Source organism: Haemaphysalis longicornis, unplaced genomic scaffold (assembly GCF_048455015.1).
Source record: "Haemaphysalis longicornis isolate Haplotype H1 unplaced genomic scaffold, Haemaphysalis longicornis Haplotype H1 scaffold_8, whole genome shotgun sequence".
In the NCBI taxonomy this organism is placed as follows: Eukaryota; Metazoa; Arthropoda; class Arachnida; order Ixodida; family Ixodidae; genus Haemaphysalis; species Haemaphysalis longicornis.
Window position 1 is genome coordinate 169,163,070 of NW_027526445.1, and position 72,089 is coordinate 169,235,158.

The 72,089-nt window shown below is 45.9% G+C and overlaps 3 long non-coding RNA genes across 3 annotated transcripts; all 3 read left to right on the forward strand.

The window, feature by feature from the left end:
- Positions 1–2,813: 2,813 nt before the first annotated feature.
- LOC144150053 (uncharacterized) lies at positions 2,814–11,294 on the forward strand. The gene is made up of 3 exons (XR_013318413.1): positions 2,814–2,871; positions 3,894–3,917; positions 11,188–11,294. It is a non-coding gene; the product is annotated as an uncharacterized LOC144150053 (long non-coding RNA).
- An 8,846-nt stretch (positions 11,295–20,140) lies between these two features.
- LOC144149168 (uncharacterized) lies at positions 20,141–31,944 on the forward strand. The gene is made up of 4 exons (XR_013318216.1): positions 20,141–20,223; positions 22,627–22,713; positions 25,509–25,595; positions 31,767–31,944. It is a non-coding gene; the product is annotated as an uncharacterized LOC144149168 (long non-coding RNA).
- Positions 31,945–44,899: 12,955 nt separating this feature from the next.
- Positions 44,900–49,652, forward strand: LOC144149534 (uncharacterized). The gene is made up of 3 exons (XR_013318329.1): positions 44,900–45,015; positions 46,285–46,406; positions 49,531–49,652. It is a non-coding gene; the product is annotated as an uncharacterized LOC144149534 (long non-coding RNA).
- The last annotated feature ends 22,437 nt before the right edge of the window (positions 49,653–72,089 follow it).

Here is a 72,089-nt window from a genome sequence, read left to right on the forward strand (position 1 = left end):
AGTCCGCGGCCTGCTGTAGTTGGCGGCAAATGGCAAACCTGCTCCACAAAACTCCACGACTCCGCGTCTGCTGTTTAATTAAACGCGCCGTTTAATTTCGTACAAAACCGGTTTTTCGTCACTACCTTTCTTGTTCGCAATGTAAGTTGTAAACCGAGAACCTGGCAATAAGTGTTTTTTTTTTGCAAAAAACACAATTTGCGCAGCTATAGGCTTGTTTTGATCCTACGCATTCAGGTTCCAGAACTACCCATCATTCCCATTGAAGCGCAAGCGCCGCTGCCTTGTTCGCGTAGACACTAGCGGCAGTTTCCCCTCTAGTTATTATTGTATGAAACTCTATGTACAGTTACGTATTTCGGATGTTCCTTAGTCCACGTGCTGTCAACGAGAGATGGCGGCAGCAGTCCCCTGCTGAGCTAAAATTACCTCGATTTACCAACGTGCCTTGTTCTTTTTCATATGGCTAATTTTAACTTGGAAGTTTATTATGCAAAGTGAGCATGCTGTTGTGTACAAAACAGGGAATGCATAGTCAAATTCTGCTGCGCAAATGACGTAGCAGAATTTCGTTCACGCGGCAACTGTGATTCTCTAAACGACGGCTCCGCCCAGAAATCTACGTAAAGCAGTCAGTGCAGGTAACGCTGGCAAATGCCTTAAATCGAACAGGAAACCACGTAGTGACCTATGATCTGCTGAAAGAGTACGCAGACAATTTTGCAGGAAATTCTAGACAAACATGCGGAGAAAAAGGGCTAAAAATGGGGAATTTCGGAATGTACACATTGGAATATTTGGCCTAAGTACTGATCATCACTGCGTGCACGATTATGACGCGGCCCCGTTTGTTACCCGCCGGCAATTAACTTTCCTTGTAAGGAAAAAAAAGGCAGCATTTTCAATCCGTGGATGATGGCGAGGGTGCGGAGAACGGGGACTTGAAATAACCTGCAAGTTGCGCCACGAATTACATCCGATTTGGGCCCCCACCGTCATTTGATTTGAGCCGTGAGTTGCACCTTGATCATTCCCTAGATGAAACTGCACCTCATGACTCAAATCGAATTTCGCTAGATTTTCGCTTGATGGTGGTGTGCGCACGGATTGACGTGTACGGACATTGGCAGCTAGGTCCTCAGGTACTCCGCACCGTTACAGGCGAGGGAGAAAGCCGTTTGACTCTCGTGTACTAACTCGCGGTCGTAGCCTAATGGTTAAGACGACTGACACTAACTCTGTCTGGTCTACCAGACACAGGCTCATATCTTGCCGGCGCCTGTGTGCTTTATTGCGATTTTAAATGCTATGCGGATGGACGCGGATAAACTTTGTGCGGTCCTAAGGTACTCCGCGCCTAAAAAATACTCCAATCGTACCGCGCAGACGTAAAAGACATGACACCTTGTGCCTGGCCGAGTGCATTTTATTTTACCTACGCAACTTGGCAGGGAAAAATTCTTCCGCTTTGTATACTGTTAAAATATGGCCCAGTTTACAGTGAAAAGTACTGGTAAGATGTTGCATGTTGATAGACACATTTCCATAACATAGAAGCTGGAGAGAATATTAAGAAAGGATATTCAGTAGTACGGAACGACCGTGATAATACTGACAGTCGGTAATCTTTGGAATATCACGTCCCTTATTTAACGGAGTAAACAGTACAGGGATTACAACTTTCTGTAGGTGACAAAATGTAACGTCATTTATATAAGGGATGCCCCGTGTTCTTATTAGGTCGTTCGGGGAATGCAAAAAATAAGGTCCGCAATACAACGGACCCACTGTATTGCTGTTACAGCTTTTCGTAAAAGAAACATGATTAAGCTCTAGAATCCAACGATCATGCGGTATTACTACTTTATCTTCGCCTACTTCAGATAATTCAAAGCCTCTAGTAGAAAATACATCAAAGGGAAATGTCTTCTCAAAGAGTATACAATGTAAGCTCTCGAATACTAACATAGGACAGTGTTCATGCAATTCCATGTTGTATTCGGTCAAGCGTGCATCCATAGGCTTGGGCACCAATCAGTGGAGTTGGTTGACAAAGAAAAGATATTTTATTTTACATTAAGTGCATTTCTCTTGTCGGGTGTATCATTGAGTTTGAAGGTGCGTTCACATAGGAGTGCCTAGAAAAAAAGACACAATAAAAATTCAGGCACTGTTGCAATGATTGAGGCGTGAGTAGGTAACTGAAACTGCATGCTTTACTACATAACCTTGCTAAAAGACATATCCGTCACCTTGAAACAAAATTATAGGTTCACAAATAAAGAAACCACGTCTCAGGACTACAGAAAGGCTACAAAATTAAAAATTGGTTCTTAAACCACGAGACAGAGTGATGGAGACACACATGTCTGCGATTCCAAGGACGAGATCAGAAACACGTGCACTGATTTGTCAGTGACGTAGGTGTAGAATTTTTTTTGGTCATGACCACTGTCATGGGGCTAAAAGATCTCCAGCCGATAAACGATAACTTTTTACATTTCAGGCTGAACACTCACCGTTACTGCGCAGGCCGATCAGGTGACAGAGGAAACAAATCCTGGTTTTCATATTTACATCTAGCTGATTCTTGCTTCACACCTGATTCCGCTGCATCATGGGTAAGTACGTGAATGTAGAATAATCACATTATGATCACTTCGCCACATTGTGTTATTGGCAAAGTATTTCGCTACGCAAGTGTTTCTTGCCCGATTTCAGAAAGCTGTGTCTTAAATGCAACGCAGGCAGCTTGCTAGATACTTTCAAAGTGAGATAATTTCTTTTTTTTTTCAGGTGACGAATCCCAAATGTCCCAAATGTCCCAAATGTCCCAAATATCCCAAATGTCAATGATGTCGACCACGTCCGGTAAGCCGTTCGGCTACCGCCGTTTTCTCCTCTAATCCCACTTCATAACTCAGCCTGACTAGCTCGTCAAATATTCACAGCCTCAATGGTGTCGCACTGTTTAGCTGCCGAGGTACTAGAGCACAAACGTGCAATCATGGTGTTTGAGCCATAACATCCTGTTCTGCAACTTGTTAATTTCTCACGCGAACTGGGTCGTCTGCAGATCTTCCGTAGATCATCCGTAGATGCGTAAATCTCATCCGTAGATCTTTGTTAATGCGTGAGCCTCTCCTCCTGCTCAATCGCGAAGTCCGTCGTCAGCCTTCGTGTCTTCCCGCCTTGAGCAAAGGCAAGGGGCGATCCTCACTTTCACTTTGCGCCACCCTCGCGGTGTCGCTTGCGCTGTAAAGGCAGCGCTCTGTACTCTCTCGTTTTGCCCTCTCCTCTCCCTCCCTTTGTTGATACACTGACGCGAAAATTCTGCCGTAATGCGTCATCTATGGCTTATGCAAAAATATGAGCATTGGCACATTTTCGATGGAGAGCGACGCAGGACACTATTGGAACACAGTGCCTTTGCACCATGGTAAAAGAGCCCGTGAACTAAGGCCTCGCTACTGGCTACCCTATGTAAGCGTAAAGTTTAAGAAGCACATTCGGGTAGAGGCGTTTATGACTTTGGATCTGAAAGTGTAGCCCTTATTGTTTTTATTTATCGGAAATTTCACGGTTCCGCTGCTTATCGCTGGAAGTAATGTTTGCGAAAGCTTGCAAGCCCTTGCCCTAACTTAAAAAAAAAAAAAAACCTTCTTTGCAAGCTGTGGGTATTCATTGGTTTTGAGGATTTGCTGTTTTTTTTGTGCAGCACATTTATTCAACATCGGAAAGAAAATTTCAAAACTTGTTGTAAATTTTATGTAGTATCCTACAATCCGTTACTGTGCGCAAACATTGTAAAAATATTCCGAATACTTCATGCAGCAGTGAAGTTACCAAAGTGCTGCATTTCTTAACGAAATTCTTGCTCTTTCGTCCCACAGGAATTGGATACACTAAAGAGCCAAGTGAGTAATTCTTAGCTCTGCTCACGCGACGACAAATTCATCATTTTCATTACAAATTACCGATGTGGCACGACTTTGCTTTCTGTAACATAGTGTACTGTAAGCAGGCCTAGCGTAACCTAATGAGTACAACGGAATCATTTCAATACGTAAAGCTGACTAAAGACAGCAAAATTACAACTGGAACTAAATAAGTAAAAAATATACAAATAAAGGACCCTCAAACACTTTTTCAACTTTTTCAAAATCCTAAATGATTCCCGAACGTAGCTAACCAACACATCCTGTAATTTGGATTAAAGGGTCGCAATGTACCACAGCCAAACAAATTACAGCTTTCTTGCCCATCAGAACACTTAGAAACTGTCTCAACACATTTTTCTGTCTATTTTCCGGTCTTGGCGTTCTTTGCAAGCCAGTATTACGTCTTTGCAGCGCTGTAGCGGCTATTGGCTGATTTTCCTTCAGTTGCAGCAAAGAAGGCATTAGATGGCCACTTTAAAAACAGCCGTAAAAGCAAAGCAGAAGCGTCAGGCGATTCTGCTGCGCCGAGCGAATCACGCAGTGCCGCTCCGTGTTGCGATACATGTAGCTTTCCCAATGTTTCCAGGCGCGAAAGAAAGAGTCGAAGCGTTTATCGGAAGTGCTGCAGGTTCCTTTTAAGGAGTCGAGAGCCTGACTCGAACCGCCGTCCATGGAGTCAGGAATATAAAACGGAAGCTCTACACAACGGCCGATACTCGGCCCTGTGCCAGCTTAGTAAGTCTACAAAGTAGACTTCCAATGGATGGCACACTGGGCATGGCTGCAGCTGTTGTCTAGAACGCCGTCGCACGGCACTCTATATATGCGCACTGCGCTGTTAATTCTGTGCATTATCGCGTTCATTACCCTTGGGTATATTTATGTTAGTAAGCACCAAGTGTTCGCCCTAATGTTTCTTCCACTATTTGTAGAATGCCGCGCTGCTAATATTGCCATCGTAGTTGCCTATTTTTTTATTGGGTTTGTAAGGGCAATGAAGACAAAACGCGTGTTTTTTCGTTAAAAAAACTGAATTTACGGTTTAAAATCGTAACTAATTCTATCGTAAGCTTGAAACAAATACTCGAGATATTAAAAAAAACGAAGCAGTGCCCACTCCCCAGTCTCTTTAGAGCGATTTATGGCACCAAATAACATTGTTTGTGTGTCGGCAGTCCGCTAGCCTAAGTCCCCGTCACGAAACGAATGAGCGCTTGCAGTAGGGAAGCTAACCCCGTTTGATGGTATAACTTGAATTTTATGGGCAGGTAACCCACTCAAAACGTCCTTGTACAGCTGGCCTAGAATTACCTCTCTCCTGGATATATTACGACACTGTAGCATGAAATTTGAAAAAAAATTGTAAATATTTCCTGCGTTTTTTAAATATAAAACGTCCTCCTAGGCTCCAATTAAACCGATGGAGATGGCGAAGGCTGTCGTGATGATGATGAAGTGTTCTTTCAAGTTTAACGAAGTTGTGTTCTTTGTTCATGGTTCCTTGAAGGCGTAAAAATTCTGCTCCGGTGTCTTATGCTTCCACTCATTGTCATCAAATAGTCATGCTCCAGAGTGGCTCATATTGTCTATCGCGTGTGTATACGGCTCCTTTGGCGAGTCGGGGGACGGTGTGAGAAGGTGAGGAAGCATCGGTGTTATTGATTGGTTCTGAGGTGCACCTGTCGGAGGTACGTATGTTTGATCATGAGGTACATTTGTCGCCCCCCCCCCCCCCCCCTCTGCGAAGTTTTAATTCAGGTAAAGCTGCCTCACTCGGTGCCGCTCCGGCTTTCCTTTTGGCCACCGCCAACCCCTCTTTTACAACTGTAATGTGCCCGTGTCTTTCACGTGCATGCACTTGTGGGGAGTGGAGGGAGGACGGGAGGCATGCACGCGAAGCTATATGTTTATTGCCCTCACTGCTTAGGTGTCTGTGGTGCTGTCGGGAGGGATATACACGGGGACGTCAAATAGCCGAATGCAACCGATCTGGTGTCTTCAATGGTCCAGCGCATTGGTTTGTGTGTTACACAGACACTAAGACGCTTACCAAGCAAGAGTAAACAGTCAGCCCCATATTTCCTTCCACTAAATGGCGGGGAGTGTGCTGACTAGCAAATTACACACAAACATGGTTTGTTTCGTGCACTTCGTCGACAAGGGTATCAATCTTCACAGAATGGAAGGGCACTAATTTTAATGCGTAGCAGTCTTTGCTGTGTACCCCAACGGCCCGGTCCGCGTAACGCCCTGCATTTCCACAAAAACACAGAATTGACAGAGAAGTAGAAAAGAACTTTATTCAAAGGCAACATTAAGTGTTGAGAATTCCACGGCCACATTCACCTACGCCAACTGGACCGTGGGCTTGTCCTTGGCGAGCCAAGTCCGCAACGTTGAAGCAGGATGTGGACAATGGTGGGATTGAATTGCAATGAGGCAGGCGAAAATGCAGTGTTTTAAATTAGCCTATTTTTTCGGGAAATTTGGGATATGTGTGGGGAGTGGCGGATACGGCAGAGAAAGGAACGGGAAGGTCTCAGAAGGATTTAAATGTGTACGTCGAAGAATGCGTATTTGCGTTGTGTTGTACGATTCTCTTCTGGAACAGGAAGGGTACGAAGAGTTTCTCTGATGTTCTTAAAGTGAGGCTTTATTTCTGGTTTGTAGTAGGGATAGTGTTCCACGTCGGTGGACAAGGCCAGATAATCCTTGACGCCCGGTGCACATATTCGCGGGTGAGGATATGCACTACCTTATTGACGGGAATTCCGGTGTGACCAGGAATACACCGGAGTAAGACAGTTTGGGGATGTAGTCTTGTTAAGCCTTCGCGTTGATCGTGCTGAAGTTCTTCAATGAAGCCTCCCCATGTGAATGGTGCGGATAGCTTGGATTGAATCAGTGTGTATGGTATATCCTTAAGGTTCTAAAGAGAGGTTCTCAATACTGGCGACTATTGAGGAGTTTCTAGAGTCGCTGTAGGTAGATTAGTGGAGGGACCAAGGGTGTGTGTGACTACTTCATTGCCCTTCGGGATTCAATAGGCGGTTGCTCCGATGTGCGTCCGTGATTGCATCTGTCTAGACTATCGAAGAATCAATAGGGTGGATATGATTGACAACGCTTGCAGAACGTTTCCCTGGATTGGTATCACCTGCAACGTTTGTTGGGATGGGCGCTATCCTTAAGTTATATGGGAGCGGTTAATAGGGGTCATGCTAGAGAGGTCAATAGGTTTGAGAGCAACTTGGTGATGGATCCAGTGTCCTTGTTTTGTGCTAGAAAGACGCTCCATTTTCCGAACTTTATGTTGATGTATGAGGTCTCCCAGGGGCAAGAACAGCCCCGTAGTATATAGGCACTTAGTGGAGGTGTTTACTGGAGCGTTCAGGGCGGCCTTAAACAGTGTACGAAGGGCAACCTGAGTCTGAAGTCTCTGGTGACTATTCAGAGCAATATAAAGAATTCTATAAACAGTTTTTGGTCAGAGCTAAGGCATGTACAAGCTCACCTATTTGACCCTCGTGTAGCCCCGCGTGCTTGTTCACAATGCGGCGCAGTGTATGCGTAAGCTGATGGCAAACCTTTAACTGTGTTAGCCACATTTGTCTGATTACATGACACATAGGTATGTAGTCCAAGAATTCGGCAGTAAAGTTGGCGAGGGATGGGATGAACTACCATAAGATGAGGCGGTTTTGTTTGCATTGATTGCGAGTAATCGCAAAAAGCAATTTGGATTTTTTCAGGTGCGGGAGACAGGCATATCGTGTCGCGATAACTAGTGACTGCATCGACACCTTGCTGAATGATGCCCTGCAGTGACTGGACACCCTGACTGACTGACCTCTTGATAGGACTGACTTGACAGAACAGACGTTCCACCTTTAATCGTTATAATAGCGTAAATGGAGATAGGTGGTGGACAGAATTTCGAAAATCTAAAAAAAAAAGAAGTTAGAAAAAATAAAATTTAACATAAACGGTTTGACAAGAATCGAAATATGCATCCTATACATCTCCCCCCAAATCAAAGAATAAACAACAAAAAACTCGCAAGAGAACCCTTAAAATACGAAAATATGGCAAAATTGCGAAACGTGTAACGTCCTGCTCTCCCACAAAAGTGCAAATTTTGCGGTACTTCAACATTTATACGCTATAATTACGCGAATGGGGATAACGGGTCGGAGATGACTTTGAAAACCCCAAAAATCGGAAACGTAAAGGAATAAAATATTAGCAAAAATGATCTCAAAATCAAGAATATGCATCCTATAGATCTCCCCCAAACTCTTGAATAGACAAAATGAAAGTGGGCAAAGGCGCCTTCAAAATAAGAAATAAGAATGGCAAGAAAGGCGAAAACTGCGTAAAGCCACACATTTCCGCCAAAATGTAGATTTTGCAGAAATTCCACCGTTAATCATTATAAAAGCGTAGAGGGATATGGTTGGCCGGACAGAATTTTGAAAAACTAAGAAATAACAAAAATGAAAAACATTTTAACAAAATTAACCCGTCAAAATAAAACATATGCACATTACGCATCTTCCCCCTCAAAATGCGGACCATACACTAACGTTACACCTGGGGAGGAGCGAAGCACGCAGTGTATAAGTGCATTAAAGAAGTGTGTCTTTCTCTTACCACGCGGCGCGCGTTGATATAGGCGACATCCCAATTACGGAGACGAAGGAGGAGTGAAATTCGAAACAGGCAACTCCAATTTTTAAATTTAAAGCGAGTACGGAACGAAATAGAAGCAACCAAGCAAGTGCGAACGGAAATCAAGTGTACTGGTGTGTTCTTTTATTGCACGTTTTTTCCCATGAAGAGTAAATGTTCTAGCGTGAGGGGTTGGAAAACGAGCGTGCTGGTGTTTTATTACCGTCACTAAACTAGAATACGACATGACACGACACCATGAGACGCCTACGGTCGGGCCCCTAACGTGCTTCGCCCCTAAAACTGAAGCATCAACAAAAAAAGTCCGAAAAAGAATGTTGGAAATAAGAATAAAAAAACAGCGCGAACGTACCTACTCTGCAGTATGTCTTGAATCTCTGGGAAAAAATGAAACAGAAAAAAACGAAGCGAAGGCGCTTAATCGCTGTAATGAGAAAATTAACGTCTCCAGCGAAAAAAAAAAGAAAGCTTAAAAAAGAATAAATATTGCGCTTTTTGCTAGTCATAGCCATTCTTGGGTGTAGAAAAACTCACAATATAGGCGAGCGGAATAAGAATGCACCGCATTAGAAGAGAATTCTCTGAATTTCGAGAGATTGGGTTTTTTTTTTTGTTTTTCACCACAAGTTATGTTTGGCGGTTTGTACGTTCTTCCGGGTTTTTGCTACGCTCGTTGCTTCACAAGGTCTTTACGCTGGCTGAGATACGTTGGCCGCAAGGGCAGACCTGTGAATACCGGGCGCATTTTTCCATCGTGGCTGTGCCTGGGGGGTGAAAGACCCCTTTTCGACGTGTTTGACAACGACAGTGAATGCGAAGATAGCTGAATCCCAATTCAGGCGTTGATCGGAGTCAAAGCAGTCACTTTGGTTTATTGTGAAGGCTTTAAAAGACCCATCGACCTAATAAACCGGTGTTGTCGGTCTCGGACTATAAATCAGGCCCCTGAATTTTCATTGGCTGTGACGTGTTGCATGAGCGCACCTGAAGAAAAAAAAACGCCATGAAAATGAGCGTGTGCTGATAGAAAACAGCTGGGTACACGCACGGCCACGTGGTAAAAATGGGGAGATCGGCGGTACTCGTCCTCAAACTGGGTAGACCGGTTTGGTTTCAGCAAATACTCCACCCAGCGGCGCACCTGTCACAGGGCAGATTGGGCACTCCGCACTGCTTGCACTGGGGACGTCCTGTAAGATGGTGGCGCCCGCTTTACAGGCATATCTGTTCTGTGTTGCGTCGTTGAATTGGATTTAGATGCTTTCGCATTCACAATTCATAATGAGCGCATAGGTGCCCTGGGACTTTTTTCGGCACGATGGGAATGAATTTGGGGTTGATGTGGAGTGGTGGGTTGTCCAGACGACCTATAATAGCAATGTGAATTGCAATTAACAGGGTTTCTCTATTTATGATAAATTGTTTTCGTAGGAGAGAATTGTTTCGGTTTCAAGTAAGGAGCACTGCGTCAAGCTGAACCGTAAAAAAAGAAGCTACAGCGAATTTAATGGGTTTCTTTTTGCTTTTGGTTTCCAACGACAGTAGTTGTGCACGGGGTAATAGTAGCCCGCTTTGGAAGTTATGAGTACCCAACTATTTCCCATTTTTTCAAAACCAACAGGCGAAGGGTAAGTATTCCCTTTACCTTTATTACGCGAAAATATAGCCCCTATGATTTCAGCCAGCAGCTACTGAAAGGCTATTCTCAGAACGCTGAATGAAACACAAAGGAATATGGTGTTAGCAAGGAAACGGTAATAATGATACGGAGATAAGAAAGGCCGTATTTTAAAACAAAACTGTAAATATGTGGACTGGTGGACTGTACATTAGCTCGGTCCCAAGAACGTCCTCCGAAGGAATCAGTGTGCACACGAGAAAAAAAAGAACCGAGTGGGGGCGAGCTAGGAGCAAGAGGAGAGGGAAAGTGTGGGTCTTGCCCCTTGGAGTAACGTGTACGTTTCACGTGCCTACACTCTCGAAGCATCGGCGTCGAATCTACGCGCGCCAATTGTGAGGGAGCAAGAGGAAGGGAATGGTGCGGCTGTATCTATAGAAGTAATTGCATTTTTCGGTCTATCTTTTCTGCAAGTTTAATCATTCTTTCCTGATTGATCACATGAGCATAATATATTGTTGATTAGAATTTCCTAAATGCAGCCTGTCCTACCATTTGTTAGAAATATAATGGCGTTTAATATTACCGTAGTAGGCAACTTGTAGGCACAGGGAGTGTACGTTGATGGATATGTATTTCTTAAGCTTTTCGACATAACCCTCTTTGGTAATTACAAAATGTTTTCGAGTGTAAACTGTGCATATTTGTAGCAGGAAATGGGAAAAAAGGTAATAGAAGAATGTGGGTTGATGGGAGACCTAGTGAGGACATGACCTATCTTCAAAGGCTTGATATGAAGACGCCTCACTTCTGGCATATTCGGCCTTTATGCTATTCCGGGCCCAAAAAGTATGATTTTATTATTTGTGTCTCACTAATAGCTTTGAAAAGGAAGTGTACATCTTCGAATACCATTCTAAACTAGATAATTTACAGGGATCCGAACGAAGGCCGCCGTGTTGTTGTGGGAATAGTCACCTGCCTCGCCTTGATAGCAGCCATCGGCTTGCTTGTCTACTCTCTAAGCGGATCCGTCAACCCGGGTGAGGAGGCACTGATTTTTTACTTATTTTCACTACTCCAGCGGGAGGCTACAACTGTCTGAAAATGGGAACGCTAATTGAAATTCCTAAGCTGCTTTAAAAAGCCATGAAGACCCACTATGCAAGTTTAGGTCATTAATAAGATTGCTCTCTCCAGAATTTTATCGGACGCTCTTAATTAGTAATAAAGATAGAAAGAAAACATACAAAGCAGTGCGACCCCCCAGCTACTTTTCGCCTACTTTCCCATTGTCAATTGTCGAGGCCACCCCCACGAGACGGGATGCATCAAAACCCTCCAAAACGGGAAAAAAAATTCCCTCGCACTTCTCCGAGGGGGAGAGTGTGTAAGTGCGAATGCACGGTTGTTGATTGCGCGATTACGGTGGATATCGTTATCTTGGAGTGGAGAGGAGGCGCCCAACACCCGCAGTCACTGAGCGGAGAGAGGAGGAGGAGAGTAGCGCCCGCCGTTACGGCGAGGGCTACACGAGCGCCCTCACGCGTCGGAATGCGGAGCGCCCGCTACGCGAGCGAGAGCTCTCCCGCCCGAAGTGGAGAGGAGGCGCCCAACACCCGCAGTCACTGAGCGGAGAAAGGAGGAGCAGAGTAGCGCGCGCCCATCTCCCCCCGTTGCTAGGGAAGACGAGGAGCGCGTGCACCCGCAGCTGTTGCTATGCGGACGACGGCGGCGGACGATTCAGGCTCGCTTAAGAAGTGCATTCGCACTTAAAAAAGAACAAAGGAATGGAAATTTGAAGTGCACGCCAGGAGCCAATTAATGAGCGAACGCCAGCGCCTAACGCCAAGGCATCATGGTCAAATATGGCAGCGCGCTCGTCAGCCAATTAGAGAAATCCGGGCAGGAGACCAGTGGCTTGATGACCATATATGAGCAACAAAAGGCAAGAAGCCAATGAGAGTGCGTCACGAGAGAGCTCAGAGTGGTTAAAAGCGGGGCGCTCAAAGAGAAGAGGGAGGCAAAAAGCGGGGATGCAAGAAACCATGGGGCGGCAGGAGCACGTAGGAACGAGCCAGGGGTCGTGGCCAGGCCAACGACTATGCCTACCAAGCCTGGGCGGTAGCGGGCCGGCTTCGAATCGGCTGCGGCATCCTAGGCGCACCACGAACCTGTGTCTTCGTGGCCCCAGCGGCGGCGGTCGGGCACCTGCGGCCAACGTCCCCGCTTTGTCTACCTTCGTTTCGATGCCCCCGAAAGGCTAAGTTCGTGCAGAGACTACCTGGGACCTCCAGCTCCTCAAGCCGCACTTTGCAACTGCTCTTTTTATATTTACACTTCATGCACTTATTTATTTATTTATTTATCATAGTACCCACAGCGCCTTTCCAAGGCATTACAGTGGGGGGGGGGGGAAGAAGTAGAAATTCGTACAAAATGCAGGCATAACAGAAATATCACTTAAAGCACAATGACAAGCCAAAACCCGGCATGTTCAACGAAGATACACTACAAAGAACGAGAAAATACATCATTAGACATGATTGTCACAACATTTTTAAATAACTTATTCCATTCGCTAATAGTTTTGGGGAAAAAAGAATGCGTAAACAATTCGGTTCTACAACTTATTTCTTTTATATTTCAGGAGTGATCTGTCCTTAGTGAAACGTAGTCTGGGCTCATTAAATAACAAATTTTGTCTATCCCTGTTTTGTTATGAAATATATTGTGAAAAAATTTTAATCGAAGTACTCTCCTACGATGCTGAAGCGAATCCCAACCTAGGCTGCGCTTAGCTGTAGACACACTGAAATTCCTGGAGTAGTCTTTAAGAACAAAACGAATAGCCAAGTTTTGAACTCTTTCTAGTTTCCCGATATCAGTTTGATACGTGGATCCCATACCGTACAAGCAAACTGGAGTATGGGGTGAACATTGGTCTTATACAACAACTCTTTGGTCTTCACTGGAAAACGTTTCGCGTTGCGACGTAGGAAGCCCAAAACACGACATGCTTTCGCACATACATAATTTACATGATGGCGCCAAGACAGGTCCGAGGTAAGATATACACCAAGATATTTATGTTCGAACGTTTGGTGAAGACATGTACCATTAATGGTATAGGAATAAACATGAGGCGTCTTCTTTCTCGTGAAGCACATGTACACCGATTTCTGTAGATTTATCTGCATTCCCCAAGTTTTACACCAATCAACTAGCCTATTCAGATCATGTTGAAGCGCAGTGCAGTCGTCTAAGTGATTACTAATTCTATATAATACACAGTCGTCCGCAAACAATCTTATTGTAGAAGAAATACCATTACAAATATCATTCATAAAAATTAAAAATAATAGTGGGCCCAAAACAGAACCCTGCGGTACTCCCGAACTTACATCGACATCTTCAGACTGCTGACCATTTACGACAACACGCTGCTTCCGGCAGTTCAAGTACTCTTGTATCCAACGAAGAATTTCAGGGTTTATGTTATACCACGCCAATTTTTCTAGGAGGAGTGAATGAGGAACAACGTCAAACGCCTTTGCTAAATCAAGAAAAATACAGTCCACAGAGAAACCTTGATCCAATGAACCAGCAATATCATGAGTTAATTCTGTTAATTGTGTCACACAAGAAAATCCAGCTCGAAAACCTTGCTGTTGGGGGCAAAGCAGCGAGAATGAATTTAAGTGATTAATAATGCGAGTGAAAAGCACGTGCTCGAATACCTTACATACTACACTCGTCAAAGAAACAGGCCTATAATTGGGTACGAGGCTACGTAGTCCCGATTTGTGCAACGGCGCAACGTTTGCAAGTTTCCAGTCATGTGGTAGAACTCCTTCTTTCAGTGATCTCGAAAAAAGAATTCGAAAATATTTTGATATCACGGCTGCACATGACGATAGCAACGCAGTAGGTAATTCATCGGGTCCCATGGCACTGGAAGGTTTCAAACGTAAAAGCAGCTGCTCGATTCCGCGTATATCAAACTCAGTATCACCCATGGGTTCAGCACAAATGGAGCCAAATCTAAAGTTATCAGTACCAGGCCGCCGTTCGGCAAAAACGGAACTAAAAAATGCATTGAAGCATGTAGCTTTCTCGCGACTATCAGACATCAATCTGCCCATGCACTCAGTGCTCAAACACATTATCGAAGTCAAGCACTTTACTAAATCTCAAATTGGGAAACACTCTTACTCAATACGCACTTCTCCCATCACTCCCATGTACGCTTCATACACTTACAACACCTTAGCGTTTGCGCCATACCATGTTTATGCTTTACCTTATTACTAAACCTAATTCGTCATCTTTGTGGGTCCTCTTTCTGTCCAAGTCAGTACCGTGTTGTCCATCAGGTTTACTGAACTATGGCTTCATCTTCACCTTTTTCCGCCTCTTTCATTCAGCACCCTTGGCTATACTGTCGGATACGCTTTGACACTCATCAGAATTCATTTGTCTCCAAGACCTATGACCCGGTCTCCAGTCCTTGCCTATTGTAAGCTATCTCTGGATTTCGCGAAACTCACATGGTTTCTTTCTTTTGCCTTATTTGGCCGTCTGCACTTGTGCTCTCATCTAAAGTTAGTACTCTGGCTACTCCCGGAGAACTCAATCGTGGCCCCCGCGACCTTGTCTGGGGTGTTGAACAGAGCCGTTCGTTCGTCTTACGGGTCTTAGCCTGTCGTCTGCATGTCATCTTGGTAGCGTGGAATAACCGTGCCAGGTTTGCCGCTACCTTATCTTTTTTCGCACATCTCGGGTCACGCGCTCTAACCTTCTTAAGACGGAAACTCCTTTTCCTCCACTGCTTCCCACGATTTCGACAACGCGGACGTTTTTCCTCGCGCCATTGCATCTCAGCAATGTTACAGTGTGCTGAGAGTTGCCGTTCACTTGGGATTAACCCCTGTCCTGTGCATAGCCTAAATTTCTCAAGACGGGACTCGATCAAAAACAACCAGCTCGGTCTGAGGGAGCTGTCCTAGTTTCTCTTAAATGCCTCTACTTGGCTGCGAACTGGTAACCCCGTTGACAATCCTAGACGTTGAGCTTTCCGCTGAGCTGTCTAAAGAATTAGCACTGCCTTTTTTTCCGGGAACTATACTCTCAAGAGTCATAGGCATTTCTACCGCACTGGCAATAAAGCCTTCTTGCCTGATGCACTTCTTGCCAGTGCACGAAGCGTCAGGCACCTCGATATCAATAATTAATCTTTGGGCGACCGTGACATCCACTAATTCCTTAGAACTACAAGGCGGCAGCAAGGTGTCCTCGCCTAGCGTGTTCGCAGCAAGCTCATCTTCAAACACGCCCGGCCATTTCACTGTCTAGCTCTTCGAACACGTCTTTTTTCTCAGCGGGCTGTTCAAACAAACAATTATTTTCTTTGTGTTCCTTTTTACTTGAGGCCTCATCCTGAACGGCGACCGGTGTTCTCTTTGTCTCACGTGACTTATCGCAGTCGATGCTCCGCGTGCCTTCCATCTCACGGGCGGCATGTTCACCGCTAACTTGGCGTGTTTCCACCTGGGCGCTCTGTCGCGAGAGCCCCTTTTCTTTTTCTATTATGTTTGCTAAGCGCGTGCTTTGACTGTCACGTGCGGCAGGTTCAACGCTCCTTCCTTGTTCGTAAAAATCTTCTATCTCTGCACCCGATTTGTCACGAACTTTGCGGCACTCTTCATCGAGTAATTCAAAAAACTGTTCTGTGGTTAAACCTCGCGTTTGAAGCAACGTCAACAACCGTCCAGGATCCATTTTCGCAGCTGTTCAGATGTGTGATTGGGCCCGATGGGAATATCCTTGGGGAGGATAAATTTATCCTGGCAGGCTCGCCAATTGTTTTTATTGTCATGTCAATGGATGGTCGGGTTGTTTTTACGAGCTCAGAGAGGTGGCAGCAGGAAAGCCGTTGACGGATTTGAGAAAACACACAATTAATGAACCCTTAAAAACCCTCGAGCAAACCACTAAATGAGACAAATGCACACCCCCGATAAGATGAACCTCAAATTGAATATCCAGAAATACAATTTAACGCAAAACCTAAAAGTATCTACAATAAAGTTGTACACACTCAGTTCATACACAATCCTTACAACGAGTCCTAGTTATTGTCCTTCCTACCACAACTCCCCAGTTGTATCCTACGACTGTGTCGCTAATGGACTGGCTACCTCGCTGTCGTTGGCGGTAGCGTGCCGCACGCGCTGCGAGGCTGCGACTCGGTGGTAGCCGTCCTCGTCTAGCTTCGGGGCTGGCGATCGATGCGCGCGGTCACTCCTTGGACGGCGTGAGCTCCGCGCGTCCTGAGTTGTTTCCTTGGTGGCTACCCGCTGGTAGCCGCAGTCGATGGAGATCCTTGATGTCAGCGCTCCGCGCATCCTGACGTTTCCTCTGCGGCTACGCCTGGTAGCCACTGCCGCTGGAGGTCCCACGTAGTCTCGGCACGAACGTAGCCTTTCGGGGCCGTCGAAACGACTGAGCGTGGACGTTGGCCGCAGGTAGCCGACCGCCGCTGCTGGGACCATGAAGACACAGGTTCGCAGGATGGCGCAGCCGATGCGAAGTTGGCCCGCTCCCGCCCAGGCTTGGTAGCCATAGTCGTTGGCTTGGCCACGTCCCCCAGGCTCGTTCCTTCAAGCTCACGTGCTCCTGCCGCCAAATGGTTTCTTGCCTCCCCGTTTCTTGCCTCCCTCTTCTCTTTGTGCGCCCCGCTTTTAACCACTCTGAGCTCTCTCGTGACGCACTCTAATTGACTTCTTGCCTTTTGTTGCCCATATATGGTCATCAAGCCACTGGTCTCCTACTCGGCGTTCTTTAATTGGCTGATCAGCCTGCTGCCATGTTTGACCATGATTCCTCGGGGTTTAGGAACTGGAGTTTGCTCACTGATGTGCTCCTGGCGCGCACTTCAAATTTCCGTTCCTGTGTGGTTTTTTTCCCTTTTAGGAGGTTTTGATGCATCCCCTCTTGGGGGGTGACCTTGAAATAGGACACCTATGATAGACCGTAATCTGGTTCGTGTGATTTGCGGCAGCCTACTAATGTAACCATGGATAAACATCGCTGTACGATTCTAGCGGGGCATGTATTTCCATTTTCTTTGTATCATTTTCATGCTAACGTGCATGTTTCACACTGAAAGCTGTGTTTTTGTGCTATTCCGTATTACGACATTCTTGCCTCCAATACCCACTGTAGTACAAAATTTCAAAATTTTATTATATTGATTGCGTTTTTTCGTTAAAACAAGGCCGTTGGCTTGTGTTATGGGGCAGAGTGAATTATCAGAGGATAGTTGTTTGAAACTGTGGAAAATTGTTGTTTAATGGCTCCTTTAAAGACAAAAAATATGTCACGGCCTGGGCCAGCATTTCTACACGAGTCTCCACCTCTCCTCTGAGACGCAAGTCTTCAAGCTGTTGCCTACTGCATGGTTGCCATTGGGATATAATTCTATACTTTGTTGCTCCGATTAAAAAGGCGTTTATATCAGGTTATTTTTATGATATTTATTGTTGAATAGGTGGAACAAGTCGGATAATCGGCCGTGGCACTACCACGGTTAAACATGTATAGTACGCCGATGTGCAGCAACAGGCGAAGCAGTGCAACAGAATATATTGCGATAGTAAATGCTTAGTTCTTGCTGTTTATAAACAGTTCATGCCCTTCATGTCGTCCGTCGTATAGTTAACACGTTGTTGCCCTCTTTTCCATCACATCACAAGCCTAAGCCTTGTGCCCTTTCGTGGGATTAAAATAAGTTCAAGCTGAACGGTAGAGTTCGCACTTGCCAGATAATAGCAACATTGTCCCTGAACGAGTACTACTCACACCGCCAAGCAAACGCGCCTCCAGCAACAGAAGCCCCGTGTCGCCTCCTTAATTCTGCCATGTTGGGACAAAGTCTTCCTAAACCCCTTACCCCTTTCCAACATCATAGCTGTAATAGGCTAGCGTCTCTGGATTTTTTACATGCAGACCCATAGAAAGGCTGCCATCGTCCTCCTCATTTTGGCCTACCCTCTCTCTTCGACCACCCGTTCCCGTCCAGTGCCCTCTGTTTTGGTATTAGATGCGTATATTGCAGCTGAGAACAAAGTCTTCCCGGTAATTCATTCCTGCTTAGAAGCTGGCTTTCTCTTGTTGCGTGTTGAAAAACGAAACCTACAAATTAAGAAGAAAAATGGCGGCAATGTGCGCGATGGTGGCGGAATAGGACCCCCGAAAACGATAGAGCCGTAGGCGTCACACGTAAAGGGTTCATGCAGACAAAACGCAAGTTTAGTTCATTCGAAAGACTGCCTGGTTAGAATCCTTCAGACACCACTTTTAACGTAAAGTTTGCTGAAATAAGCTACATAATTATAGGGAAAAATGGGAATGCTCAGGTGACACACTAGCTCATTTCCCACAAGAGACCTATCATGTGATACGCGAGAGCTCTACAATTGGCTCAGACAGCCAAAAAACAAACACAAATTAGGCAAGGCTTACAAGTTTGGCGAATGAGCTATTTTCGCCTATATTAAGGGCACATTTTTTATAACAGCAACAATGGTGGGGTAAACAGTGGATGTTACAAAAGTACTCGTAAACATAGAAGCACCGATGCGTACTGCTGTTGGTACTGCGCGCAGTATGCCTGTTTTAGCTGCACAGAACTGCGGCGCTTTGGCGTTGTCTGAGACGGCACTGCACAATTGCCGTAAGCGAAGGTGTGTCACGTGAACATATTTATCGAGCGAACACCATGTTTCCAGAAACGAATATTATCTACTATAACATACACAAGCCAGGTACAAATATGGTCGGAAAAAAATCCAGGGCAGAAAACGGCCCTTCGCGGTATGGTGGTGCCATCTTGGTTGACTAAAGGTAAACAAGGCTTTGGAATCGGCTGCAGAGCGGCTCTTGTGATGTTTTTGCAGACATCCCGAAAATTTACGATTTGGCGGAAGAATCACAATTTTACCCTAAATTGATTAATTTCTCATTGAATAAATCATCTCTTGCTTTTGGGCAAGCGCTGGGGGCACTATAAAACACGAAGTCATTCGAAGAAAACTAACTTGTACTTTTTCTACAAGTGCGAATTTAATTTAAATGCCGCCGAGACCCGAATAGCGCGAGGACGAAAGAGAAAAACTGGCGAGGCCACAATACGGCTGAGTGCATTATTGGCGTGACGGAGCGGTTTCAGCGTGGGTTGGTGGTCAAGGAATCACCTACAAACAGCTGATCTGGTTACCCACTTCCAGAGAAGAGAATGACACAGAGTTAACAGAGCGAAGCTGTCTTGCGCTTGGTTCTATTCAAAACTGCGGGCGTCTGCCTAGTCTCGTCGACAAAGAATCGCACAGGCTCTCTGAATAACTGGGATAAAATATGTAGCTAGGAATGTAATACATTTATCTTGGGAAAAGTTATGCTAAAAATGGCCGCAAAGACGATTGTCTCATATGGTGACTTTGAGTTAGTTGTCTGGTTCAGTTAACAGTATAGTTTCAAGTATGAGAGAATTGACGTATTCTTTCGAAGCATACCGGTCTACTGTGGAAGAGGGACAAAATGGCTCTTAGTGTTGTTTTATCGACAATATCCCGATAATTATGTCAGAATATTTTAAATTCATATTGTAAGTTATGGGTATGTGCGCCTTTTTGATCAATATATTTCGCCATACATAAGTCAATATAGTTTTCGACCAATACACCTTCGCGAGTTTTCCATCTTTTTATAGTGGAAGGACTTCGTTTTCTTTAAAATCTTCTCGTTCACCGGGATGTGGATTTGCATGGAAGCTTCGCCATCGCATGCTGGCCGGTGAAAATGAGCCTGGATTGCGGAACTGATTGCACGCAGCTGACGACGACTCGGACACTGAAGGCGGGGGTGGAGGACCGTCATCAGGTTCGGACGATTCCACCGGTGGCATCCCAAGTAAGTTTTCCTATCGACTCCTATAGCCGTAGGAACGCGTAACGCGACGCCTAGTTCGTGCACTTTCCTCTTGCTGTTGCTCACAGTCCCGGTGAATGCGGGTCATTGCTTGTCAGAGTTTACCACAAGCAATTCATCACAATATATTCCTATAGTCCTCGAGCACGAGAATAATAACCCGAAGTTTGTCCACACGATATCAACAGCTCGCCATGTCTGCGTTGGTACCCACGAGCCATCGACGTCGCATAAAGGTGTTGACATACAAGATAGGGAATTCAGTTCGTACAAACACCTGCGTAGTCATCACAGGTGGCTAAAAAGCACGCAAACAGGGAGGCAACGCGACGGCGATCCTATGGAAGCTGGCGAGTGATGTGCTATGTGGTAAGCGCGGAACCAAAATGGCCGAATAGTCGCCTCTACTTTCATGAGGTAACCCGGGACAGATAACATACATTCACGAAGTTGGCTAAAAGGGGTCCGAATTGAGAGAGAGAGTTAAAACATGATTAAGTGTCCCAATAGCAAATTCTGCTTCCTTGTTTTTAGAGATATTGTGTGTCACAATGGTGACGGTCACCTCAGCGTGAAAGAAATCTGCTCCGCTGACGGTTTCTTAACACTTCGCTGTTTTTTGGCTGCGCGAGTCACATTTCTTTCGATGGTGGCTACTGTTTCCTCTTCCTATTGACCTTCGGGTTGAAAAATGCCGCTCCGATTGACAGAATCCATGAGAAAACCACCGGTGGGCCGTAGTATCGCTTCAGGCACTGAACATCAGCATTAGGACGCCCGTTGAGGATTAGGTCCGTCAAAGTCGTCCGCGGCAGCATGATATATTCCACGGAAGACGTACGCCGGGATATGCGGTATGGTCCGTGGTGATTCGAGTGAAGCTTGCTAGATATTATAGTGGTGGCAGACAGTAAACGTAGAGCCAAAAAGGATGGCCCCAGGAACGTTCGCGCAGATGGTTGCAGTCATGGCGACGGCGCTTCTGTTGCGACTGATGCGCCGTAGTGAATGTGCAATTGCACATTCGACACTTTTCGACGTGATGAATAGACTCTTAAAGGAGTGCGTGTTCTGAGGAACTCCCTGGTCTGTGGAAGATTGCCTCCAATAGGTGTGATGGTTCGCTTTCGCACAGACGCAAAAATAGCAGAAAGCGAGCACTGGAGCGTTTGTGAGGCGTGCAGGGACGTTCCTGCCAGATTAAACCATTTTATGGCTTAAAAATTACAGTTGAATCGACGAGATATGTGAAGGCACATCTACCTAGACTGCACAAATTGGAAAAATGCCAGTTTGTCTCGGGACTGCGAGGTTGTGAGGGAACCGGCGCATACTAGGGTTTTAAAAGTGTGCGTGCTTCGTCGCAGTGAGGGATAATATTTGTGAGAATTGATTTGCTGTCTACACCGCCTAGCGCTAGGAGTATTGAGAACACCTGCAAATAGTTCTTCAAAACATTGGCCGCGTATTTGCTCCTTTCGTTGCAAATGTCGTCAAAAGTCTTTGTAGAAATTTGACAAGAAAATGCCCCCTTCGCTTTCCCGCTCACCACTCATTCTGTTCCTGTTCCGTCGCGCTCATCTCAAGGTAAACACACTAAAGGTTTGCTCAAGGCGATTTGAATTTCCCGCGTTCCACTGCTACAGGCGGGGTTCCTCGATGCCAGCGCTGCAGTACGGCGGAGGTGCGCGTGAACCGAGGCGGCCGACTTCAAGGTTTATAGAACCGCGTTGCCGTGCTCCACGTGCGTTCCAAGCAGAACGTGAAACCTAGCTATTGAAACCTTTTTTTGCTGTTTCCGCGTGATTTCTCATATGCCACCAGGAGGTGGCGCGGGCAACAGCAGGCTGTAGGCGTTGTTCTACAGTAGATGTAGAATATCATTTGCTATCGAAAAAATAAGCATCCAGGAATTTTTATTAAAGGAACACTAAATATCCCCTGTGGACTAATTTCCTGTCTTATATTTGCGTAACGTCTGATATTTGCGTAATATAGACATACATACGGACAGACAGACATGCAGATAGACCAAAATTTCTAAGTTTGAGTAGCCCAAGAAAGACTATCGTCTTTAAAAGTATCCTGAGAAATTGCCGTAATTGGGTTAGAAATACACCCCACCTAGAACATATTAGCTCACATGTAGAGATGATAAGACTTTAGTGGGAATATACGTCAAGCAGCTCACACTGGTGCACCGTCCAAGTAAGAACATCGTGAAAGAGAAAGGGACAAGAAAAAGGAGTAAACCGATAGCCGTAAACACTAGTGACATGAAAATCCCAGGCGATGAATAAATTAGGGGTGCAGAACCGCTGTGAAATTTGGATAGGGCTTCATTCTGCAGGTTACGAAACATGATGATCAATTTTCATTCTGCAGGCATAGTTCCGACCCCAGTGACGAGCAGAACGACTACTAGCCGAACGAGCACAACGACTACCTCAACGACCACAACAACACCACCTAGTAAGCCTGTATTTCTAATCAGTAAGGGGTGTGGTAATCTTGTCGCAGTAAGGTCTAGAAATCAATGACAGTGGCACAGTCTTACAAACACTGGACACCACTATAACTGGACATTCACGGGATAGAAAGCATGTTTTTTTCAGGGGGCAAGTTGATTTCCGCATTATCATTTCATCTCTATTCCTGCCGCAATCTCGATTGAAAACCGCCTACATATAAGCGTTGATCCACTGCCTGCTGCTGTATGCATTTCATTGGTGAGAATATCTTAAATTGTAAAGCATGGACTATCTTTAGAGTAGCAAAAGTTGTACGGAATACACGCGCAAAAACACTTTCCCATGTTTGCCCGTCCTTTCCTGCTTACCCTAACTACAGCGTCTACCGAGGCCAATGGTATGGTTAGAAGCTCTGATTTACAATGTTTTCATTTCTGCATGGGCTCACATATTTGAAGTCAGAATTGGCGCTCTTCTTGCAGTCATTCTTGCAAGAATGTTTTTGAGTTATCTTTAGGGGCAAACAGTCTAGAAACAACTCAATGGAGGAAAGCGTCAAGCGTGAGACTGCAGAAAACCTGCAATAAATGCTTCAGGAACTACAATGAGAAAGCACTGCCAAATAACTATGAATAAATTTACTGTAATGAGGAATAAGCTAGCCAAAATGCCCTATTGAACTTATGGAACGGGACGCAGACGCGAGTTCATGGCGGAGCCGAACCGAGTTTTATTCGCTTCTACCTTCTCTAGCTCCTGATGGCCATGATAGTAGGCGGTCGCCCTCCTCGTCTTCCGTAATTCTTCCTCCTCGTCTTCCATAACCCGGGACAGGTAACATACATTCACGAAGAGGGCTCAAATGGGTCCGAATTGAGAGAGAGAGTTAAAACATGATTAAGTGTCCCGATAGCAAATTCTACTTTCCTGTTTTTAGAGTTATTGTGTGTCACAATGGTGACGATCACCTCAGTGTGAAAGAAATCTGCTCCGCTGGCGGTTTCTTAACACTTCGCTGTTGTTTGGCTGCGCGAGTCACATTTCTTTCGATGGTATCTACTGTTTCCTCTTCCTATTGATCCTCGGGTTGAAAAATGCCGCCCCGATTGACAGAATCGACGAGAAAACCACCGGTGGGCTGTAGTATCCCTTCAGGCACTGAACATCAGCATTAGGACGCCCGTTGAGGATAAGGTCCGTCAAAGTCGTCAGCGGCAACGTGATATATTCTACGGAAGACGTACGCCGGGCTTTGCGGTATGGTCCGTGGTGACTCGAGTGAAGCTTGCTAGATATTATAGTGGTGGCAGACGGTAAACGTAGAGCCAAATAGGATGGCCCCAGGAACGTTCGCGCAGATGGTTGCAGTCATTGCGAGGGCGCTTCTGTTGCGACTGATGCGCCGTAGTGAATGTGCGATTGCCTATTCGACACTCCTCGGCGTGATGAATAGACTCTTAAAGGAGTTCGTGTTCTGAGGCACTCCCTGTTCTGTGGAAGATTGCGTCCAATAGGTGTGATTGTTCGCCTTCGCACAGACGCAAAAATAGCAGAACGAGAGCACTGGAGCGTGAGTGAGGCGTGCAGGGACGTTCTTGCCAGATGAAACCTTTTTATGGCTTGAAAATTACAGTTGAATCGACGGGATATCTGAAGGCACATCTACCTAGACTGCACAAATTGGAAAAATGCCAGTTTGTCTCGGGACGGCGAGTTTGTGAGGGAACCGGCGTATAGTAGGGTTTTAAAAGTGTGTGTGCTTGGTCGCAGTGAGGGATAATATTTGTGAAAATTGATTTGCTGTCTACACCGCCTAGCGCTAGGAGTATTGAGAACACCTGCAAATAGTTCTTCAAAACATTGGCCGCGTATCTGCTCCTTTCGTTGCAAATGTCGTCAAAAGACGATAGTCTGTAGAAATTTGCCAAGAAAATGCCCCCTTCGCTTTCCCGCTCACCACTCATTCTGTTCCTGTTCAGTCGCGCTCATCTTAAGGTAAACACACTAAAGGTTTGCTCAAGGCGATTTGAATTTACCGCGTTCCACTGCTACAGGAGGGGTTCCTCGATGCCAGCGCTGCAGTACGGCAGAGGTGCGCGTGAATCGAGGCGGCCGACTTCAAGGTTTATAGAACCACGTTGCCGTGCTCCACGTGCGTTCCAAGCAGAACGTGAAACCTAGCTATTGAAACCTTTCTCTGCGGTTGCCTCGTGATTTCTCATATGCCGCCAGGAGGTGGCGCGGGCAACAGCAGGCTGTACGCGTTGTTCTACAGTAGATGTAGAATATCATTTGCTATCGAAAAACTAAGCATATAGGAATTTTTATTAAAGAAACACTAAATATACCCTGTGGACTAATTTTCTGTCTTATATTTGCGTAACGTCTTATATTTGCGTTATATAGACATACATACAGACAGACAGACATGCAGACAGACCAAAATGTCTAGGTTTAAGTCGCCCAAGAAAGACTATCGTCTTTAAAAGTATCCTGAGAAATTGCCGTAATTGGGTTAGAAATACACCCCACCTAGAACATATTATCTCACATGTAGAGATGATAAGACTTTAGCGGGAATATACGTCAAGCAGCTCACACTGGTGCACCGTCCAAGTAAGAACATCGTGAAAGAGAAATTTGGGACAAGAAAAAGGAGTAAACCGATAGCCGTAAACACTAGTGAGATGAAAATCCGTGGCGATGAATAAATTCGGGGTGCAGAGCAGCTGTGAAATTTGGATAGGGCTTCATTCTGCAGGTTACGAAAGATGATGATCAATTTTCATTCTGCAGGCATAGTTCAGACCCCAGCGACGACCAGAACGACTACTAGCCGAACGAGCACAACGACTACCTCAACGACCACCACAAGAACACCTAGTAAGCCTATATTTCTAATCAGTAAGGGGTGTGGTAATCTTGTCGCAGTAAGGTCTAGAAATCAATGACAGTGGCACAGTCTTACAAGCACTGGACACCACTATATCCGGACAATTCACGGGATAGCAAGCACGTTTTTTTTCAGGGGGCAAGTTGAATTCCACATTATCATTTCATCTCTATTCCTGCCGCAATCTCGATTGCAAACCGCCTACATATAAGCGATGATCCACTGCCTGCTGCTGTATGCATTTTATTGGTGAGAATATCTTAAATTGTAAAGCATGGACTATCTTTAGAGTAGCAAAAGTTGTACGGAATACACGCGCAAAAAAAATCTCCCATGTTTGCCCGTCCTTTCCTGCTTACCCTAACTACGGCGTCTACCGAGGCCAATGGTCTGGTTAGAAGCTCTGATATACAATGTTTTCATTTCTGCATGGGCTCACATATTTGAAGTCAGAATTGGCGCTCTTTTTGCAGTCATTCATGCAAGAATGTTTTTGAGTTATCTTTAGGGGCAAACAGTCTAGAAACAACTCAAGGGAGGAAAGCGTCAAGCGTGAGACTGCAGAAAACCTGCAATAAATGCTTCAGGAGCTACAATTAGAAAGCACTGCCAAATAACCATGAATAAATTTACTGTAATGAGGAATAAGCTAGCCAAAACGCCGTATTGAGCTTATGGAACGGGACGCAGACGCGAGGCCATGGCTGAGCCGAACCGAGTTTTATTCGCTTTTACCTTCTCTAGCCCCTGATGGCCATGATAGTAGGCGGTCGCCCTCCTCGTCTTCCATAATTCTTCCTCCTCGTCTTCCATAACCCGGGACAGATAACATACATTCACGAAGAGGGCTCAAATGGGTCCGAATTGAGAGAGAGAGTTAAAACATGATTAAGTGTCCCGATAGCAAATTCTGCTTCCCTGTTTTTAGAGTTATTGTGTGTCACAATGGTGACGATCACCTCAGCGTGAAAGAAATCTGCTCCGCTGACGGTTTCTTAACACTTCGCTGTTGTTTGGCTGCGCGAGTCACATTTCTTTCGATGGTGGCTACTGTTTCCTCTTCCTATTGACCCTCGGGTTGAAAAATGCCGCCCCGATTGACAGAATCCATGAGAAAACCACCGGTGGACCGTAGTATCGCTTCAGGCACTGAACATCAGCATTAGGACTCCCGTTGAGGATAAGGTCCGTCAAAGTCGTCAGCGGCAGCGTGATATATTCAACGGAAGACGTACGCCGGGCTACGCGGTATGGTCCGTGGTGACTCGAGTGAAGCTTGCTAGATATTATAGTGGTGGCAGACGGTAAACGTAGAGCCAAAGAGGATGGCCCGAGGAACGTTCGCGCAGATGGTTGCAGTCATTGCGAGGGCGCTTCTGTTGCGACTGATGCGCCGTAGTGAATGTGCGATTGCACATTCGAACTTCTCGGCGTGATGAATAGACTCTTAAAGGAGTGCGTGTTCTGAGGCACTCCCTGGTCTGTGGAAGATTGCGTCCAATAGGTGTGATGCTTCGCCTTCGCACAGACGCAAAAATAGCAGAAAGCGAGCACTGTAGCGTGTGTGAGGGGTGCAGCGTCGTTCTTGCCATATTAAACCTTTTTATGGCTTAAAAATTACAGTTGAATCGACGAGATATCTGAAGGCACATCTACCTAGACTGCAGAAATTAGAAGAATGTCAGCTTGTCTCGGGACGGCGAGTTTTTGAGGGAACCTCCGCAGAGTAGGGTTTTAAAAGTGTGTGTGCTTGGTCGCAGTGAGGGATAACATTTGTGAAAATTAAGATTTGCTGTCTACACCGCCTAGCGCTAGGAGTATTGAGAACATCTGTAAATAGTTCTTCAAAACATTGGCCGCGTATCTGCTCCTTTCGTTGCAAATGTCGTCAAAAGACGACAGTCTTTGTAGAAATTTGCCAAGAAAATGACCCTTTCGCTTTCCCGCTCACCTCTCATGCTGTTCCTGTTCCGTCGCGCTCATCTCAAGCTAACCACACTAAAGGTTTGCTCAAGGCGATTTGAATTAACTGCGTTCCACTACTACAGGCGGGGTTCCTCGATGCCAGCGCTGCAGTACGGCGGACGCGCCCGTGAATCGAGGCGGCCGACTTCAAGGTTTATAGAACCGCGTTGCCGTGTTCCACGTGCGTTCCAAGCAGAACGTGAAACCTAGCTATTGAAACCTTTCTTTGCTGTTTCCGCGTGATTTCTCATATGCCGCCAGGAGGTGGCGCGGGCAACAGCAGGCTGTACGCGTTGTTCTACAGTAGATGTAGAATATCATTTGCTATCGGAAAAACTGAGCATCCAGGAATTTTTTATAAAGGAACACTAAATATTCCCTGTAGACTAATTTTGTGTCGTATATTTGCGTAACGTCTTATATTTGCGTAATATAGACATACATACATACATACATACATACATACATACATACATACATACATACATACATACATACAGACAGACGGACAGACAGACAGACATGCAGACGGACCAAAATTTCTAGGTTTAAGTAGCCCAAGAAAGACTATCGTGTTTAAAAGTATCCTGAGAAATTGCCGTAATTGGGTTAGAAATACACCCCACCTAGAACATATTAGCTCACATGTAGAGATGATAAGACTTTAGCGGGAATATACGTCAAGCAGCTCACACTGGTGCACCGTCCAAGTAAGAACATCGTGAAAGAGAAATTTGGGACAAGAAAAAGGAGTAAACCGATAGCCGTAAACACTAGTGAGATGAAAATCCCTGGCGATGAATAAATTCGGGGTGCAGAGCAGCTGTGATATTTGGATAGGGCTTCATTCTGCAGGTTACGAAAGATGATGATCAATTTTCATTCTGCAGGCATAGTTCAGACCCCAGCGACGACCAGAACGACTACTAGCCGAACGAGCACAACGACTACCTCAACGACCACAACAAGACCACCTAGTAAGCCTGTATTTCTAATCAGTACGGGGTGTGGTAATCTTGTCGCAGTAAGGTCTAGAAATCAATGAGAGTGGCACAGTCTTACAAGCACTGGACACCACTATATCAGGACAATTCACGGGATAGCAAGCAGGTTTTTTTTCAGGGGCCAGTTAAATTCCGCATTATCATTTTATCTCTAATCCTGCCGCAATCTCGATTACAAACCGCCTACATGTAAGCGGTGATAATACATCCACTGCCTGCTGCTGTATGCATTTCATTGGTGAGAATATCTTAAATTGTAAGGCATGGACTATCTTTAGAGTAGCAGGAGTTGTACGGAATACAGGCGCAAAAACACTCTCCCTTGTTCGCCCGTCCCTTTCTGCTTACCCTAACTACAGCGTGTACCGAGGCCAATGGTATGGTTAGACTCAGATTTTTTCAACGTTTTCATTTCTCCATGGGCTCACATATTTGAAGTCAGAATTGGCGCTCTTTTTGCAGTCATTCTTGCAAAAATGTTTTTGAGTTATCTTTAGGGGCAAACGGTCTAGAAACAACTGAAGGGAGGAAAGCGCCAAGCGTGAGACTGCGGAAAACCTGCAATAAATACTTCAGGAACTACGATGAAAAAGAACTGCCAAAATAATATGAATAAATGTACTGTAATGAGGAATGAGCTAGCCAAAATGCTGTATTCTGCTAATGAAACAAAATGAATATTGCGTCGAAAAATATTACCTCGGTTCGATGGTTCGTACTCACCCCGACCGCGAGAGAAAATTCCGGTCCAGAATAGGTATGGACTGGGGAACACGCTGCAAAGAGGCCCTAATAATGAAAAATAGGCTATCTCTATCACTCAAAAGAAACTATGCAACCAACTGAGCACCTTACGAAACAACTGGAAAGGAAACATAGGACGGCTCAACGTGCCAGGGAGGGAATAATCATAGGATTCGTACTTAGGGACCTGAAACGAGCCTACTGGTCCAGGGAGCAGGCTCGAATAGTGGCTATGTTCAAGTAAAGACAAAGGAATGGGCTTAGGCTGCCCATGTAGTGAGACTAACCGAACACCGGTGCACAATTAAGGTAAAAGAGAGTACACTAAGAGATGTGTATAGAAGAAGTGGAAGGTGAATAACACCATAGATCGATGAAATAGGGAAGTTCGGGGGCCAACAATGGAGTCGAGCACTTCAGGACAGCAGTTCTTCCGAGTCAGTGGGAGAGGCCGTCGCCCTGCAGTGGAAATGAGTACGCTGTTGTTAATTATGACGATAATGAAAAACGGACATGATGATGCGGGTTATTTGGAAGCTGTTACATGCACGTCCTTGCGATATCAGGTGTTACGAAGAGTCACCTACCATGATTGTGTGATTTGCGAACCTCGAAGGATGCGCTGGAACTACTAGCTTATTTCTGGAATACGGGGATATTTTGAAGGAAACACGCGGTGAGGTGAGGCACAAGAACCACATCGCTTCATAAAATCAGTTTTCGTTGACGTCGACTTTTTTACAGCCGTACACTGCCGAAACTCCTATACCTCGACAGCATCTGCCCTTGTCTATGGCGCAGTACTCGCTGTTTTTGTGTTTTCCAGTGATGTGAAATCGCAAGGAAGGCATGCATCCCCAATGATTGTCATTTTATGGTTTCGATAATGAGGCTACCAGCGTCGATAGCTTTGGCAATACCGCTCTATCGCCGCTGTAAGGTGTCGCTTGGTGTCACCTCATCCAATGGGTGCATTTCCGTAGTGCCGTGCTCTCCTGCTAGTAGCCAAGCGGGAGTTGGGCGGGGGGGGGGGGGGGTGTCTTAGCTTTTCGTCTGTATCTTCTTACTCTACAGCATAGACGTGCCCAAATGTGCGGCCAACTGAACTAAAAGAAACACAAGCCGAGAAACCGAGCCGGCCTTTGTGAGATTCCAGAACACGTTCAAAATGCGCACATAAGGATTGAGGGACGGCTACCTCCAAGATCTTCTCTGACACTTCAAAGTACCCAGAATGCTACGCTAATGCTATGGGCTTGTGCAAAGATCTACATCTTTAATTGGCTCGCTTGCTTTAATGGCGTCATTTTTACAGGGTTATGATAAAAAATTTGCGTAAAGGTAAAATAGCTTTCTTCGGTCCTTTTGTGCAATATAAGTAAGTTGGAAAAACAAATCTCAGTTGAAATAAGAGTATCTCGGCGCCCCATAACGAATTTTAGTAGCCCGAAAATAAAAGGTATTGTGGCTCTTCAAAAGTTAGTGTTTTTTTAGAGGGAGAAGGGGGGACAATAAACTTTATCACAGCGAAGATGTTATTGGAAATTATAGTTGATTTGGTGGAATGTAGGGTTTAATGCGCCGACGAAACACAGGCGATGAGGCACGCCATAGTTGCCTGAGCCAACGCATCGGGTAAGGGTTGAAAATTACAGTAGAAGTTTCGTCTCCTATAGTGTAGCCCGCCGGATGTGAGCAACACGGTGAACCGGTACAACAGGGTAATCGCCCGAGACCTGACGGCCAGTTTGAGCAGCCTGCGGCAAGTGCGGCTTGGGCGTGAGGAAGGGTGTTTCCGATCTTAGGACAGCCTCAGAGCACATGAGGGCTGTCCGGGAAACGCTTCCAATGATTGTAAACAGGGGACTCTACTCCATTAGTCTTCGATACATATTTACTATGCGAGTCCTAACTATTGCTACAAAAAACAGCTTGCCTGGAGCTTGCCTCACAAGTGATTGCTGTCGCCTGGTTCGAGTGGAGTGTGAAGAGGGGTACGGTCTCTGGTTGAGTCGAAGTAGAACAGGACTATCCGGGAGCGTTAGGAACGACCTTTAATATGAGAAGTCTTGCGTACGGGTTCTTATTGGCGTGGTAGCGAGCGGGCCCTTCATTGCCAAACATTCCTGCGGGTCCAGGAGTTCAAGTGATGTCCAATGTAATAGGTGTGGTATTGCAGTATTTAAAGAGTACACAGGATCGTACGCTATACATGCCGCACCTTTTGTGTAATACTGCTAGATGAGATTATTTCACACCATAACATTCCGTTCTTGCTTCCATTCAAGAATGATGTTCACCCGGGATAGCTCTTAAATATATTCCCATTTAAACATATATTGGAACAAAGTGAGAAAAAAGAAACTTGAGCATTTTTATTATGTTAATAATGATGCGAACTGTGGGGCATGGGCAAAAATGCCGAACAATTTTTGTATTTGCTTACAGTCAAAGAGCTCGTGTGCACCATTGGAGCCTACACCACCCAGGCGTTCTCGTACCCTGAGGATGGTCTATGCCACTACCTGTTCTACTACAAGCTCTACATAGACCAAGGAGGCGTGGTACATGGAGTGAGTGACGACTGGAGCTGGGACTTATACAAAAAACGAATGCAAACCTATTCTTCGACTAAGGGTGGAATGGTTTTTGATATCACGTGAGTTGGCCGTCATCTCATTTACATTTGGAGACAACGCCGGTGTGTTTGAGAGCATGTTTAGAGGAGAATGATTAGGGCGTGTTGCGACATGGTTTTCACGATGGATACAAGCACATGCAAGACGAAGGACAAGCAACGGCGGGGACAGAGCTAACTGAAATTGTTATTGTGGAATCTGCATCTAGGTAGGCACATTCGATACATAAAAGAAAAAAGAGGAAAGGAAGAGACAGGCAGACTACGAAAAGAAGCGATTGAGTTTCGACTGAACTTCGACCATGTCAATATAGACCAATCGGAAATATGCAGGCTTCATAACGCAAGGGACACAGGTTTGAATCCGACCACGCGAAGCGTTTCTTTATTTCTCCTCGCCTGCGATCACACATCATCATCATGAGAGGAAATTGGCTTTCCTTCAGCGCGTTTTCCAATTACACACGCCATCAGTAAGAACACTAATGCTTTGCTGTAATAACGAAACTTGGCAAACGCCACCTACGCCAAGACATCTAGCTCTAACGGTGACAATAACACAGACTGTCTGCTAACCCCTTCGCCTAGTGTCAAGGGCTATTTTCGCCGCATTCAAGATTTGCAGACGAATACTCTGTGCGCCACTGCTACATCCTGACAATGGAAATCACGGAAGTGGTGGAAATGGCCCGCGCAGGACAATGCGTGAGCAGGTCGTCCTTATTCAGTGCAGAGAATCTTAGGCCCGCGCCTGGTCGTCGTAGCTTGCTCGCTGGACCCACTTAGAGGCTTTCCGTCATAGCCGCTGTCGTCGCGGTGTAACCTAAAGGCTTCGAAATCCAAGCGACCTATGTAGTCATAAGAGTTCGAAAGTTTTCAAACGCTGTGGCTTGCTTGCTGCTTAGTATGAAGAAAACTGCAGGTGCATTTGAGGCAAAATATACGTAATTAACCGGCAGCACCCGCGTCAACATAGTTAGGAAAGCTCGTTGGTTTGGTTTTTATGATAGTAAGCGAAAAAAAATTCCCCCGCATTTCCCCGAGGGGGAGAATGTGAAAGTGCGAATGCACGGTTGTCGGCCCGCTTGCGGCGCTTGCGCTCGGCCCCCGCAGCCCACCGCCTCGCCGCCTTCTCTTCCATCTCTTCCATCGGGTTTGTAGTATCACGTGTACACCACGCAGTTATCAAGCCGCTATAACGCCGCTGAGTCGCCAACGCACGCCGCTGACGACGTAGTTTGAATGCGTCAAAGATATAAGGCGCGTCACTGACACTGATATCAGCGTCGCGTCCGTGGCTTGGTCGGTAGAGCGTCGCGCTGCGGCCGCAAAGTCCTCGGATCGAAACCTGGCGCCGGATGCTGTTTCTTTTTTAAATATAGAGGAGCACTGCGGACGCCGACGCCGCCGCCGCCGGCGGTGGATGGTTTGGGGTCGCTTATAAAGTGCATTCGCACTTAAAAAAGTGGCTGTGCAACGCCGGACGTGCGGAAGAAAAAGCAAGGACAGAAAGAACAGAACTTCCGCTTGCCCAGTTTCAGGCATGGGTCGCGCGAGCGCTTGGAAGGTTTCTTTGGGATTGGCTTTATTTTAGTTTCGAAGCATCTCATGCTCGGGGCTGTGTCCCTCCCTCCCTCGTTGTCGTCGTCCGCCGTACCGCACTCTACTGCGCATGCGCGTCTCTTCATCCCCGTCAACGTGTGGGCTGACCTCAGCGCAGTCCACTATAAAAAGAACTAGTTAGGATTTGATTGATTGTAGGGTTTAACGCGCCGACGCAACGCAGGCGATGAGGCGCGCCGTAGTGGAGGGCTCCGGATTAATTTTGACCACCTGGGGATCTTTAACGTGCGCCGAAATCTCGTACACACGGGCGTTTTTGCTTTTCGCCTCCATCAGAAAAGCGGCCGCCGCGGCCGGGAATCGAACCCGCGACCTCGTGCTCAGCAGCGCAACGCCTTAGCCACTGAGCCACCGCGGCGGGTCAAACTAGTTAGGCGGTGCGCGGTTTCAATCCCACGACTCTCTGGCCGGAACGGGAAGTACGTGGTGCTCTTCCCACTGCGCTACAAACCGAGCATTGAGCATGTGCTATGAACGTGCCTTATGTCCTTCACTCATTCAAACTACGTCAAGAAGCTACTGATACAGCGAAGACACGCGAAGCTGAACGTCAACGGAAACGACGAACTGAAAACTAATGGGAACTTCAGTCGACCCCATGGCTGCTTCGCATGCTACTCATGCTTATCACAGATATACAGATCAATTTATTGACGAATGTGGCGCTTGGTGATTCCGGGGCGCGGGGCTGGGGGGGGGGGGGGGGTGGTTACTTTTCTTTGTGTTGAAATCTGCCCGTCTTTGTCGGATTGTTACAGGCTATGTACTCGTTTTTTAGGCAGCCTCCTCTGAGGTTTATTGCACTATAAGAACTAGGGGAATGAGACATAGCATTCACCTGATCTGGGATTCATCAGGGATGGGTAGAAATTTGACGTAGTATTCCGGTCATCTGAACAAAAAAACACTACTTTCACTATCCTCGGCAAATGTGTTGAGTGCACTTGCCGTTTTATTTCATTTTTGTTCTGCGACAAATTTAGAACGTTTCACACGCAGAGGGGCCGTAAAGTTGATCTGTAGCCGAACTGAACCCTGAAATTGGCGGTTGCGTCCTCGAAAACTAGATCGTTTTTGCTGAAACGAGGATTTTTAGTGAAAGTGGCTTAATCGCCCAGTGATTAAAGCACGGATGTCAGGGTACCGTCTTGATTTACGCATTCGGAGCTTCTGAGCATGTGTTTTTGTTTGAAAGAAACGGGGTTGCATTGAATGTTCATAAAATTTAGCGCACTGATTGACACTGCTCTCGCACCGCTCATACCAATGCAGTAGGATAATCATTTTGACACACTAAAAAATCTATATGTCATTTTCTGTCTGTTACTGGGCTGACTGCCGTTTTTGATTGGTGGGTCCGTTTTAGCAGCGAAGCCACCTTAGAAGAGAACCTAAAGGAGCCCTGATGAGAAAATATAAGTTTGTTTTATTCCAAAGATTTCGTGTTTTATAGTGTCCCCAACACTTGTCCGGATGTAAACGATGTTTTATCCACTGAGAAATTTATCAATTTACGTGAGAGTTTTGATTTTTCCGCTATATCGTGGGTTTTCGTCGTCTGCAATGACGTCACTGGAACCAAACGCTCCGCAGCTGATTGGAAAGCCTTGTTTACTATTAGTCAACCAAGTTGGGGCCACCGTACCGTGGCAAGCCGTTTTTTCCACCGGCATGTTTTTGACCGCATTTGAACCTGGCTTGATTTTGTTCAGGGAGAAAATATTCCTTTCGTAAAACAGAGTGCTGTTTCGACAAATATGGTCATGTAAGACACCGTTGCTTGCGTGATTCGCCCAGTGTCGTCTAAAACTACCCCAAAGCCGCAGTCCTGTTCAGCTAAACCAAGCATAGTTGGCGCAATACCAACAGCAGTACGCATCGCTACTTTTATTTTTACGTGTGCTTTCGTAACTTCCACTGTCGGTCCCACCATTATTGCAGCTTTAAAAGAATGTGGCCTAAATTTAAGAGCGAATAGCCCGTGCGGCAAGCTTTAAAGGTCTGCCTAGTTTGCGTTTTCTTTTACCGACCTCCGCCAATCGCAGAGCTGGCTGGTATGATATCATAGCTTCTGTTGTGGGAAATAAGCGCGTGGGTCGCATAATCTTTGCTTTTTTCCATAAATAGGCCTATACAACTTCTTTGAGCGAATTTTACGTTAAAAGTGGTGTCAGTATGATTCTAAGGAGGCAATCTTCTGAATGAACCAAACTTTTTTTTCTTCATGGCTCCTTTAATTGCGATTTGTACGCATCGGTGATTTTTAACACATTAGGTCAAATGCAAAATCGTCATCATCATCATCACCAGCCTATATACGCCCAGTGCAGGGCAAAGGCCTCTCCCATTATTCTCCAATTACCTCGGTCCTATGCCAACTGTGACCAATTTATCCCCGCAAACTTCTTGATCTCATCTGACCATCTAACTTTCTGCCGCCCCCTGCAACGCTTGCCTTCTCTAAGGATCCACTCTGTTACCCTTAATGACCAGCGGTTATCTTGCCTTCGCATTACATGCCCTGCCCACGTCCATTTCTTCTTAATTTCTCCTAATATGTCTTTAATACCAGTTTGCTCCCTGACCCACTCCGCTCTCTTCTTGTCCATTAATGTTACACCTATCATTTTCCGCTCCATAGCCCGCTGAGTCGCTCTCAATTTTAGTTGAACCCTCATAGTGAGCCTCCAAGTTTCTGCCCCGTAGGTGAGTACCGGTAAGATGCAGCTGTCATACACTTTCTTCTTCAGCGACAATGGTAGTCTGCTATTCATTATCTGAGAATGTCTAACATATGCACCCCACCCCATTCTGATCTTTCTAATTATCTCTGCCTCATGGTTGGGATCTGGGGTCACAACTTAGCCTAAGTAGATATATTCGCTTACCACTTCCACTGCCTCGCCACCAATCTCAAACCGCTGTGCTGTCCCGAGGTTATTGATCATTACTTTAGTTTTCTGCATATTAATTTTCAGGCCCACGGTTCTACTCTGTTCGCCAAGTGCGGAAAGCATGCTTTGCAATTCGTCCCCCGAGTTACTTAGCAAGGCAACGTCATCAGCAAATCTGAGGTTACTGAGGTATTCTCCATTAACCCTTACTGCCACCTGTTCCCAATCTAATGTTCTGAATACTTCTTGTAAACATGCTGAGAATAACATTGGAGAGATTGTGTCTCCTTGTCTGACACCATTCCTTATAGGTATTCTACTGCTCTCCCTATGGAGGATGATGATAGCTGTAGACCCATTGTAGATATCCTTTAGTATTCTTACATAATGCTCATCTACCCCCTGGTTCCGTAATGCCTGAATGACTGCTAGGGTTTCGACGGAGTCAAATGCTTTCTCATAATCTATGAAGGCTATATATAGGGGTTTAGTATACTCAGCGCAATTCTCTATCACCTGATTGATCGTGTGAATATGGTCCATTGTTGAATAACCTTTATGGGACCCTGCTTGTTCTTTAGGTTGACTGAAATCTAAGGTTGCAGAAATTCGGTTCACCCGCCGCGGTGGCTCAGTGGCTAGCTAAGGCGTTGCGCTGCAGAGCACGAGGTCGCGGGTTCGATTCCCGGCCGCGGCGGCCGCTTTTCTGATAGAGGCGAAAAGCGAAAACGCCCGTGTGTACGAGATTTCGGCGCACGTTAAAGATCCCCAGGTGGTCAAAATTAATCCGGAGCCCTCCACTACGGCGCGCCTCATCGCCTACGTTGCGTCGGCGCGTTAAACTCTACAATCAGTCAGTCAAATTCGGTTAGCGATTACGTTGGTAAATACCTTGTAGACGACTGACAGTAAGCTGATCGGCCTGTAATTTTTCAAGTCCTTCATGTCCCCTTGCTTATGGATTAGGATGATGTTCACATTCTACCAAGATTCCGGTCCCATTGCGGTCATTAGGCATTGCGTATACAGGTTTGCCAGTTTTTCAAGTACAATTTCTCCGCCATCCTTCAAGAGGTCTGCTGTTATTTGATCCTCACCAGGTGCTTTGGCCCCTTTCATTTCTTTCAAGGCCTTCCTTACTTCTTCGGTCGTTACTGGTGGAATGTCTATCTCCTCGGAACTACTGTCTCGTTGGGCATTATCCTGGATGTCCCAGCTACTGTGCAGATCCCTATAGAACTCCTCGGCCACTGTGACTATTTTATCTCTATTTGTGATTACATTGCCTTGCTTATCCTTAAGTTCATACATCTGATTTTTCCCCACGCCAAGGCGTCTCTTCACTGCTTTCAGGCTACCTCCGTTCTTTACAGCGTATTCGATCCTCTCCATATTTTTCTTCCGTATGTCAGCTGTCTTACGCTTATTGGCTTCGAGAGCTCTGTTAGTTCTATTCTGTCAGCTGCGGTAGAGATTGTCATGGTTTGCCGTTTCCTGATTAGATATTTCGTCTCCTGTTTACGTTTACCAGTATCCTGTCTAGCCATAGTGCCCCCGACTACTACTGCACACTCCGTGATAATGCGTGTAAGGTTGTCGCTGGCTTTCTGTGTCGTAAGCACGGCTTTCTCGTTAAGAGCGGAATATCGGTTCTGCAGCGCGATCCTGAATTCTTCTGCTTTACGTCTTACTGTTAGCTCATTTATCGGCTTCTTTCGTACTAGCTTGTTGCGGTCCCTCCTCAAATCTAGCCTAATTCGAGATCTTACCATACGGTGGTCACTGCACCTTACCCTTCCGAGCACTTCCACATCCTGCACGACGCCAGGGTTATCGCATAATATGAAGTCTATTTCATTTTTGTGCTCCCCATTCGGGCTCCTCCAGGTCCACTTCCGACTCTCCAGTTTACAGAAGAAGGTATTCATTATGCGTAGGTTATTCCATTCTGCAAGCTCAACTAGTAGGTCCCCCCTGCTATTTCTACAGCCCAGACCATAGTTCCCAACAGCATTGTCTCCAGCCTGATTCTTGCCTACTTTAGCATTGAAGTCCCCCATAACTACGGTATACTGTGTTTTTGCTTTAGCCATTGCCGATTCCACATCTTCATAAAAGCGTCCCACTACTTGGTCGTCGTGGCTGGATGTGGGCGCGTAGCCCTGCACCACCTTGAGCTTGTACCTCTTATTGAGCCTAATTACAATACCTGCTGCCCTTTCGTTAATGCTATAATATTCGTCTATGTTGCCAGCTACGCTTTTATTGACTAGAGATCCCACTTCCAGTTCTCTTCTGTCCTCTAGACCACAGTAACACAGGACGTGTCCATTTTTCAGCACCCTAAGGGCTTCGCCTGCCCTCCTAACCTCGCTAAGCCCTATTGCATCCCATTTAATGCCCTCTAATTCTTCGAACAACACCTCGAGACTTGCTTCGCTAGATAAGGTTCGCGCGTTAAACGTTGCCAGGTTCAGATTCCATTGGCGGCCTGTTCGGATCCAGGGATTCTTAGCACCTTCTGCTGCGTCACAGGTCTGACCGCCGCCGTGGTCAGTTGCTTCGCAGCCGCTGGGGACTGAGGGCCGTGGCGTATTCATCGGAGGTTGTGGCCGTTACTACACCAGGGTGGCCAATCCTGCTCTGGTGAGGGAGTGCATTACCGGCAACGGTCGCCGCACCCCAACGCCGCACCCCAAAGGCCGCACCCCAAGCCCCTTTGTGCAATTCCATCAATACGCGGATTTTTTTTAATCCTGTGGAAATTGTCCGGCACCGGGATTCGAACCACGGTCCTTCTGCACACGAGGCGGGTGTTCTACCTCTACGCCATCGCTGCGTCCTCTGAAATGCAAAATGTCCATTCGTTATTCATAAGCATAGAATAGGCTAAACATAGCAATGACAAAAATTGGCACCAATCCATGCTGAGGGTAGTTGCACTGGGAAACGGCAAACGTCGCGCACAACTATTACTCATGCAGCGTGGCTGGAATTCCCACACATGGCTCTACAAAGACTGGAACCAGAGACTCTGTCAGTTGTTACCTGTGATGCGCCGGGGCGCCGTCCCGAACACAGCAGCGCCGGGTGAAAGAAAGCGGAGAGGAGCTTCTTTGGAAGGGTGATGAGGAGGGCGGTACGCGCAGCTGAGGCGTCATCTCTCTCACTGCTTCCCGCTCACTCATGTGGAATGTGTAGCATCCAAAAACTCCCTCCCCCTTCCAAGACACTGAATACAAACCACCGTCTGTCTCCCCGTGTGCTCCTGTGGATGTAGCTTTGTCGGCAAGAGGACGGGCTGTCGCTCCGCTTCTCCATTCGGACTCAGATTCGATCCCTGGCGGTGCCAGTGCTTTGTGTGGCCTGGGTGTAGCCAGTTGCGAGTAGCAGCCTGGGAGTTTCCAGCTGACATGAACATTAAAATTTTCTTGTCTGGTTGGAGGTATACTGCTTGGCAGTAGAACTTGCTACAAACACTGCACTGGCTGGACTGCGAATTCTTCAGCTTGTGGTTGGCATGTATGAATAGTTGTACGCTGGTTGTTTTAAATGCGTCTGTATATGTCTTATTGAACTAACGGCGTCCACCAAACATTCGTGGGGCGTGGTGTGATGGACATTCAAAGAAAGTTGGAGGACGCACTACGATCATCCGTGGCATGTTCCGGTGCTAAGGAATATGTTATTCTAGGAACGTCCAATGGACTTCCAACTCTGATTTCCAGCGGAAATATATGGGCTAGTTGGTGAAACAACTTCGACATGGCAACAAGTGTGACAAATTCGGCGGACAGAAGGAGGGGGACGAGCGCCAGCTTTCAGATATGCTGCGGATGTTTTAAATGTGATATTTCCAAAAACGTGTGCATAGGCTGCCCACGCGAAAACAAAACAGCGATTTCTGACGTGCCCTGAGCATGCAGTCAAAGTGCCAAATTTGGCCAACAAGTATTTACGAAAATTTTTGCAGCCCTATTCGGGCGCGGCCGTTTCCCAGCGATCGGTGCGCCACCATGCCGGCTATTGCGGGAACAACTGCGGGAACAGCATCCACCACCCCTGCTTCATTTCGCAAGTGGCGTTTGTCTCGGCAGGCTGCTGTGAATTCATGCACCTAATATGTTTTGAAAAATCATGAGTATGTTTTAGCTGGACGTGCCAGCCCCTCACAGCTCTGCAGGGCCCTAGAGAGTGCGCTCAAGGTGAGCCATAACTAAGTATACGCCAGGTTTGCACACGCTACAAAGCGGGCTTGAATGCACCTTGCCGTCCGTTGTTCGCATCCAAATCAGGGACTTAGGGGCCATATTTTGCCGTGGTTTCAGCTGTCGACTGCTGCACTCAGATTTTTTAGGCATTTTTTTACACGTAGCTTGCAGGTCGGTGTGCCATGGTTGTAATTAGTGATTTGCTGAAGCTATTCGTTAGAGCGTCATTGCGCTTTGGTTAAGTGCACTAAAAGCTAATGCATGCGAGCACAATATATTCATGCAGGAAACATGCTAACAAAATAAGCTTCAGCATGGTCGATGTTTATCCCTCCCTGAGGTTTCTGCGTTACCTGCATGCTGCTTCGTACGGAGCATCGCACAATTACAATCAAAGCAAGCAGAAGACGCTCATTCAGAAACATCCCGAGCAAACAAGCGTCTGATGTTTGGAGATTATTCGACTATTAAGTGCTTGTGGGACTCAGATTGCTGAAGCTGATGGGTGGTAATTCTGAACCGGAATTGTTTTGGTTTTCAAGACGAAGGGCGATCCGTTGCAGCTTTTAAATGTGCGGATATTAACCGACGTGCCATTATACATAGCGAGAATCAGTTCCCTTCAAAGTAACTGCCGTCAAGAGCATAAAAAGTCAACGGTTCCCCTCTACAGCAGCAACCTCGGTTAGGAACGGGCTACGGTGAAAGCTAATTTCTAGGTACGGCCAAGCATTGGCGTAGGCGGGGTGGGTGGGTGAGGGGGGGCGCTTTAGTGTCAGAACACCCCCCGTAATTTTCTGAGCGTTGCACGTTCCCCTCCCCTTTCAGAGAATTTTGTCGCCCATCCTATTTACATTCCGAAAATATAAGATAAAATGAAAAGCCTGAGATAAGAACAGTGCCAATCTGTTGATAATTCGTCACTGGGGGTGCGCAGTCTTTTTTTAGGGCGCAGGCCTTTGGCGGCGGGCCATGGGCTAAGCCACGTCGCCGTCGTCGTTGCCGAGAGAACGATGGCAAAACTGAAGAGTTAAAGAAAGCAAAGCAGGAGGATGACAGGAAATTTGGAGGGACGATTGGCTCACCCTGGCGCTGTGAAACCTTTCTTCTAAAGTGTGCAGGTGGGGGGGGGGGGGGCGCAGAGGAGGGGGCGATTGGCTGTACCCGTGCGAGGCGCTCGATTACATGAGGCTTGGCGAAAACGTGAAGCGGACGTCTACATAACCCTGATGGGCGTTCGCGTAAGACGCAGTTTGTGGTCCTTTCCGAGGACGCACTTCGCGCGGCTGAAGCAGGGGGGCTCACAATAGCTGCAGTGGAGAGAACCCAGGAGTGAATGCTGCCTCAGGGCATTGCAGCTATCAGGAGAGAGTGCTGAACTGTGAGTTAGGCAACCGGTGGCGCGCGTCGTCAGCCGCTGCAGCTAAACGAGCTGCCAGAGCGAAGGTCCAGCACCGCAGACGCCAGAACTCCGAGTGAGTGCTGAACAATGAGCAAGGCAACTAATGCATCTGCTCCGTCGGCCACTGCAAATACAAGTTTTCTGTAACCATACAAATATGTCCGTCTGAAATTCTTTGCCTCACGATATATTGAAGTGACAGGTAAACAGCCGCGCCCAAATATCCCATTAGGGAGTATCGTAATCACCACTCAATTTTTTGTGTAGATATTACACAAAACGAGGTATCTAATGCACTGGCTTTGTTAAAACAGAAAAAACTACTGAGACATTGTCTGGGAACAGGTTCTTGTTCTTTTTATTTTTGATTTTATCAGGCGGCGTATACCTTCTCCCTCGTCCCCTCGCTAAACAAATGTTTTGGCTACGCCAATGCAGCAAAGTAGGGGGTAACCGTCTACACACAAAAAAACAAAAACGGCCATGCATGGTACAACAGGCCGTCATTTCGACAACTGCAAAGCGCGATACGGTGCATCTTCAGCCTCTGTACAGAATTTGCGATCGTTGACTGCGCTTACTCCTTTATTGTCAGCGCGCTCTCGAGTGCGCGTTTCAGCGGCGTAGTGCTGACATGTTAAAACGTACTCACAAATTTTCAAGTGAGGCCAGGACAACGAATAAGCCGCCTTATACGTAGTCCAATACGATCGGTGGCAAACAACTCTGGTGGCGGATGCATACCGTTTGATACAGAAACAAATAGCGAGGAATCTGGTGATGAGATCATCACGGTAATTGGCGTGATGGGTAGTTCTGGATACGGATTGGCTCTACATGGCTTGCGGAAGTTATTATGGATTGAATCGTGCAGCAACTTTCGTTTTCATTTTGGACTTGCATGAACGTATTTGCCTATGATGGAAGAAGCGTGAAAAATGCTTTTCTTCTTTAACTGAATGCTGCACGCGCAATGACGCTGCCCTGAGTGAAAACGTTTTATGACCATGGTTGCGAATTGGTAGCGCTACAATTCCTTGCCGGTACAGCGAGCACGAAAACACAATTGACGGCGCTGTATGCGGCGTAGTTGCTTCCAAATCACGAGTTGCGGCGCTGCTTATTGGTCAGATAAATGCATTTTTGACGCTTAGGAAGGTTGCTTGGAATAGGCACTCCTTTCGTGCGAACGCCTGCTTCTACGGCGTAGACCAGCAGTCCCGGTGGCTGATGGGAATGTAGCTTGATGAATGTCCGTAAGTCAGGCTAAAATAACTTCTCCAAACGTAATGAGTTTCTTTTTTTAAAAGTACAAAACTTTTCTTAATATTTAAAATTACTAGCGTGGAGACTTTTAAAATACTTTTTTAAGAAGTTTGCGTCAAATGGCAAACCTGCTTTGCCAACCTCTCGGACTTAGAACCTGCTTTTTATTTAAACGCGCCTTTTAATTTCGTACAACGCTAGTTTTTGTGACAAGCTTTCTTGTTTTCAATGTAGATTGCAAACAAAGAATCCGGGAACAAGAGTTTTTTGTCAAAAAACACAATTTGCACAGCCATAGGCCGGTTTCGATCATACGCACTCCGGTTCCACAACTACCCTTAATTGCTATCGAAGAGTGAGCGGCGCCTCGGTATTCGCGTTACTAGCGCCAATTTCCCCTCTAGTTATTATTCTAGGAAACTGCATGGGTGGCTGCTCTTCTCGCAGTCACCAGGAAACACCCACAGGGTGGCGCACTGCTCCCCATAAAACAGCCGCTTCCTGAGTTCGTGTAAAACTTTTTGTGTTTACTTGTGGGAGCGGACAAGACAGACAAGCATATAAGCGGCGATTAGTAGCCTACTGTTGCGCTATAAAATTGTGAAACGTAACTGATCAAGCCGCGGTGTTGTGTAGCTGGTAGGTGCCCATTTTATCATCATTCATCACCGTCACTGGCCATCCCCCTGACTGATATGTGCGGATTGGGCCATATTTTGGCGGCTAGGTGGTAACGCAGAGTAGGTTATCTGCCCATTTGGGATGACACCTTCTATTACCATGGGCTAATTTCACAAAAAGTGTGCCTATATTGACGAAAAGGCAAAAGGACTGTAATCAATCCAACTTTGTCCCTTATTTGCCACAAGCTTGTATACGCCGCGAACTTCTTCCCACGAGCAATGACTTTTTTTCCATTTCGGGGCCCAGTGTTTTTGTGATTTGCCAATTTTCTGGTGTTTGTATACAATGATTGATCGGGACAAACTTAGTGACGAACACAGCAGTCGCAACACGTACAAGAGAATGATTCCTAGTAGTTTCGCTGTAAAATAGAATCTGGTAGGAGATTCGCAACAAACAAGACTAAAAACAAAAAAAAAACATTGAGTCAAAATTGCGCACGTTAAACGTGATCACACATGGTTCATATCGTGTCATTGCCCTCACGCATGAAAATTCCGTTCAAGGAAAGTTTCCCTTCCTGATTTTGTTATGATGTGAGATAATATTTTCCTGTTTCTGACCTTGCCTGTATTTCTACTATTCGGAGCTCATCAGTATTGGAGTAAATGAATAACCAAAAAATATTTATTTCCGCGGATATCTGAATAAGTTTAACACATTTCTCTTCTTGTGAGCAGGTATTGAACATTTCTACTTGATATTCGTTGTGTTCGGTACCTCATGACCAGCAAAAGTTCGGCCGAGTGGCCGAAATCTTCAAATTTAAAGATTCTCCGTTTCTAACCATTGCATGACGTCTTATCCAATTGGTCATTGCTGCAGCTACGTGGACGTGAACATCGATAAGATCCCAGCCGGGGATATCGACGAGCATGCAGGGACGGGCCGCAACATTGGAAACTATGGCGTTCTCAACATTGTCGCCAAGGGCCTCGAACTTGAAAGCTTGGTGGATAGAGCAAAACGTTTCTTGGCGGTGAGGAATATGGCATTCATTAAACCCTACGGCATTGCTTAGAACGCTGAATATGGGTTGGCAGGAAAAGGCTTGATGCTGTTTTATGTTTGTTTATGCAATACTTCAAGTCATAATAAGGACAAAGAAGAAGTAGAAAGATGACTACATAGCATACCAGCCAAAGGTAGTCATACCGTCTCCTAGAAACATCAAGAAAAAATAGCAAATCGAAAGTTACCACATAGGAAAGAGCTGATAAATTAACCTATGTAGATTTCGCAACGAAAACACAGTGATAAGAACACAATTTTTTTGCCAGAAAAACCAACATTTGCAAGTGTTTGTGCGAGCGAATATGGAGCGAAGGAAATAGGGTAGGATGTTTCGAGGAGTCAAACCTGAGCTTCTGCTTCCAAGGATTCACAGGAAATTTTATTTTGTCGCCCCTTGGAGACTCCAGCATTAGAATTCTGTTTATTCTACATGTATTTGGTAGGGAAATTACGGACAACAAAATGGCGGTAAAGAAAAAATAAAGGAGCATACTGAAAAAAAAAAGAAATGGGGAAGGTTTTCAGTGCAATAACACTCACAAACTACTTATTACCGCAGCGTAAGATAGTCAAACAACACAGAAAACATAAGACAGCCATTCCTAGTAGGAAAGAACAGTGACCAAGAGGTAGCCAGAAGGGGAAGTAGGGAGGGGAATCGGTTTAGGGGAAGTTGTCTTGGTTCCGCAGACATTTTTGGTCACTCGAGGCCCCTAAAAGCTTTTTGCGGGACAAATTAACCAAGTCTGTCCGGAGCATTTCCCGCGTGTTCTGATCTCGTATTTTTAACGCCAAACCAAATATACCCAAAGAAGAGTGCCATTATTTAGCAAATCAGCTGAGCTGGGCTTGTCCAAAACACGGCTGTTAAAAAGCCCCGTTCAGTGTTTAGGATTTTGTCCATTGTGAGTGCACGACGGTTGCGGTGAGCAGTCGCAATATATAAAGTCTAAACGACGGCATGTAGGGGCTTCGAGTGTATTTGAAGTCAATTAACCGCCATTGTTCGCTTTTTTTGAATTTCTAGCTCGGAAGTGCTGTTGAAACGATAAAAACGTTTGTTTTACACAAATTCCGATACATATGTATGATCGAACGTGTCAGAAATAGCAATAAGACTTACAAATCGACCTTTTAATTGATATATTTTGAAGGCTGCCCAAGCTATCCAATAGTTTTTATTCTAGCCCGTAAGAAACGCATTTTTGCTAATAAAGTGAAAATCATTTTTCAGGACGTCAAAAAATTACAGAAACAAGGAGAAGACAGAAAACTTTTCATCGGAATGGGCTTGTATGCATTCAAAGAGGGGAATGGTCTTGATACGTTCAAGAACATTTTCAGGAAACTTGTAAAGTGAGTTTTCAAATTACTCCATGCCTTTTGTTATGTCTCAACGTGCGCTTCAGTGAGCGCATAGGGCAGTGGACCAAATTGCTTCCGCCATACTACTCGTATTCGCGACATACTTGGACCGCATGTCTTCAGATGTGCGCCGAAGTGCTGATGAAAGCGTTTTTTTCTGCGAGGAGCGCATCGTTGGGAATAGCAAATGAAGTTTGATTGAAGAGTTTTTTGCTACGCTGCTACGAAATCTTGCATGGGGTCGCCTACGGCTGCGCGCAACACTTCTCTTATAGCAGTGGTCCTGAGGGCGAAGTATATAAGCAAAAAATTCTTCGACTACTATTCGTGACGCCACGGTTCATGCGAGTCAATATTGCATGAATCTAGTGAAGCCAATGGTACAGGTTAAAGAAGCAAGATAAGCTACTGCAGCATTGTTTTTTTAACACGATAGTGTAACTTTTATTTGGTGATCTTGGAAAACGCTGAAGAATCTCATTTCTCTCGCTCGCGAACTGAAAACGCAATGTGGTGCGCCGGCCAAGTTCCGGCTTCACAAGGCCACACCGCGGAGTTTCTCACACGCCCCAAAACAACGTGCCAACTGCAATCGAGTCATCATGTTTGCTTCGTTGGCAGCGGCATGTATGAGGAGACCCCAAAAGATCCGCATGACAGTCGTGTATCCTTCCTTGTCGGTGGTGTTTTTCCCGTGGATATCTGTGCAACATAGAATAGAACAGCATTTGTGTAACGGCTGCTCCCAGATGGAGAAGTTGTGGAAACTCGTATGAGTCTTCGCACACCTTGTTGTATTTATATTGGCGGTGAGATGAATGAGTGGCGCCCCCTGGCTCCGACGTCGGCTTAGGGACTCGTGCCGCTGTCGTCTGCTACACTCCGCTTGTGAGGGGCAGCAGCGTCTGTGCTAGAAATCGCCCACTTTGGTGCTTTACGGCATTAAAAAGCGTGTTTCTAGTAATCTGGTTATTTTTGCCAGCTTATAACACTTCTGAATAATTTCAAGCTGTATCCCGCATAAGTTTGCAACACAGGAGGGGAGAGAGAGAACACCTTTCTTCAAAATATCGAGCAGAAGACCTTCTGTAACTAGTCCTTTCTAGCCTATTTGCGAGATACAGCGGTCAGACCTCCTCGATATGTATTCGGAATTCTTAGGCTTCCCTACAGCATTTTTGAAATGCTCTTATGAAGACTCAATAGTGTAATGCTACGTAACAAGCAGCGGGCCCTATATACCCGCATCGCACAGCAGGAAATAAAGCGGCTGTCTTCTGTTTCTTCCGTTGTTGTCTTGTATCGGATGACTGTTGTTTTTTTCTGTGCCCAACTCATTCTTTTGCTGCACCGTCATAAACATCTTATTAGTAGGTTCGGAATGTTTGGGAGGCTTACAAAGATCGTGTGCATATTTTCTTCAGGCTGTATGGCATACATTCCTTCTTCACAAATTGGGTTTCGTTTTGGCTGCGTGCAAGAAGGTGCATATCCGGAGCGTGAGTTGTTTATTCGCTTGCAAATACAATAAGAAGGTTTTTGCTACGCCACCACAATCGCGCACCAGACGACGTTGTCCAGAGTACTCGAAGGCGGCTTTTGTGCTCCGAATTTCTATTGTAACCATCGTTATGATAACGAACTGACTCTCAACCCGAACAATTATGACATGATTTCGATGTTGAAAGCTTGATATACTGGCTAACAAACGCAGTAAATAGAACACGGGCTTATATTACAAGAATCCAAACCGATGAATATTTCCAAGCAGCTGTTTTCCAACCCTTCCAGGCGGAAAGAACAAATCCTGGTCTACTCGGGATGGCGTTCTATGAATTGAACAAAATTACTCTTACTCTCTCGTCCTGGACTGAAGACCCGGCCCCATCAGCTCGATTTCACTGTTAAATAGTGTTTTCTTCTCCTCCGCCTGCTCCCCCTCCTCCTATTGAGTGCAGTTTTCCGAAAACGCATCTCTGAATATTGGGAAGATATGGCTGTTGGAAATGTACCGAAATATCCCTTCAGGTCTGAGCAAACATTGTGTTACTGTATCTTTACCGTAGACGTGACTCGTTTTGCTCAATAAACGTCCATACCGGTTAGAATCCTGGTATAAAACCAGCACGCGCCTATACACACAGTGCGTTATTTGAAACTCAACCTATAGTTTTTCCAGCCCATAGTATATGTCGGTATACTTTCCTGTAGGACAACATAAATTCATACAATACTTTCGAGCCTTCAAAAAGGTTGCAAAAACGGTTGTACCTTACATATGATTACCGGCAATCTTAATGCCTTCTGGCTAAACCGACAGCCCCGAAAGCTCGGAGGTTCTTTGTTTTCGTCTTGTATTTTCCCTGTTGTCGGTTACTAGCAGGTGGCTGTTGCCTTCGTTCAAAAGATTGCTTAATTCGAAGCTGACGCATAGCTCCGACTCTTCGCGCTCCGCCGAGGACCGGATTCGCAAGGAATGGGGAGACGTCAACAATGGATCTTCCGTAGCGTCGTCCAAAGCTATACTTTAACTCACGCCTTCAGCTATTGTATGCGAGTTTAAGTCTATTATTGCGATAAAAAGTTACGCGCAAAGAAAATCTAGCGTGGACAAGCATGAGACGTCAATCGAGCGCAAAGAAACATCGCGGAGTGCGAACCCGAGTGAAGCAGGCGACAAATGCAAGACTCCCTAAGCCCACGTCACGTAGGCGCGCTGCGCAGCGCCGCCCGTATTCGCGCTCACCGCCAATACCGAAAAAATGAGCCTTGGCATATTGCTACCTTTTATAACATCAAAATAGGTGACAATGCTTGGAATGCTTAAATGCTTGGATATAGGTTTGAGTGACCCTTTTGACGTATGTTATATCACCTTAGCCGGAACAACCACCGGTTAATTGAAAGGACACTGTTTTAGTGTTGAAAGGACACTGTTTAGTGTTGTGCTGCTGCCTGAAAGAAGCTACCTACGCAAGACTTCCTTAGTAAACGGGATAAGCGCAAACTTTCTATTGTAGCTGTTGAATTATTATTGGACTTCCTCGAAGAGATTTGCCTCGCAGGCAAAATTTGTGTTTTTTGACGGCATTGGTGTTTCCGCACATTTTTTCAGCGACCCCGCCTACTACACGGTGTTCGCCATCACGTCGACCACTCAGTTGCCGGCTCGTGGCTTCTGTACGGTGCAGCCAACAGGAACGCGTTTGCGACTAAGTAACCTGTATCCGGCTATTGTAAGTAGATCATTTTTTTGCTCATGTTCTTGTTACATAAATGGGTTGCTGAGTTAGTGTAACCCAACCTTTCGAATTCTGCGTGCATTTGTAACCCTACCTGCAAGCATTGAGTGCTGTAATTCGGGCCAGCAGACATTTTAAAAAGAGTAGTCATTATTCGGGCATATAAACGCGTATACTGTGGTATGTCTGTTTGTCTGTCGTTCTGTCTCTTCGTCTTTCTCTATCTCCGTCCATGCGTCTGTATTTCTGTCTTTCACTGAATTCAAGCACATGACCGAAAGACATGCGATAAAATGCTTGAAAACGAAAAACATAAATATGCAAAGCCATAAGAAACTCCTGCATGTCAAGATTACTGTCCACAGAAGATGCCTAGGGCATAGGTAAAGCAAGATATGGGGGCGTAGCCTTTAATACAAGCACTATTTTAGGTAAAACTGCATACTGTATAGATTTTACAATAAGAAAAGAGATAACCATGTGTTTAAAGTACTGTTCAAAAGAGGCGAGATACAGGAGACGCGATTTATTTTTTGTAAGTGGATACTACTACTGGGCAAAAATAGCCGCGAATGGGAGTGGGAGTAAAACCGAAAAGATGTCAAGTGACCTTTGCCAAATACGAAAGAAAACTATAGAGAAACCTTCATTTTGTTTGCCATCAGAGGAGCGGAAGACGACAAGAGCGTGAGAGGTGGGAAGACAAAAGCTTGGGGGTTGTTACGCCAGAGTGGCTGCGGAGGTCCATCAGCTTTGCGACGTTTTCGGTGACGCAATCATATAAGGTGCCAATTTTTGATGTGTTCATTTGCCCAGAATTTTGTCTAATTTGCAAGGTGGAATACGTTTCTGCAAAGAAGTTTGGCATTTATTGAAATGTACTTATACAGTTTGCACATGTTAAGGCTGCTGGTGGTCATAATATCATGTGCCGTGGCCCTCTAGTGCCTTAGCGTTCACCTGCTAGCTGTGGAAAGGGCATAAGGCAAAGTGCTGGGCAACTTACGGTGGTTCTCAGAGATCGTAACACGTGGAACGAGTGTGGTCGCTCTATGTCATGAGCGATGGTCATAAATACTTGGCGCTTACGGTGACAACGGTTTTTAAAATCCTCTGTTATTTCTAGTCGTTCTTTCTTTCAGAACCACGTTATGGCATTTCCTTTTTGACATTCGTCGTAGGTGCAGGCGTCGCCGCGTAACTGAGAGGCGTCAAAAGCCAATCGGGTAATGCAGTCATAAGCGTTCCAATCTCGGGAACCACTGGCGCTTTTCATACATCTACCCGTTATTTAGCGCAAAGAAAACTGTAGGTGCCTTTGAGGCCGAATACACCTGATTAACCGGCAGCGCCCGTGTTAATGTAGTTACGAACGCTGGTTGTGTTGGTTTTTACGATAGCAAGTGAAAAAAATAGCAGTGCAGCACCGGTAGGTGGGGGAGGAAAATTAAGCACACGAAGAACAGAACTCCCGCATGCACAGTTTCAGGCATGGGGCGCACGAGCACTGCGAAGGTGGCAAATTTGGATTGCGTTGCGCGTTCGCAGTGAAGAAGTGGAGGCGCTACAACTGATTATGGCGAATCGCTGCTCTGAACTTCCGGCGGCTAACAATTGAGCGGAACGGCCTTTTTATTTTGTATTGCCAGCGAGGTTTTACAAAAACGTGAAAAGAAGGGGGCGAATAGAGTTGAGGGCTTTGCGGAACCTCGTTTGAGAACCACTGATGTTGAGTTTACCTGAAACTGTGGTGCTGTCAAAACGCGTTGGCAAACTAGAAGGTCTTCCCGCCACCAAGAGCAGGGTGGACATAAAGATCCGCTTTCCTATCATCAGGTCAAACTTACATAGTCAAAGGAGGGAAGGACGAAAAAAATAAAATGGAATCTAGAGAACCTTGCCCGCGTATATCCGCAATAAGCTGCAAATGTCGTCGAAAGGAGAAAGCCTTCTTCCACCTCTGCATTCTAAGTGCCTGTTATCTCTCCACCCCTCACTTCTCACGCTTTTCCACTCCCCCCTCTCTCTTCCCTTGATAAACATGGTAGAAGTTTGCTCAAGGCAATTCAATTTTCCAGTGTTCCATCCTAGCACATTGGAACCTTTCATCCTAGAATCCATTGGAACCTTTCACTCTAGCATCCTAGCATCAATTGTTCCATCCTAGCGCCCATTGGAACCTTTCGTTACTGTAGCACTTCAGATGCTCCGGCGAAGTCTGGGCTTGGGCGCACCCTAATTTCGTGTCTTTGACGGACAAACGCTCAAAAAGTGTTTCTCTCGTCTCCGTTTTGTCCTGTGTATACCGCTCCCATTTTATTTAAAAGGTTTGTGCCACCCAGATAGTTTAAACTCTTCTGAAGTTCCTTTCGTATTTGTGGATGGAAATATTACTTACAAGTGCACGTCTATTCTAAATTAATAGGACACTGCCTAGTACAGCTTCATTAGCCTCAATTATGCCTTATATGTTCTCCTTGCTCATCAATGTTGACAAACGCAAAATGCTGTAACCAATTTAATGTTTTCGAATGGTTTTGCCTATATAAACTTCTCGTCTCAGAATTCTTTTCACTTTCGGCGGAATCACCTAATTGAAGAATAGACATCCCTACAGACCATCAGAAAAATATTTTTGGTGTTAAGTAGACCAAGAACGACTATCACCTATGATATCAAGAGAAGGTACAATCTTTGTCAAAGTTTTCTACTCCAAGAGGGAAATGCCGCAAAACAATTCAATGTACATGCTCACGTACTGAGCGCGGCTGAAAGGTATTATGCGTGAAAGCAATAAAAAATACCTTTCGTTCTTACTGCCATAAAACGTTTTGACACATGTTAAGGTCACGCTTATTCTTCGGATTGTTGGTGTTCCAGTAAGCTGTGTATGTGGCGCTTAGCTCACGAGGGGGGTTAGTGGACATAGCTGTGCGTTGACACCGACCTCCTGCTAAAGGAGAGAAGCAGTCCCTGTTTGAGGCTTTGTGCGGCTTTGCTCGTTTATAGAACACATCCCGTCTTGCTTGCCTAATTGTTAATATACACCTCGGTGGCTTGTAACATCTCTGCATTTACGCCATGGGGAACATGTAGCAAAAAAATCAAAGTATTTTTTTGGGTACATGCCCCCAGACTGACCAAACTTGTAAGTTTTCGCTGCGTCCACGGCCAAACTTCCAAACATTATTCACATGCGATCAAACGCAATCGATTTTGATCCAAGCTTTTTTTTGACATTTTTGAGTAAAGAACGCAGGAAGGGCTCAGGACTACTGTTACCATCATCATCATCGTGACCATCATCAGTGAGTTTGGGTCCTCTGGAGGACGAATGCCTCCCCAGAGGTTTTTGTCTGGCGATGTTTATTATTTTAGAAGATTTTCCAAATTCATTTTACACTGAGTGTCTTGTTTCCCAAGCTTGTAGTACCGTGCAGCAGAAGCTACTATGTTACCCTGTTGGCCTTGTGGTCTTAAGATTTGTGAATTTAATTTTAACCTTAGTGCACTTTGTCTTGATTCAGCTGCGCTGTCTGCCACCGCAGTTTGTATACTACCATACGATGATCACTTCCTGTCCCTTAGAATTAGGTCATCCTACAACAATTCCACCAATTGGTTGTTTAGCTGAACTCATTGTTGAACTGTTGAGCTGAACAGTTTTGTAAGGCTAATAAATGAACGTGCCACGCTCTTAGATTATTGGCAATACAGATGTATATAGTCCGCTTCTAGGCGACCGAAGCCCCTTACTGGTCATTATTCAGTAGGGCTTTCTAATTGGTCGCCCTGCCTATAACAATTCCATGCCAGAAATCATTTTCGTGGTTAGAATTGCTACGGTAACAGTTCCAAGTCGGTAGTATTCATCCATTGGCGGAAACATTTGATTCCAAGGCAACGGATGAAAGTTATTTTGTGCTTCATCAACTGCCTCCAATTTTTACATGGTCATCTTTAACCCGTCGGCTCAGCTTTGAGACGGCAGTTCCTGAAGTATCTTGTAGGAGTTCTCCTGGCTTGGCGTCCTTCTAGGAACTTCGGCCGCAGTACCACCGGAGCCGATGCTTCTGTCGGCTCTGGACTGCACGCTCGGAGGTCGGGCTGCTTCCAGACGCGGCCTCAAGGTTCTGCTTGAGAGCTGCCTCCCCAGACGCGCTTGGTTGGCCTCTATTCTTCGGTTCCTAGGTGTTGCCGGGTCGACGCCGCACTTGTTTCTGGCATGCTCTATAAATCATAAGCAATGTAACCCTCATCGAATATGTGCGCCAAGCCTACCTTTATACGATCGTTACTGTGCAATGGGGGGAGCAGCTACGAACACAGTTGGCTTGTTTATGGTTTTCCTTGTGCAAGCGCACACTGGTGAATCTGTAGTTTCAGTTGTTTGCGTGGTAAATGGGTCATTGATGCCGTAAATATTACTACGGGGTGAACTGAACAATCATTTTTGCAGCCCTTCGCCTCAGGGTATTTTGGCCATGCCGATAGTGTGGCTTTCAGATTAACTGTTTTGCGTATTTCTTCTCTTGCGCAGGAAGACTTCAAGGAGCTTCTAACGAGTTACACCCAGTATCAGAACAAGTTGGCCATAGTTGGGGTGTCAGTGGAAATGGGAGCGTTCTCTTACTATCTGAAGAACGATTTCACCGGGCAGGCATCAAAAGACATAACAGATAAAGAATGCGATGCAGCGAGTCTCAGCAGCCCAGATATGGTAGTACCTTACAACTGATGTTGCCTTTGCTGTTGCGTTTTAATATATGGCTCATGCGTACGAGAATAAATGTTTTCTTTTAAAATATCGCTAACTGCGGAAGACGCCCACGGCCAAATGGATCTCTTGGTGACACACGTATACAGGGTGTCCCAGCTATCATGCACCAAGATTAAAAAAAAGAGTAATGGCGTAACACGAAGAAAACCTAGTGCGTATTGTTTGCAGTACTGTGGAGAAGCGGACAGTAATTTTTTCGTTAATTAGACTTAACTAATTAATTGTAATTAATTATCTAACTCAAGAAGTACTGTCCTAATCACTAAAGTGTCAATGAGGCACTTGTAGGTACCCACGAGGGGCATTTAACTGCGGTATTTTCAGCGACGAAATAATTGCGTACTCATTTATTCTGACTGATAAAGAAAACCCGTGAAATATGAAAAAATACCACGTGACAGAGCCTCCGCGCGCATTAACGCGCATCGTAAAGCAATGCCCTCAAACTGGCTGCCTCTGAGTTAGCCAGAATGAAATAAACAAAAGAAAGAAAGAAGAAATCGCGGCCGAGTTTGCGCCTTATCTGCACACGAGCCCGCGAATCTTGCTGTTGCTGCTCCTTCCATGCATGCCATTATCAAGGTGATGCGCTGACTCTTCGGGCGGGTGACCGAAGAAGCAGTTGCTTTCAATCAGCTTATTTGGGGACGCTGCTATACAATGCGCGCGGAAGCGCCGTCACGTGATATTTTTCATATTTCGCGGGTTTTCTTTATCAGTCAGAATAAATAAGTACGCAATTAGTTCGACTCTGAAAATAGCGCAGTTAGATGCCCCTGGTTGGTACCTACAAGTGCCTCATTGACACTTCAGTGATTAGGACAGTAATTCTCAAGTTAGATAATTAATTTCAATTAATTAGTTAAATATCATTAACGAAAAAATTACTGTCCGTTTCTCCACAGTGCTGCAAACATTACGCACTAGGTTTTCTTCGAGTAACCCCATTGCTCATTTTTTGAATCTTGGTGCATGATAGCTGGGACACCCTGTATACATGAAAGCTGTTTTACTGACTTGTTTGCTAAAATACCTGCCACCATTGGTGCAAATCCTTGCGTGTATTCTTATCGGTGTTAGGCATCCGCACTCTAGCCATAATTTGCTACTGTGATGTCTGGAAACATTCTATATCTCCTTAAATATATTTTACTATGTGTTTGCGTATGCCTGCGTATAGGCACCACAACGTTAGTATAGAGACGACATGCGTGGCGTAGGCAGCTTCCATAGCTTCTTTCTGTCCTATTCGATGCCCTTTTCCCCTAAGGGGGCGAGTTGTAAACGCTGGCGAAATTAATGAAATGTATAGCATAGTGAAAAAAGAAATCAGCACCCTTCCACTCTTCCAAGACAAGTGAGGAGCGAAGCTTTGTTGCATAATGTTAGAGTCGTATCAGCTGGTAATTATCATATGATTTCTGGCGGGATACTTTAATGAAAAAAGTGTTCGATCCGTTTTCTGTAAAAATAGTCCCTCCGTAGATGGCCTTACAACACTGTGAACACACAATGTGGAAAAGAAAGGTGACAAATTCCAAGCTCCCACCAATCTCCACAACGTAGGCTTTACCTCCTGACCAAATTCATTGCTGGGAAGCCATTTTTTGGGAGGCAAGATAAGCCGCTATACATAAAATTATGACGGCCCAGAAACTTTTCGTATTCATTATGATTTTTTTTTATATACGGTAAATAGTTGCTGGCGCGTCGGATAAACCTTTTCCAGAGAGATTGCGACACGATACCAGCAACGGCTTCCGTCAGGGCCAGCCGTAGAACAGCTCCGGTATTAAAGAGACACTGAAGTGTATATGTGAAGCTTCCATTTTTGCTTGCACTGCGTAGACTGGCTCAGATTAACACACTTTTCATCGTTTATCTGTTTAATAGGTCGGCAATTTTTTTCTTAATGCACGAAAGAAGAAAATCTAATGTGCGCGGTATGCGGCGGCCACACCAACAAAGGCTGTGATGACGGGAGGAGTTGCACCGTGATTGGATGATGTCCAAGATTAGCATTCAAAGAACTTTCGGTTTCGTTTCTGTAAAACATGCTTGACATCCCACGGCATCGTTAGATGGGCATTCTCGATATCTCAGTAATCATCTTACCACGCTTCTGCCATGTTATCGGCTGTAAACTGCCTAAATAGGCCTCCCCGGACGGATTGGAATCGTAGCAATCACTATCCTAGGCCTACGCAGTGGATGAATGATCTCCACGTCCCCGCAGACGCTCAAATGCCATGCTTTTTTCCACCATATTTGGAGCTTGCCTCGCTCATGCTTTATCGTAAAAAGCGTGTTTGCACCAGGCCAAGAGTCTGTTTATTCTGGTCTGTGCCAACTGCCCGCAAGAAGTCGGTGCTTATGGGAACTGCACGCCAACGACCACTCGCTAGCGCGTCAGTATAAGCGTGCGCGCGTTCTGTGTACTAGATTGTGGAAGAGTGAACGTTACGGCCCAAAATTGGTGAACTCAGTATAGAAAAAATCGGCCAAAAATATAGCCAACTGCAAAAAAAAAAAAAAAAAGAATGCCATTCGCGGATTCTAGCTTGTGACTTGCGGAATAACACACCTAGGGATTGAGATCACTCGGCCACAGGCCAGCGATGCCAGAGTTGGAAATATAATGTATATAACGTATAACCAGCTTACACTTATATTTAGTGTTAGCATTTCGATCAACTTTGATGATTATTTGTGGTATAGCGCTCGTGCAGTAAGCGTCCCCCAAATTACCACAATATCTCACCTGTAACAATTGCATTTCTTAGACGGAAAAGCGTTCGTAGATGTGTGGTCGTGCTGCTGGCCGCTGTGCTTGTTCACCCTGCACAAAAAGCGTTTTCTTGTTCCTCCTCCTCTCCCTAGTTTTAAGTTGTACGGTAAATGTCTCAGTTGATTTTATTTCCTTAGTAATTATAGTGACTTCGTTGACTCTTCTCCTGCCTTCACGTTCCTTAGATTTTTTGAGCGAAGCATCGTATGTGCGCTTCTTTGAAGCGACTTGGACTTGGAGCCTGGTACAGTGTACGAACTAACAAAGTAAAGGACGGTGCATTCTTTTATCCACAAACGTGTGGTGCTTAGTTTCAACTGAGCGAATGAATTGCGGCCGTCGGCGGCCGGCAGACTAAATGCTGGGCCGACTGACTCTGTCCGAAGGTCGGTGAGCCGTGCAGTTGCGCAGTCAAGCCAACCCATCTCCTCCTGACGTCACACGAAAACACCACAGAAAGCGGGCGAGGATGCAGAGAGGAGGACAGCATTTCCGAATAGGTTTTTCTACTAAATAGGTTCGCGTAAACACACTCAGAGTGGTCGAAACATGGCCTATAGACTCCGGACTACTATTTGCTCTAGTAATACCACAATGTTTACAAATCACTTCAGTGTCATTTTAATAATGTTATGTGGCGGCAAAATTGATCAGGCGATCCATGGTTGACGGGGTGAGATTTATTAACAAACAGATGGGACAGACGTATTTACATAATGTACATTTCGGCCGTAAGATAGGGCGCACAAGGACACAGCCAGTATTGATCGTCCTAGTCATCTTTTGTAAAGCCATGACCATATGGGGCAACGCCCTTCATGTGTCCCTTGACAATATGAACAAAGAAATTTGCTTGGTCCATATTTTTGTTAATTATGTGTCCACAGGCCATACTTGCCAGCGTTTAGGTGAAATCGGCACACAACCATGTGTAATTAGTAAGCCATCGAACAGTACCAAATACGAGTGTTGCCGAAACCGCACTGCGAATATAAAATGAAATATAAAAATTTGCGCAGCTTGAACTGGGGATGCAATGCTGGAGAAACAGTGCGGCTGGCGGCCCGTCTCTTTAAAACCCGGCTGCTGCCCCTCACGTAAATTTCCGAACTATCTGTAAAACTATCCCGTGACTGGCAGGTCCAGATTGTTGTGTCCGCAGCTCTTCACGTCTCTCCGAAGGCACGCGCTGTTGGCACACGCTGGAACCCGCGACAACCGGTTCGCAAACTCGGCGTCTGTAGCGCGAACTAGGCGTCTGTGCTTTCCCCTTCAGACGCGAAGGCAGGTCAACGGGTGAGGAGAACAAAACGAGAGATATAATGCCATCAACTCTGAGCAGTGTGTTCACCACGGGGAGCTAAAGGGCGCTCATTACGAGCCGCGCGCACGTGTTTGCTAAGTATTTTAAAGCAGGGCTTTACTAATCTCCTCCACCAGTTTTGCAGTCCGCCGCAAGTTGACCTTCATTGGACCGCAGGTGTGACGCATTCCTTGCAGCGCATCACTCGGGTCGCCGGGTCCGCATTCAGCGCTGCGCACACAGACCAGTTTTCAGTCAGCTCTGCTCAAGTGCGATGCGGAAGCTGCGGCGGGAGTGGGTGCTCAGCTGACAGACAGCCGACAACCCCGGCAGCCTCGTTGCTTTGCAGCTGCTGGCCCACGCATGAGGGGCTGGGTCGGGAGCCCCAGAGTGGCGCTCGCGGCCCCCCCTTCGTCCTTCGTTTTTCTGCGCTGTCAATTATTATCGTAGACTCAGTAGGAGAAAGTGGCAGCCACCGCTTCTCTGATGGAGGCGAATAGCGATAATCCCCGGTGTTTTTGAGATTTCGGCGCGCAATAATTAAAGACCCCCACGTGGTCGAAATTATTCTCGATACCTACAAAACAGCGCGCCTCATCGCCTGGGTAACATCGGCGCGTTAAACTTCATAATGAAGACCGAGGAACAGCGAACTCTTAGGCATGGAAAACGCGGGGAGCTGGACCACAACCGTAGAGAAAGCCAGGCTTCGGACGAATACTATAAAAAAATTCAGGTAAATCAAAGGTTCGCAAAGTGAAACCAAAAATATACCGTACTAATCCAAACTTTTGCTTTACATATTCTGGGTTAGCTGAGCTTACCCGCAGCCATTTTTTGTTGGTATTTTTTGCGACCTGCTCACGTGCCGCAAGCTCACGCACCGCAAGCTCACGCGAAAGCCTGGACGATGCCAGGCACCTTCACGCGGCGCACGTTCGCGCAATCGGAAGGATTCAGTTTTGAGGCAACGCTCCACCGAAGCGGAACAAAAAGCTTAAACAGCTCTACTGTTACAAAAATATTCAGAATATTTTTAGTTGCAGGACATAGAATGCTCACACCAAAAGGATTACACACTACTTAACGTTCACCTTTAGAAAAAAGCCAGATCCGCATGACTGAATACGCATGTGCACATCCGTGAAAAGAAAGACTGATGGTTGATACAGCCACAGTGGTTAAGCACTAGGCGATGGCTTTTAAAACAGGTTAATAGAAGCCTGCTCCACATAACAGTCTAAATATGATCCTGAATGGTCGTCAAGTTGTCATGTAAAAACGAATAATTAAACCACATTTTTGTGAGCAAGAAATAAGCAAATACAGACAAACTTTTGGAATTGAGAATACTTCTTCACTGGTGCAGTGACTGTGCTGCCTAGATAAATGGGATTTTATACCACGGAGGGCACGACTTTCACTACGTACTCTGCGCCATGACGAAGTTTGATAAAGGTAGTGGGGTTTGGGCCCAAAAGTGGCACTGGGAAAATGGACATGCCCCCACACCGAAGGACGCTCTTTTCCATACAGAGGTAGAACAAGCACTTTTGTAACTTGTTCCAACTGGGCGCACACAGCGCATAGTCAGGAAGTGCAACGTGTACTTAATTGCAAAGTTTTGCACTCTATTTCCTTTGAACGCACACGCTAAGGGGGTGTGAAAAACATAGCCAAATATGTGCACCTAGGCGCGAAACTTGTTTGTGATCAGGCCTTTTCAGAAACCTGACACAACTGCCATTGGTATCAGTTATTGGTATAAATGAACATTATCGAGACGCATTGCTTTTAGAATACACGTGCCGTTCTAAGTAAGCCTAAATATTCTCAGAACAATAGGTTGAATCATAGGGGAGTTTCGAAAATTTCTTATTACCGATTTCTAGAATACACTGCAAACCCAACAAGCACTTTATTAGATTTCTAACCTTCAAATACTTGTATTGCATTCCCGTATTTAGACTCTTACTGTGATACCGCACTTCACCTACGGCTATTTTGCCAACCTCGCACAATACACGTAGACATACTTATTGATAATCGAAATTCTTAGCTTCACAATAAAAGTACCGAAGCTTTCACCGCGCTTTTCCAGGGTTGCCTGCACACAGTAGCTGGCCGTTGTAGCTATCCCGATGACCAATGTGTCGTAGAGCCGAGCACATCAGCCTGTCACAATATTTAGTGGAGAATATATAGATACGAGAAAAATGAAAAAAAAAATATAACAATGTTAGGACTCAGCCGCCAATAATATTTTTATAATATTCTGGGAATTGTGTGAACTTGTAAAATTATACGGACTATATTAAATCACAGTTGGAGTGAACACGGGTGCGCGTGTCATTCCGTACGCGGGAGCAGCCTGCCGGCGTTACGGGTAACTTCGCAAGCATACGCGCTCATTTGCAACGAGGCTTTGTGTTTATCGCGCGCACACGTCACCAAGACGCTCGCGTGTCGTCTGCTATGCCGATTATCGTCTGCTCTCTGCTCTTTGGCTGCGTAAGCTAAGAATTTCGCTGATTTGTACACAAATGGTTGCGGGCTACTTTGAAAGGCTTGCTCGTTTCGTAGTATATAACTTTCATGCAGAGAATGTGTCAGTAAAAAAAGTTTTATTTGCTGCAAGCAAGGAGAAAACCATCGACCATTTTCTGGATCTTTCCCCCCCCCCAAAAAAAAAAATGTTCTCATTTTTCTCGAAAGGCCGCACTTCTGATTAGTATCGCGGCCTATGCTGTTCTTTTTGTTGTGTTTATTCACCAAGCCTTTGGTAAAAATACTGGGCTATGAATCACAAGTGTGGCCTGTGGTAAAAAATAACAACTATGTTTTTTTGGGGGAAAAAGATTCAGGAAGCGGTTGGTAGTTTTCTCCGTGCTCGCAGCAAATGAAACTATTTTTTACCAGTATAAAACTATTTTTTGCGGCACATTCACAGTGTGACTGCTAATTACAATGAAACGAGCGAGCTGTTCAAAGCAGCCCGCTACCAATAGCTTAACAACTCAGAGGATTGCTTGGCTGACACAACCAAAGAGCAGGCGACAAGTGAACGTCTTCGTAGCGTGATGGACGTGATAAACACATAGCCTCGTTTCAAACGAACTCCGCATGCGTGCGAAGTAACCCGGAACGCCGGCAGGCTGCTCCCATACAGAATGAAACGCGCTCCCGTGTTCATCCCAACTGTGATCAAGATAGTACACGCGCCATGAAAAGTTTTGGATACATGATTTCGAAAACCGAAGCCAATATTTCTACTGTCTGATAGTTCAGCCTTGATTTTTCTTTGTAACCGAAGCGTCACATATCGGAGCATCAACACCTTATACACAGCTGGATCTTAGTTACCAATAAGCAGAGAAATTATCTTTCATTTCTGAGATTGCTCCCGGTAAACTTTGATGCCCGGTGTACGTTTTCAACCACAAGTGAAAGCTTGCTTGCTTGCCTACGTGTGCAAGAACTAAAAAATAGTCACGTTATCGCAGTTGTTATTACTGTTGCTAACGCTGCACCCGCTCCTGCCGTGATGGTTCTGCGAATGAGGAGTTGTTGTGCAAAATCTACGGGTGATGATTTCATCCCAGTTGCTGTGGCTGCTTTTCAGATCTAGGCGAAACGGAAAAACGCCCCTGTGTCGAGATTTAAGTGCATGTTTAAGATCCCTAGCGTATCAAAGTTAATTTCGAGCCAGCGTAACTGTGCGCCTCTTAGCCCGGGTGGGTGAAACAGAAAGACTTTGAAGAAAGGAGTGTATCTTCGATGAAAGATTGTCGAGTGGGAATATTGATGTTAAGCGTTACGGCTGATTTATTTATTGGTTTAGTGTTGGGCTTAACATGACTAAGGCACACCTGGGCTGTAAGGCGCGCCTCACTGGAGCACAACAAGTTAACTTTGACTACCTGGGGATCTTCAACGTACGGCAAGATCCCGACGCAGGGTGTTTTTCGCTTTTCGCTTCCAGCTTTAAAGCAGCCACCGCGGACGGTATAGTATCCTCGTCCTTGTGTTCCGCAGTACAATACCTTATCCACTTAATTTCCGCGGCGGGTTAAATCTTACAATGGCCGTAACAAGGATGTTAGAGTTGTTTTGGCGATTTTTGTTATAGGGCTGCAAGTTTGTTCCGCTTTTTTAAATTTGTCACTTTTTACGCTAGACCACCCTAAATCTTTTGGTACGGTGTACAATGCCTAGAATGATGGAAAAGATGAAGGTCCATGATTTTTGTGAATTTGCGCGCGTATTCTTGTACGTGTGGGCCATAAGATGGTACACAGACTGAGGAGCTTTACTTACCTTTCGTGTTATGCAAGCGTGGTGCTATTGTCCTTTATTTCTTTTAGGTATGCAAGTCCACGCTTACAGCTGCCACATCTTATGGGCGCTTTGGGTTCGTTTCTCCAAGTGACAAAAAGTGGGTATTTTTCATGGAGAGTGCAGAAAGTGTGAAAGATAAGGTAAGAAGAATGTAGCCGCCAATATTCCTTTGCCCGTAAGAGCTAATAATATCGGAAGGGGTTGAAACCGGGGTTTTCTTGCACTTAAAAAACAGCTGCGCTATGAGGATGGCGTACTCGATTGTAGGAGATCCATTTACACTACTGGCAGAGCTTTGAGCCTTTGGCCTTAAACCTCATGTATTGGTCATTTTCGTTTCTCTGAGATACACAGCCACCTCTTCCATGGAATTTATTTACAATCCCTTGATGTGTATCGCGATGCCTCAGCTACGCAGCCACTACGGTGGGTGAAAACCAGAGGGAATATTTGTGGGCCAACTGGGATCAGCGAATTAAGAAAGAAAATTTAACGTGCAAGTGACGGGAACACTACAAAATTTGGGACCATTGTGCCAATAGATGCAACAGCAGGGCAACACCATGCGGTATTTTTTATGCGAGAGCAGTCACTATTTCCCCTGAACTGACTTTACTGTGTGGGGTCCCGTCTACTTTCGAAATGGTTGTCGTGTACATGGTTTGCGCGATGGCTTTTGTTGAACCATCGTTTCCACTTCTTGAGTTTAGGGGAATGGTTGCGCTGGCGAGGCATGTTTCGAAGACACCACCCAATTTCATAGCTGAATTAGTTAGCTGATCGGTGCGCGCGTGCAAATCGTCATTGCGTGCTTAGCGTAGTTTAGCGCCTTCGGGTGCTTTCACTGAGATAGGAATGTCTATTGCGAGAAGTGGGCATCATTCGTGCACTAGTCTTCGATGGGTGATGTCATGTTAGTGCGTGGTGTGCAGAGCTGTTAAATACATCTTAAACGTATGCTCAGAAAGAACTCCGATTCAAGGCGAAGTTCTCAAACAGTAAATGAACATAGTGATTGGCGCTAATGCACATGAATGAACCATAGTCTCGGTGTCATTGAGACCTTTCCTTGCTACCTTGTAACTTGCCGCTCAAGAGTACTTGAAGGTCCATAAACATTAAAAACTGGCAAAATATTAGGTTAAACCTATTTGTGCATAACAAAACCAAAATAGTAGTAGATTAGGGAGGCATCTTTCCTTAGCTCTTAAAAACTGTTGCTAACCAAGGGCTCGAAATATATTTACTCTAACACACCTTGTTCGCTCAGGGAGTAAAATGTTTTTCTACTGATGCAAGAGAGTCTGGTATCCCCGCGGCGACAGCTTTCTTTGTGAGCCCGAAAATTAAAATGCCTGTTTTTCGATATTTCATAGTATGGTAATGATCTCCAGGTGGTCAAACGTATTACGGAACCATCTACTGCGGCTCAAAGGGTATCATATACAGCTGAAACCGCGCTTTCAGTCGTAACGCGGCTACAGCTTTGGTGGTTGAAATACCCAAAATTTCATTTCGTGATACATTTACTGCGTACGTCTTTACGCAGGCAAAAATAATTCATGAATGGAAGAACCCTGACATCATCGACCGGTTTTCTTGGCTCGTGTTTAACGTACAGTTTGACAACTCGTTGAAAGCCTGTGGCATCACTTCAAACTACTCTAGAGTCCGCAACCTCAAAAAAACCTTCGGAATCCCATGACCAACCTTCGAGGTGTTCAAGGAATAAATTCTTGTCACGATTTGTGTCGACACGCATTTATGTGTCTGCCACGTGAATAAAATGTACCATTGCATATAAGCCTCCTGATTTCTTCGATGTCCCGACCCGCTGTGTTTGCTCTAGGAATTCCAACTTCTTCCCCTCCGAAATTCCCAACATGGGGACATCAGCGCATTTAAGGGATATCGCAATTCAACGCCAGTCTAAATAATTTCGTGATACCCAATCTTCCGTACAGGCGTGTATTTCAAACACAGATCGACCAAAAATACTCCCAGAATTTCACTAGAAATAAACTTTTGAATGCGGGGGTTGTGAACTAAGTTACTCTATGGTCTTCCATTTGGGGTGGTATTTGTCTGTTGCTATGGATGCATTCTAAGACTTCTAGAAAACATATATAACAATGAACGTTCAGGAAAACCCTCCACAAACAAGAGCATAGATTCCCGATTCAAAAGAGAGTAAGACGGGGAGATACCATCTCACGAAAACTGTCCACAGCATGTCTGGGGGGGGGGGGGGGGGCGAGGGAGTGTTTCGAAAGCTTGACTTGTAAAACATAGGATTAAGGAGAAACGGGCAATACCTGAGTCATTCGAGGTTTGTGGACGACTTCATATTGCTGAGTAAGATACAGAACACCTGGAAACATTGCTTTAGGAGCAACAATCAGAAAGCACGGCCGTTTGGAAAAATATAAATAGAAATACATCTCATGTAATGAGGGATAATCATTCCAAAAAAATTCCTATTCAGCTTAGAAAGTCAAACGCAGAAGTAACAGAATACAACTACCTCGGAGAGTTGGTTAGAACTGACCCAACGACGTGAGAAAAATTCGACGCAGAATAGGAATGGGTTGGGGAGCACTCTGCAAGCACTCCCAATAGCAAAAAGTAAGCTACATCTGTCCCTTCGAATAAAGGTCTACAACTAGTGCATATGGCTAATTGACATGTGGACCTGAAACTTGACATCTTTCAAAACAACTCCAAAGCAATCTTTGCTCTTCTGAAGAGGCCATAGAACAAATATTGTTAGGAGTCACACCTAGTGAAAGGAAACGAGCGACCCGGATCAGACAGCGAACTAGAGTAGAATATATCATAGCTCAAAGACAAATCACTGGACTTGGCTAGCCATGTAGTGAAAAGAACTGACAAGCGGTGGGCTATTGAGGTACCCGAATAGATACCAAGACGTGGGTACTGAACTACAGGAAGGCCACTATTATGACGGAGGATGAAATCAAGAAATTTTGGGGTGAACTATGAACTCGAGCTGGAGTGGTGCGAGGTCTAGGGGAGAGGACTTCGTCATACAGTGGACCCTAATAAGATGATGATGATGGTAGCGTTTGCTACTGACTTCCGTTCTATCTCTGCAAGGGCTGGCAGTAGATGGCTGGTAGTAATGATACAAACGTGGCGTGGTATTTTAAGTATCCGGTGTTCCAAGAAGCAGTGGTATAATTTGAAGACCCGTGACCTTAGTTAATGTGTTCATGAAGTTTGCGGCAGTTAAAAGAGGCCTTGAGAACATCGACAGGTGCTGGCATTTCAAGTAGGTTGTATTTTCTTGACAAATCATACTACAAGAACAACGAAACAAAACCCTGAGCCGACTTCGTTGGAAGCTCGTCACCGTGTTGTTCTACGTGATCAGGAACGGGTCAAGAATACGGCGAAAAAAAAAACGGAAAGTGGTGCAAAGGTGAATATTCGGCACCATGATGTTCTTAGCGGTTAGACATAGCGCAGCAGTACTGCGAAACAACCAGAACGGCGTGCCAAGTTGGCTCAAAGTTAGGCACCTTGTTTTCTATGTGATTAGAAATAGAAGCAATATTACGGCGAAAATACCAGAACATGGTGCCAATTAGGTTAGCAGTTCGGAGCCGTGTTGTTCTACGTGCTTAGCAACGGCAACATAATACTGCCCATAAACATGAACGCGGGGCGGGTTGGTTGGAAGTTCGGTACCGAGTTGTGTTACGGGATTAGAAAAAACCCGAACGAGGTGCCGAGTTGGTTGGATCTTCGGATGTTTATGTGATTAGCAACGGCCCAATAATAAGCAAAAAAACCTGGAATAGAAGTATTTGCTTGTCACCCGAAGCTCGTGCCATACGAATGAAAACAATGCAGGCGGTGAAATTCCAGCGCATGTCATTGACCGTGTGCTGCTTTTTACGAAACTTGGCACTGCGATGACTCATTATTCTAAAGCAGAAAAAAATATCCACAATTGCTAATGAAACTGCTATGGCAACAATTACTAGTTACATTTGTTCAATTGTAACGTTCTAACAGTGGCAATAGTGAATCATTCAAACAATTTATTTTCAGTGCCCAGGAACGATGTCGTCTAAATGGTGGTAAACTAATAGAAAAAAATTAGCGCCAATGCACCGTGTGAATCTGGTTCGAATGCAAAGCTGTAAAATGCCCCCTGAACGATTGCCCATGCGACGTCAATTAAATTCCCTCACGTAGCTCTACAAATACTGAAATCAGAGAGAAGTAAAATGCACCTAACGACATCCCTCTATTACTTCAAAGCGATATTCTTGGTAAGGTTCAATTAATGCGTGATTTGTACTGGTGTAGTACATAAGATAAAACTCTTCTTTTATAAAATATAAGGAAGCTTAAACCCGTGTTAGGCGATCTTATTTCTCGGTCTCTGCCGTTGCGGACAGAGGCGACGAGATCGGCGGCAGAGACGGAGAAGGAGGAGGAGGAGAATGAGATACTTCTATTCAGATTTGTGAGCGGCCCAGAGTGCGACACAAGGGAATGGTTCCTTCTTCACTGTATGCCATATTCATTCCGCGCCGCCTGTGCTTTGTCACCCGCTGAAGCTGGGCAGGCAGAGAGGGCTGGACAGCAGCATCTCCCATTGCTCTTGTTTGGTATGTAAGGAAAGAGAGGATGGTGTTCAGGGCTAAAGTCGCACACCTATATTATGTGGCGGAGTGTTCCTACTGCTGAGTAAAGTTTACATTCAGCCGTAGGGTAGTTCGTTGTTCAATGGAAAGGTCAGGGTACTATGAAGGTAGGGTCTATCTGAGAAGGCGATAATGCTGGGTTATGTCCCTGAACGAGACCAGCGGGTGACTGTCCTCGTGCAGCTCCATAGCAGGGGGGGGGGGGGGGTAAAAGCGCAGGTTTGCTGGTGGGCATATTCGTTGCCCTCCATGGAGGCGCGAGCGGATGTCCAGAGGAACTAAATAGAACCATTTGGAGAGTGGCTTTTTAGCACACACAGTGCAGGTCGGTACACCAAACCCGACTGGTAATTCCGATAGGCTTGATGGGTATCGGTGAGTACCTTCCGAACCCCTGGTTGAGTCAGAGCCATGGCGGTGGCTGCCTCTTCTGCTGCCGCCATGTCTTCGGTCTTTAGGGAGGCACAATAAAGAGGTTGGTTCTGCAGGTAGCCACGATGATGGGGTAGTGTTGCCCTCGATGTTGGGAGGTGTCTGTGTGCATAACTCCATGATCCCCTCCGAGGGTGGTGTTGCGCGCTTGAGCCCGTGCTTGTCGGCGACCCTCGTCATGTGAGGTGTTCATATTTCTAAGAGAATCAAGTATCTTTCTTTCTTGTCGCAAAAAGTCCAGCAGTACATCAAGCGGAGTGACATTCCAGGCTGCTAGCCAATCTGGATAAGGATGCGGTGACCTGCCGCAGTTCTGTTCAATCGGAGCGACTGGATAGAAAGATGGCCCACTATCAGCTCTTCCACCGTGTTGTACAGCCCCGTGCTAAGAAGCCTCTTTGGGACGCACTAATGGGAAGACCAATAATTTGCTAAACCGCCTTTCTAACTATTATATAAAGCATCTTTATGTCATCATTGCCGAGTAGAATACAGGGGGTTTACGTAAGTGATTCTAACTGAGAAGTAACGATGTCATATCAATCCTCGTCTGCCGGTGTCCATGTCGTCCAAATCATCATACCAGATGATAATCAAGCCCAAGTGCATCTTCAACATGTCCCACGGATATACTCAGCAATCCGCGGCCGATTGCTCTGCCATGTACCCTATGCAAGCAGGAGAAGGAGGATAAACTTTCTTAACAGCGTCGTAATGTGGTGTGGGGCACTCAGTTTAAGACTTAGAAGTGATCAGATGGACGCTATAACGCAGTCCTCCGAACCACGGCTAACCTCGGTACCCCAGGAGATGACTGTGCCGCTTCCTGATCATTGCCCGATGGATGTAACAGTGCAGACAACATGGTTACCATCAGAGCCTAGCGCGTCAACCGCTTCCTAAAGGCTACCAGACCCTCCACCTCAGGATGGCAAAAATATTGCCGTCAAACTGAGAAGTAACGATGTCATATCAATCCATGTCTGCCGGTGTTCATGTCGTCCAAATCATCATACCAGATGATAATCAAGCCCAAGTGCCTCTTCAACATGTCCCACGGATACACTCAGCAATCTGCGGCCGATTGCTCTGACATGTACCCTATGCAAGCAGGAGGAGGAGTATAAAATTTCTTAACAGCATCGTAATGTGGTGTGGGGCACTTAGTTTAGGACTTCATTGGAGACCCCTGACGCCACGGCATTTTCCACCAGCCTAAGCTGGACATCGAGATCTTAGCTTGACAGCTCCTCCTCCCGTTGCTCAAAGGAAGGGTGCGCGATTATTTTAATTTGGAGGTTTGGCGAACACTCCCATATCATAATGTAGAGATGCCCGCGGCAGCGAAAAATTTGCGCAGCTGGAAGTACTGCGTTGCATGAAGCAAGTCTGAGTGTATGCTAGCGTGAAGGCTCGCATGGTGGCTGAGGGTATGGGTTGGTACCACCCCTCTCAGATCGACGTCCGGCCTCACATCGGTGCAGAGGACGGCCTTGAAGCATTCCATACTTCCGTACTCATAGAAGGACGCACTTGTTGTATTCGTTTCATTCTTGCCCTAGATGCAAAGAAAGCGTATGACAAGGTGAGCCATCAAGCAATCCTACAGATACTACGCTGGCTTCCGTGCACGACACCTGAGGTGTCTTTTGTATAGTCGTTTTTAGCACACCGCACATTTTCAAATAAACCTTGAGGGCAGGCGGTGGGCTCCTTTTCAACATGCCGCGTTGTACCGCAAGGTTCGGTCTTGGCACTCATACTATTCAAACTTTACCTTCTCCCGCTCGCTTGGACAGTAGGGCCTTTAAAGATCTCTAATGCCTCATCTATGCGGATGCAACCACGCTCTGGTCGATCCTTCCACACATTGCGGATCAAGAATAAGCTCTTCAGAATGCTTTAAATACCGTTGACACGTGGTGCAAACACTTGAGGCTCATGATATCCCAAGATAAGACCGTGTCACCTATCGTCGGCCATCGAAGGGCTCGACAAAAACTGCAAAACCGTCTCTTTTTAGAAAATTATTTGCCACCGCATCTTTGACCTGGAGGTTGCGGCCTGCGCTTAGCTATGCCATAGTTCCGGGAATCTAGCTGGCGCGCCTTTCAACTGCTACATCTAGTTCGCCGGATTTCTATGAAATTGGGAAGGGCTCGCACAAAGATGGCTGGGCTTCTCGTACTTGCAATCCTGCAGCCAAGTATCACGTGCGAGGCTCAGTTTCAGTACATGACGAGCGCGGAGTGGGATCGTCTAGAGGCCATCAATAGAGAAGCGGTGAGGACAATTTCCGGCCTTCCTCGCGTAAGGCCCATCTCTACACTACAGGAATAAGCTAGCCTTAACACGGTAGATCAGTGTAGTTAACCACGGGCGACAGTTACGATATCTTTAAGCTCCCGTATACACATCTGTGGCTGCTTTAAGGTGGTATATGGGCCTCCAAACTAACGCGCCGCCAGACCCCTCTCCAGAACCCCCTCATTGGAAGTGAATATTAATTACTAACGGTAAGCCTATGGCTCGCTCAAGCCGTGTGGTGCCGCCACTCCCGTCCATTGCTGGCCAAGCTACGTGTTACCTCGAAGCCAGTATTTCAGGTAGCCTTACCAGAGCCAGCGCCAGAGCCGTTGTAAATCCAGCCGTGTAATTTTGTCAAACATGCCATTACTACACCCCTCAGAGGCCGCCGCACCGACGCCTTGACGACTATAGAGCTGCTTAAGGCAGACCAATCAGAACCTGTCAACATTTTTACAGATTCAATGCGAGCCATCCGAGACCTCCGGAAGCTACTTCATCAAGCGCCCGTATCCCAAACCATCCACGCGAAGGCTGCGACCCGTACCTTCAGAGTTAAGATTACATGGGCCCAGAGGACGTCGACCGTTGATAGCAGCAGGTGGATGCGGCGACCCCTATACCTCCACGATGCACCCACTGCCGTTATTTCCAGTCGATGCAATTTCAAAGTAGGCCACCGATAAAGAAGACCTTCGGCGCTCCACACCCGCACGTATTCCACCGTGCGGATGAACCTCCCTGGTGGGCTCACCCGCAGTGAGAAGGTGGCGCTACGAATGATTCGCGTCGGGGCTGCTCTTACACCTGCTTACACCACCGATGGGCTCAGTTTGCCGGACATCTTCATTTTGCTCCACGTCGGCATCGACCGCAGATATTCACTATCTGCTGGGGTCTTGCTAGTGGTCTCCAACGTTGCCGACAGCAAGTACTAAGTAGTGTGGGGCTCAATCCAGGCTGGCTGCCCGACCACAGACGCTGGCTGTTCGGGCCATATAACTAGAGCCTTTTAGGCTTTCTCAGTGAAAACTTCCGGTTTGCGTACATTTAGACTCACTTGCCCCACCATTTTACGTTGGAGAGCAAAATTTTGAAATTAAAAAAGTACGACACAAAGTTGTCTTACGGGACTAGTAACTGGAACGCGGTGTAGCGTCGATTGACAGCTCCGTACCATGTTATTCTAAGGGATTATGGCAACGGCGCAATAATACAGCGAAACAACCGGTATGATATGCCGAGTTGTTTGGAAGCTCGGCGTCATCAGGTTCTACGCGATTAGCAAAGGCACAACGATGTGGCGACAAAACCGAAACGTGGTGCCAACTTGGTTTGAAGTTCGGCCCACTGTTATTCTATACGTGGTTAACAACAGCGCAGTAATGCGGCAAAAAACCTGTAGGTTGTGCGGAGTTTGTTGGAAGCTTGGTGCTGTTGTTCTATGGGATTACCAACACCGCAATGCACTGCCAAAAACGAGAACGCTATACCGAGTTGGAAACTGGGCCTCACGTTCTTCTACGTATTTAGCGATGGCGCAGTAATACCATGAAAAAATCGAAACGAGGTGCCAAGTTGGTTGTTAAATCGCCGCTTTGTTGTTGTACACAATTAGCAAGGGCGCAAAAAAAAAACCGTGAAAAAAAACATGGTTTCGAGTAGGATGGAAGTTCGGCGCCGTGTTCATCTACGTGGTTAGCATCGGTAGATGGACTTTTTTTTCTTTACTGCATAGAAAACTGCACTTATTACAGCCTACAAATGCTATGACTCAGCCGAGAAGATGCGCATTACTGGAGCTA